At 66.4% G+C, this 67,961-nt stretch overlaps 3 protein-coding genes across 16 annotated transcripts; all 3 read left to right on the forward strand.

Moving 5' to 3' along the window:
* The first annotated feature begins 771 nt into the window (after window positions 1–771).
* AP5S1 (adaptor related protein complex 5 subunit sigma 1) lies at window positions 772–1,985 on the forward strand. Its single transcript, XM_075709635.1, has 2 exons — window positions 772–959; window positions 1,130–1,985. Exons 1-2 carry the CDS (start codon window positions 772–774, stop codon window positions 1,554–1,556), a joined length of 615 nt encoding a protein of 204 aa, XP_075565750.1. The 3' UTR covers window positions 1,557–1,985.
* Window positions 1,986–12,209: 10,224 nt separating this feature from the next.
* Window positions 12,210–19,081, forward strand: LOC142593493 (RING finger protein 145-like). Its single transcript, XM_075709887.1, has 10 exons — window positions 12,210–12,378; window positions 13,747–13,855; window positions 13,938–14,029; window positions 15,496–15,731; window positions 16,708–16,883; window positions 17,004–17,144; window positions 17,377–17,559; window positions 17,780–17,927; window positions 18,097–18,453; window positions 18,560–19,081. Exons 1-10 carry the CDS (start codon window positions 12,210–12,212, stop codon window positions 19,079–19,081), a joined length of 2,133 nt encoding a protein of 710 aa, XP_075566002.1.
* Window positions 19,082–25,040: 5,959 nt separating this feature from the next.
* On the forward strand, window positions 25,041–49,178 carry EBF4 (EBF family member 4). Of its 14 annotated transcripts, XM_075708852.1 has the most exons (17): window positions 25,041–25,283; window positions 26,225–26,340; window positions 32,244–32,400; window positions 32,616–32,679; window positions 32,745–32,800; window positions 33,841–33,914; window positions 34,754–34,822; window positions 39,445–39,526; window positions 42,771–42,888; window positions 43,751–43,884; window positions 43,977–44,103; window positions 45,719–45,807; window positions 46,383–46,448; window positions 46,979–47,156; window positions 47,235–47,417; window positions 48,415–48,618; window positions 48,955–49,025. In XM_075708852.1, the coding sequence occupies exons 1-17, from the start codon at window positions 25,041–25,043 to the stop codon at window positions 49,023–49,025; spliced, it is 2,031 nt and encodes a 676-aa protein (XP_075564967.1). The 14 variants fall into 14 exon arrangements, with proteins under 14 accessions (XP_075564967.1, XP_075564977.1, XP_075564972.1 ...); XM_075708862.1 differs by lacking the exons at window positions 25,041–25,283; window positions 48,955–49,025 and adding an exon at window positions 49,147–49,178 and having other exon boundaries at window positions 26,210–26,340; window positions 42,771–42,912; window positions 47,235–47,425; window positions 48,537–48,618; XM_075708857.1 differs by lacking the exons at window positions 25,041–25,283; window positions 48,955–49,025 and adding an exon at window positions 49,147–49,178 and having other exon boundaries at window positions 26,210–26,340; window positions 42,771–42,912.
* Window positions 49,179–67,961: the final 18,783 nt, after the last annotated feature.

Raw genomic sequence — 67,961 nt, forward strand, 5'->3', positions numbered from 1 at the left:
GGAAGAAATTTTTGACACTGAGGGTGGTGAGGCAGTGGCACAGGTTGCCCAGAGAGGCGGTGGAGGCCCCATCCCTGGGAACATCCCAGGCCAGGTTGGACGGGGCTCTGAGCACCCTGCTCTGGTTAAAGCTACCCCTGCTCACTGCACGGGGTTGGGCAGGGTGATCCCTAAATGTCCTTTCCAACCCAAAGCGTTCTATGAGTCTATGATCCTGTTTTCCCCCTGCCCCCCCCACCCCAGGCCATGCTGTCACCTGCTGGGGTGATCCTGTCCCCCAGGCTCTGTCACTCACTGAAGTGATCCTGTCCTCCCCCCAGGCCATGTTGTCACCCTTTAGGTGATCCTGTTCCCCTCCCCAGGCCCTGTCATCCACTGAGGTGATCCTCTGTTTCCCCCCTGGGCTGATCCTGTCATTCCCCCCCCCCCCCCGGCTCTGTCACCCCACCTGGGTGATCCTGGCCCCCCTCCAGGCCATCCTGTCACTCCCCAAGGTGATCCTGTCCCCCCCACCCCGCCATGTTGTCCCCCAGGCCCTGTCACCCCTCCCAGGCCCTACTTCCTCCTCCTACCCCGCCCACCAGCCCCTCCCCGCCAATCAGCGCACCGCCCCGCCTAGCCTCCGCCAATCACTCGCAGCGGCTTAGGCGCCAAACTTCCCGCCCCTTGTCCTCCTCCACCAATGGCCGCTGCCACTCCCTTCCCTGTCGGCCAACCGCTGCTGGCTCCGCCCCTCCTCCTCTTCACGTGACGAGGGCCGCGGGTGTTGCCATGGTGCGGGCGTTCATTTTGCTGGCGCTGGGGGGGCCGGGCCCTGCACCTTGCCGCGTCCTTTACGCTCGCACCTTCGGGAATTCCGCCGGGAATTCCTCTGGGAATTCTCCCGGGACCCTCCCTCACCCTGGGGGTCCCCCCCGGCAGCGCCTCCGTCGCAAGGAGCAACTGTTGGTCGTGGCCAGGTACCCGGGATACACGCATGTACAGGCCGCGGGGGGGGGGGGGGGGTCGCCCCATGGACCCCATTTTGGGGGGGTCCAGGGCTCGGCGGGACCCCCTAATTGAGGGGGTCCCGCTGTCCCCGGATTAGGGGAAGGGGTCTTAACGCAAGGGTCCCCCCCTTCTCTCCTAGGCAAGTGGCCTCCCAGTGCCGTCTGCTTCAGTCATCCTCGGGGCGCCCGTCGGCCCCCCAACTCCCCCAGCTCCCCGACGAACCGATATCGCTGCAAGATGCCCCGGCAGGACTTTTCCAGCTGCCCCCCGGAGACCCTTTCCCCGAACGGGTGACGGTAGCCTGGTTATCGGTGTTGGCCCTCGCTTTCGCCTTGGTTTGCGACCCTCAAGAGAATCTATCCTTAGCCGAAATCACCCTGCGCCGCTTGGCCCCTCGCCTGCTCGCCTCCCTGCGCCTCCTCGGCCCCGGTGCCGACGTCCTGCTCCGACCCGAGACCGCCGACATCCTCCTTGATCGTCTCCTGCCCCACGGCCAGATGCTTTTCCTCAACGAACGTTTCCTCCAGGCCGTGGACCGGGAGATGGGCATCAAAGCATCCCGCTGAGCTACAGCCGGCATCCCTGCCTGGCACCCCCTGATATTTCAAGGGGGAGAGAGAAGGGAGGGATCCGAGACGGTCACCAAGCCCCAGCAGGATGGACAGGAAAATCAGCTCAGGAATAAAGAGCAACGAGTCAGCAAAGAGCAGGTTTTTAATCCGTTTATCCCCCAGGATGCCATCACGGGAGGGCTGGGGAGCGCTAATAGCTGTCCCGATAAAAATCCACACGGAGGTGGGACGGCACCGCGTTCCTGCACCGCTTTGTGCGCACAGGAGAGCGGGCGATGGTTCTGCAGGGCTGTAAATGGATGTTAAAAAAGAGGTGCTTCTCCTGTGGGTGTTTCTGCAAACATTTCGCCCATCAGCCTGGAGGATGGATGGGCTCCGGGTGCCTCCATCCCTTCTGCGTGAGGGACCCCGGGTTGGGGTTTCCCCAGCCAGGTGCTTTGGAGCAGGAGGAGGGTCCCCAGCGGGGGAGAAGCAGCCGTGGGACAGGACGGCTGGCGATGGGGTCCATCCACTCTGGGACAGGAGGGACCCCAGGGGGCACGGAGCAGCCACGGGGGTGCAACCGGCCATGGCGCATTGGGGGCAGCGGGGTGGAGGATTAAATAAATGACCAGGCAGCGGGGCAGGCCGCGGCTGTGCGGCTGTGCGCCTGGCATGGGGCATTGGTTGTCCCCAAATGATGCCGCTCGGGACGGGGGGGACACGTGTGACAACCTGGGAGGTGGCAGAAGCTGGCACCCACCCACCTGGCTCTGCAGGGTGCCAGGAGAGCCAGGAGCCACCATGCCTGGCTCTCCCACCACTGCCGTGGTGCTGGGGACGGGCTGGGTGCTGCATCGCCCGGGTTGGCCCTGCGGAGGGGTTGTTGGGGAGGGGCTGGCCCCCAAAGCGCTTCCCCCCGTAAGTGCACCAGTAAAGCTGAAACGCCCGGGGAGCGGCGCTAGGCATCGGCGGTGCCGGGCTGCAGCCGTGGTGGTCTCTGACTGCAATGCCAGGTGGGATCCGGCCGGGCACGCCAGTGGGTGCTGCAGGCGCAGAGGGGTCCCAGCACCCCTTCCCACCGCTCTCGCAACGCGAGGGGATGGATCCATTCCTCCTACGGCACTCGCGGGACCCCCATGACACAAGAGCTGTGGGCACCGTGGTTGATGCCAGCAAAGGTCCCCAAGGCAGGGCAGAGGGGCTGGGGGGGACCTCCCTGCGTCCCGGGGGCTGTGGGGATGATGGAGCCAACCCTGCCTCGGTGGGGAGGGTGAGAGGCAGCCGGGGAGGTGCAGCGGGAGCAGTTTAATCAGAGCTCTCGGTGCGGAGGGGCAGCACCGGGATTGTGCTGGGGTCCGGAGCAGCGGCGGTGGCAGTGGTAACAGCATCATGGTAGGAGCTTCAGGGAGGAGCGGAGGTTCCTGCAGGGCTCATTCGGCACGTGTGCATGGGGCGAGCGTGCCAGCAGTGGTGCCGGCAGCGTGGCGTCAGGGCCCGCTCAGGTTCCTCTTGCAGATCCAGAGGAAGGTGAAGTTGCAGTTATGGTCGTTCCAGAGGCCATTGCCCACGGGGTGAATCTGGGCACAGCTCTCCCGGCCCCACTGCCCGTGGTCCGTGCTGTCTGGCTGCCCCACTGCCCAAAAACTGCCAGGGCAGAGCGGGGTCAGCGGGGGGGATGCCAGGGGTGCCAGTCACCCCCCCCAGCCCTGCTCACCTCTTGGCCTGGGAGTAGGCAGTCCCGTCCACCCAGCGCCAGGAGCCCATGGGGTCCGTGGCCACCAGCCCGATCCAGTAGGATCCTCCCCTCGCCTCCCGCGCCAGGTAGTCCTGCGGGACAGGGCACGGGTGCGGGCAGGAGGGTGCACAGTCAGGAGGGGACACGGGCAGGAGGCTGCACAGGCAGAAGGGTGTGCGGGCAGGAGGATGCACAGGCGGGAAGGGAGACAGGCAGGAGGGGACGCAAGCAGGAGGGGACACGGGCAGGAGGGGATGTGGGCAGGACGGCATGCGGACCAGGAGGGTGCGCGGGCAGGAGGGTGCGCGGGCAGGAGGATCCACAGGCAGGAGGATGCACAGGCAGGAAGGGGACATGGGCAGGAGGGCATGCGGACCAGGATGGTACACAGGCAGGAGGGGACACGGGCAGGAGGGCATGCAGACCAGGAGGGTGCAGAGGCAGGAGGGGACGTGGGCAGGAGGGCATGCAGACCAGGAGGGTGCACAGGCAGGAGGGGACGTGGGCAGGAGGGCGTACGGACCAGGAGGGTGCATGGGCAGGAGGCTGCGCAGGCAGGAGGCCGGGAGGAGCAGGCAGCGGCAGGGCAGGCAGGAGAAGGCAGCGCTGGGCGCTGCAGCCCCGCGCACCCACCTGCTCCTCGGGGCTGGTGATGGAGGTGAGGTGGGAGTGCGTGGAGCGGCAGGCAGCCTCCGCCTCGCTCCAGGGCTTCGGCTCCCCCGAGAAGAAGTAGATCTTGCCCTGGTGGTACCGCCAGCCCAGGGACAGCCCCTGCAGCCACCGTCCTGGGGAGCGGGCAGCCGTGGGGCCGGGGTGTCAGCTGGGGGGGCCGGGGCAGCCCGGGGATGGGTGTCACCCCCCCATAAACCGCCCCCCCAGGGACGTTACCGAGCTGCTCCTTCCGCCTCTGCGTCGCTGCTGGGCTCTCACCGGGGCTCCGGGAACCTGCGTGGGGTCAGGGAGGGGAACCGGCAGCGGCCTGCCTGCTGCTCCAGGCAGGGGCTGGGGACAGGGGCTGTGGGCAGGGGCTGGGGATGGCGCTGGAGGGCAGGGGCTGCGGGCAGGGGCTGCAGGCAGCAGCCTCGGGCAGGGGCTGGAGGGCAGGGGCCACAGGCAGGGGCTGCAGGCAGGGACTGGGGATGGGGCTGCAGGCAGGGGCTGGGGACAGGGGCTGGAGGGCAGGGGCTGCGGGCAGGGGCTGGAGGTCAGGGGCTGCAGGCAGGGGCTGGAGGGCAGGGGATGGGGATGGGGACAGGGGCCACAGGCAGGGGCTGCAGGCAGGGGCTGTGGGCAGTGGCTGTGGGCAGCAGCCTCAGGCAGGGGTGGCGGGCAGGGGCTGGGGGCAGGGGTCACAGGCAGGGGCCGCAGGCAGAGGCTGGGGACAGGGGCCATGGCCAGTGTCTGCGGGCAGGGACCACAGGCAGGGGCTGGGGACAGGGGCTGTGGCCAGGGGCTGCGGACAGGGGCTGCAGGCAGGGGCTGGGGTACCGGGGGCAGCCCCAGGGTCCCACTCACCGTCGGGGTCAGGCAGCAGAGAGGCCCCAACTTCTGCCAGCTCTGCCCGTGCTGCCCGCAGCTCTGCCTGGCTCTGCAGGTCTGGGAAGGGCAGGGCAGCGGCTCAGCACCGTGCCAGGGCTGCCCGCCGGCTCCCCGCCCCTGCCAGGCATCACCGGGACCCCCCAGCAGCACTTACGCAGGGTGATGAAGGCTGCCAGGGTGGCCCCCAGCACCAGGACCACCCCGGTGCCCACAGCCAGGACGGTGCCCAGCACCCAGCGGGATGTGGCTGGAGCAGACCCGGGCGCCAACGCTGCGGGAGAAAAAACAGAGGTGCCCTGAGCTGGGGGACCTGGGCCAGGGAAGGAAGGGGCGCAGGCAGCTGCCTGCTCCTGCCTGCAGCATCCCAGCAGCCTTACCTCGAGCAGGGCTGGGCGGGTAGCGGATCTGCAGGCTCTCGTACAGGTCTGGCCCCGCCGTGGCCATCCTGGGCAGCCGGCCCGGCATGGGGAGTCGCGTCCTGCTGGAGCCTTGGCGCACGCCGGCGAGGGCAGCCCAAAGCGCCAGGAAAGGGAACCGGGCAAGCGGGCACCCGCAGCAACTTGTGGGTGCCAGTTCCTGCCGCTGGCCAGGGCGTCACACGCGTCCCCCCTGCCCCGAGTGGCATCATTTAGGGACAACCCCCCTCATGCAGGGGACATGGCCACGTCCCAGGCCTGCACCAGGGGCTCCCTGACCCCCACCCCAGCCTTTGACCCTGTGGTTTTGTCCCAAAATGCAGCTCGGTGGCCATTTGCGTTTCCCACCCTCAGACACAGAAATGTGTGGGAACCTCTGGATGGGAACCGGCTCCCTGGTCCCGGCGAGGGGGATGCACCCAGCCCAGCATGCCTGGCACCGCGGTGCTCCCAGCCCTCGTCCTCCTCATCTGGCCAGGAGGGCAGGCAGCCTTCAAACGGGGCCGGCAGCACGCCGTTGCCAACAAGAAGAGCTGTCGTCGTCATTATTTTATTATTATTACCATCATCATCATCACTGTTACATTGGCAATGTGCAGGGGCAGCGCGCTGCCCGGCTTGGAAGCCATGCGGAGGGCACGGATGCCCGGCAGGATCCGTGCCGGATCGTGAATGGGGACCGGGAGAAGCTGCGTGTGCTGGGAGCTGCGATGGGCACCTCCCGGCAGCACCGTGCGGGCTGGAGCTCCCCGCCGGCGGTGAACCCCAAAGGGGGGCTGTGCCCAGGAGGGGGTCACCCCTGCCGCGGGGGCTGCTCGGGGCTCCCCAGCTTCTCCCAGCACCGAGCCTGGGTGCTGCGGCGGGGCAGCCGGCACCACCACCCATGGCACAGACCTCGCCGGTGCCAGCACCGCACCCTCCCCAGGGCCCCGTGTGCCTGCGCTCTGTTCCGGAAACACCAGGACATCGTATTGGGTTTGGGTTTCCCCACCCCCCCGCCCTGTTTTGGCCCAAACCACAATCATGTGTGATGCAGCTGCTGGAAATAGCTTCAGCTGTGCAGAAACAGAGTTTTTTCCGGCAAATGGAGAAATTGCCAAAAAGCCCAGGGGTGTGTTTCCACCCAGCCTCCCCTGCACCCCTCGGGCACGCGTCTGGCCCCGGGGCTGCGCCGGTGGCCCTGCCGTGGGCCAACCTTCATCCTCCTCCTCCCCTGCTCTTCCCCGCTCCCCCTCCCCAGGGCACAGACCCCCCTGGCTCTGCCACCACCAGCTGCAGTGACGGTGTCATCCCTGGCACCCCCTGAGCTCCAGCCGAGTCCCCGGCTGGCTCAGAGCCGGCTGCCAGCACCGAATCAGAGGCAGCCGTGGGTGCACCGGGATGGCGAGGGGCCACCGCCGAGGGTCCCTGCAGCCGTGCACGGCATTTCTCCAAGTTCTCCACCTCGCCTGCAAGCCCTCACCCTTTCAGCTGCTTCATTTAATTTTCTTTTAACACGTCTTTCCCGTCAAAGTGCCCTTCTACGTATCAGCTTTTGCGTTCAGAAGACTTTTGGGTTGGGCTCTGCAGCAGAGCTGGGTTTTGCTGGTTCTCTCTTGAGCCATCCTCTCTGCAGCCAGCCCCAGAGGGGACAGGAGCAGCAGGGCTGAGCGCAGTTGAGGGGCTCCACGGAGCCCGGACCCCCATCCCCGGCAGTGCCTGGTCTCCTCCTGCTTGTGCCGAGGCCCATTTTTCCAGGAACGGCAGAGCAGGACGCACAGACAGTTTCCCGACGTGCCATGGCTGAGGTCCTACGTGGGACTGCGAGCATCATTTCTGCATCAAACCTGGTTTCGCATTTCATAGAATCATCAAATCGTTTAGGTTGGAAAAGACCTTGAAGATCACCCAGTCCAACCATTAACCTAACACTGCCAAGTCCACCACTAAACCCATTAAGGGCAGAGTCATAATTAATTTCATGTTTCCTGGCTTGGTGGCTGGATTATTTTTTAATTAAAGTAAAAACTAGGAATCACTAAGGTTGGAAAGGATCTCTAAGATCATCAGTCCAACCATCAACCCAACACCCCCGTGCCCACTAAACCATGTCCCAAACTGCCACATCTGCCCGTTCTTTGAACCCCTCCAGGGATGGGGACTCCCCCACTTCTCTGGGCAGCCTGGTCCAATGCTTGGCCACTCTTTCTGTGAAGAAATTTTTCCTAATACCCAATCTAAACCTCCCCTGACGCAACTTGAGGACATTTCCTCTTGTTCTATTGCTTGTTCCTTGGGAGAAGAGACCAACACCCACCTTGCTACAACCTCCTTTCAGGTAGTTGTAGAGAGCGATAAGATTTGTGAGTCTCTGGGGGATTAACTTAATTGTCCTGTCACTGCGCTGGTATTTTCTGCCCCAGCAGAGACCCGCAGCCTCTCTGGTTTTCCTTGACATTCTGCAGTCAGCAGCCATCTCCGCTCATCACTGCTGTGGCTCTACTCTGCCTTTCTCAGTTGGGCTTCCAGTCCATAAAGGTTCTCTGCTTAGACTGGACATAAGGAGAAGGTTCTTCACGGAGAGGGCGGTCAGTCACTGGAACAGGCTCCCCAGGGAAGTGGTCCCAGCACCGAGCCTGTCAGAGTTCAAGGAGCATCTGGACGACGCTCTCGGTCATATGGTTTAGTTTTAGGGAGTCCTGCGAGGAGCAGGGAGTTGGACTCGATGGTCCTGATGGGTCCATTCCAACTTGAGATATTCTACGATTCTGTGATTCTACATATTGACATCATAGTATTTAATTTATTGGGCTGCGCTGTGCTTTTCTGCCAACACAACTCCATCATTCCTACATAACATGGATATGGACTGTAATGCCTTGAGTCTTCTGTTTCCTACCTGAGTTTTTATGAATTTTTTCAGGGATACAGCACCACCAAAACCGGGAGTGGCATCGGATGGAGGCTCTCACCCATTCGGAGCTGCCGGGGCTTCCCAGGGTGAGAGGATACGGCCACGGTTTGCGGTGTTGTGAAATGGGGTGAGTCAAGGCTGATGTTCCCCAACACCCACCACCAAGAGGCTGGATGATGCTGAAGAAGTGGCTGGAGGAAGATGAAACAGCCGGGGAGGAGGAAGGAAGCCAGCTCGTCTGCGGGTTGCACAAACAGTGAATCATAGAGTCATAGAGTATCTCGAGTTGGAAGGGACCGATCAGGATCGAGTCCATCGCATGGCGAGGAGCAGGGTGAGGAGCGGGGAGTTGGACTCGATGATCCTGGTGGGTCCCTTCCAACTCAAGATATTCTATGGTTCCTTGACTACCTAAAACTAAACCATGTGACTGAGAGCATCACCCAGATGCTCCTCAAATTCTGCCAGGCTCGGTGTCATGACCACTTCCCTGGAGAACCCGTTCAACTCTAACAGTTTGATGTTCTTCTTCTATTGAGGCGCCCAAAACTGCAGCTGGGACTCAAGGTGGGGCTGCACCCGTGCAGTGCAGAGTGGGACAATCGCCTCCCTCGTCTGGCTAGTGATGCTGGGCTGGATGCAGCCCAGGGCACAGGCGGCCCTTTGGCTGCCAGGGCACACTGTTGACCCCTATTCAACTTGCCATCAACCCAAATCCCCAGAGCTCTTTCCGTGGGGCTGCTCTCCAGCCTCTCGTCCCCCGGTTTGTACATATACCCAGGATTACCCCGGCCCAGGCGGAGAATCCGGCTCTTGCTCTTGATAAACTTAATACAGTTGGTGATTGCCCAGCTCTCTCATCTACCCATATCTCTCTGTAAGGCCCCTCTACCCTCAAGGGACTCCACAGCTCCTCCTAGTTTAGTATCATTGGCAAACTTAATCATAGAATCATTGAATTGTTTCGGTTGGAAAAGACCTTTAAGATCACCCAGTCCAACCATTAACCTAACACTGCCAAGTCCACACTAAACCCATTAAGGGGAGAGTCATAATTCCATGTGTCCTGGCTTGGTGGCTGGATTATTTTTTAATTAAAGTAAAAACTAGGAATCATTGAGGTTAGAAAGGATCTCTAAGATCATCAGCCCAACCATCAACCCAACACCCCCATGCCCACTAAACCATGTCCCCAGGTGCCACCTCTGCCCGTGTTTTGAACCATTCCAGGGATGGGGACTCCCCCACCTCTCTGGGCAGCCTGTTCCAATGCTTGACCACTCTTTCCGTGAAGAAATTTCTCCCAATATGCAATCTAAACCTCCCCTGACGCAGCTTGAGGCCATCCTGCACTGAAACGGGAGGAGAAGAGCCCTGTGGGGCGGCACACACCCCTCTGGCAGTGCGGGCTGTGCCCGCCGCTCTGCTTCCCGGTGCAGCGCGGGGAAAATCCGCTTCAGCCGTGGGAGATGCGCAGATAACAGCGCTCGGGGGGGACGGGCGCAGGCTGGGGCTGTGGGGTTTGGAGGATGTCCCCCGCCTCCACGGCAAAGGGAGCTGCATCCCTGGGCACGAACGCTCTTGCAGGACACAAATCTCTGCTTGGGCTTTGACCGTCCCTGTCCCGACCCAACCTGAGGGGGCTGAGCGATTCCCCAGGGACGCTGGACCCCCTGCAGCAGCATCGGAGCAGGGGAGCTGGAGAAGACAATGGCAGAATGGGCTGGCACATGCCTGGGATGTCCCCATGCCACGGCAGCAGCTCCGCACTGGCACCTCTGTGCGCTTCCAGCTCCCGCCTCGCTTAGAATCATAGAATAGAATTATCGAATCGTTGAGGTTGGAAAAGCCCTTTAAGATCACCCAGTCCAACCATTAACCTGACACTGCCAAGCCCACCACTAAACCAATTAAGGGGAGAGCAGCAATTTCATGTGTCCTGGCTTGGTGGCTGGATTATTTTTAATGAAAGTAAAAACTAGGAATTGTTAAGATTGGACAGGACCTCTAAATTTACGATTAAAGATCAGCTCCCGGCTTTCCAAGCACCCACAGCATCCCCCCCGCCCTCCACCACCGCCACCAAGCCATGGGCACCCAGGTGCAAAAGCAGCCTGGGGTCTCTGGGGTCTCCCTCCGGTGGTCTGGAGTCTCTGGGGTCCCCCAGGCATGGGGACAGCCAGGGACGCCTGTGCACCCCTTCCCGGCCACATCCTGCTGCGCAGCCCATGGGACAGCTGGGGGGTCCCCGGCAGCGGGACTCTGCCATCCGCGACCCCCCCTGTGCGCCCCAAGGCCAGAGGAGGGTCCGTCCCCCCCAGTTTGGCAGCTTTGGCCTGATGCTGCCCTGGGGGGGGACCCCAGATCGTCCCATGGGATCCCCCCCCCATGCCTAGCTCACCCCCAGGTCTCCAGCCATTCCCATGGGATCCCCCCAGAACCTCAGCTGACCCCTAGCACCCCAGCCATTCCCATGGGATCCTCCCAGAACCCCAGCTGACCCCCAGGACCCCAGATATTCCCATGGGATCCTCCCAGAACCCCAGCTGACCCCCGGGACCCCAGATATTCCCATGGGATCCTCCCAGAACCCCAGCTGACCCCCAGCACCCCAGCTGACCCCCAGGACCCCTGCCATTCCCATGGGATCCTCCCAGAACCCCAGCTGACCCCCAGGACCCCAGCTGACCCCCAGGTCCCCAGCCATTTCCATGGGATCACCCCAGCTGACCCCCAGGACCCCAGCCATTCCCATGGGATCCCCCCAGCCCCAGCTGACCCCCAGGACCCCAGCTATTCCCATGGGATCACCCCAGCTGACCCCCAGGACCCCAGCCATTCCCGTGGGATCCCCCCAGCCCCAGCTGACCCCCAGCACCCCAGCCATTCCCATGGGATCCCCCCCATCCCCAGCTCAGCCCCAGGACCCCAGATATTCCCACGGGATCCCCTCAGAACCCCAGCTGACCCCTAGCACCCCAGCTGACCCCCAGGACCCCTGCCATTCCCATGGGATCCCCCCCAGAACCCCAGCCGACCCCCAGCACCCCTGCTGACCCCCAGGTCCCCAGCCTTTCCCATGGGATCCCCCCCAGCCCCCAGTGACCCCCAGGACCCCAGCCATTCCCATGGGATCCCCCCTATCCCCAGCTGACCCCCAGGACCCCAGAAATTCCCATGGGATCCCCCCAGCCCCAGCTGACCCCCAGGTCCCCAGCTGACCCCAAGGACCCCAGCCGATCCCGAAGGACACCCGACGCCCCCCAGGTGACCTCCCCGGATCCCAGAAGACCCCGCTGGAGCCCAGATTACCTCAACCAACCCCAAAGGACCCCACCTCACCCCAGAGGGACCCAGCTGATCCCAGGTGACCCCACCTGATCCCAAGGGATCTTCAGGCGACCCCTGAGGGCCTCACACGATCCTTGAGGCCCCCAGCTGACCCCCTGGGGCCAGGGGACCCCAGCCTCCCCCAGGGACCCCCGCCTGCCTTGATGCCCTGCAGCACTCACACCCCCCAATTCCCCTATCAAAATGGCGGCCAGAGCTTGCCCTCACCGTCTGCCCTCACCCAAGATGGCTGACGCGGGGCTGGGCGGGGCGGAGGGCGTGACGTCACCGCAGGGGGCCGCGCCCCTCTCCAAGATGGCCGCGCGCGCCCGCGCACTGCCCTTACCCAAGATGGCGGAACACGTCGGGGAGGAAAGCGCGCTGCGCCCTCTTCTAAGATGGCGGCGGCGGCGTCAGCGCGGCGCCCTGGCGCAAGGCCTCTCCGCTGGGCGCTGGGCGTAGAGGCGGGGCGGGAGAAAGCGAAAGTGGCGGAGGGAGCGAACGGCGACGGAGGCGGTGGCGGCGGCGGCGGGAGCGGGAGCGGGAGCGGGGCCCTCCCCGCCCCGGCGGGAGGCGGCCGGGCCCCGGCGAGTAGGCGCGCCGGGCAGACGGGCCCCCTGCTGGGAGCGGGGCGGGCGCCCTCTGCCGGGCCGGGGGAGGCGGCGGCGGCGGGGGCAGCGCCGGGGGGGCCCCCCCTGTGTCCCCCCCCGGGGCCGGGCTCCGGGACGCGGGGACCCCCGGCCCCGCGGGCCATGGCGCGGCTGGAGGCGGTGGCCAACGTGGCGCTGCGGGTGCCGGGGCTGGCGCTGCTGGACCTGCTGTACCGCTGGGACGCGGCGGCCATGGCCGAGCTGCTGCGGCCCCGCCGCGGGGAGCCCCCCCTGCTCCGGCCCCCCGCCCTCCGCGGCGCCTACTGCCTGGGTGAGGGGGCGGCGGGCGCGGGGGGGCCCGGGGCTGGGGACACCGCGGGGCAGGCTGGGGACACGAGGGGACACCCCGGGGGGGGACAGGTTGGGGACACGAGGGGACACCCCGGGGGGGACAGGTTGGGGACACCCCAGGGGATGGACAGGATGGGGACACCCCAGGGGGGACAGGTTGGGGACACGAGGGTCACCCCAGGGGGGGACAGGTTGGGGACACGAGGGGATCCCCCAAGGGATGGACAGGTTGGGGGGACACCAAGGGATGGACAGGCTGGGGACACGAGGGGACACCCCGGGGGGGACAGGTTGGGGACACCCGAGGGGATAGACAGGTTGGGGACATGAGGGGACACCCCAGGGGATGGACAGGTTGGGGACATGAGGGGACACCCCAAGGGACAGCCAGGTTTGGGACACCCCAGCTGACATCCCAAGGGGTGGACAGGTTGGGGACATGAGGGGACACCCAAGGGATGGCCAGGCTGGGGACACAAGGGGACACCCCGGGGGACAGGATGGGGACACCCCAAGGAATGGACAGGTTGAGGACACCCCAGGGGTGGCCAGGCTGGGGACACAAGGGGACACCCCAGGGGTGGACAGGTTGGGGACACACCAAGGGATGGCCAGGTTGGGGACACGAGGGGACACCCCAGGGGATGGCCAGGCTGGGGACACCGCACGGGATGGCCATGTTGGGGACACCCCAGGGGACATCCCAGGGGGTGGACACATTGGGGACACCTCAAGGGATGACCAGGTTGGGGACACGAGGGGACATCTCAGGAATGGACAGGTTTGGGACATGAGGGGACACTGAGGGATGGACAGGTTGGGGACACCCCAGGGGACATCCCAGGGGGTGGACAGGTTTGGGACACCCCAGGGATGGCCAGGCTGGGGACACGAGGGGACATGCAGGGGCTGGACCTGTTGGGGACACAAGGGGACACCCCAGGGGATGGCCAACGTGGGGCCACCCAAAGGGATGGCCATGTTGGGGACACGAGGGGACATCCCAGGGCCTGACCAGGTTGGGGACACGAGGGGACACTTTCAGGCATGGCCATGTTTGGGGACACAGTGGGGACACCCTAAATGCCAGCCGCGTTTGGGCTCTCGCTGTCCCCTGCTGTCACCCACTTGGCGTGGGGCTGTCCCCAGGGCTGGCGGGCACCGCATCCCCAACCTTGTACCCCTCGGCACCACGCGTCCCATGACATGGGGGGGTGGGAGGTGACCCATGCGCGGTGACGGCCGCGTCACCGGCGGGGGCTGCCTGGCTGGACACAGTGGGGGGGATCTCGGGTGGGGGGCAGTTTCGGTGGGGCCACCTCACCCCCCTGTCCCCTCCATGCCACAGGCCACGTGCTGTGCGTGGTGGTGCTGGTGCTGCCAGTGCGCTCCCTGGTGAAGCTCTACCTCCACCTCCTCACCGCGCTGCTCCTCGCCGTGGGGCACGCGGCGGCCAGGTGAGCCCGGGGGGCCGGCGGGGGCTGTGCCGGGGCGCGGCGGCGGGGGGGGGTCCCGGGTGCTGAGCTGCTCTCCCTGCAGGGACTACGTCCACCGCGAGCTGGAGGACGGCTTCCAGGGCGCCGTGTACGGCGACGCCGCTGCGCTCGGCCGCTTCGCCACCGCCCTCGCAGGTGAGCCGGGGCGGGGGGTCCAGCCCCCCCGAAATGTCCCTTGCCAGGGGATGGGGGGGTGGCAGTGGGCAGGGTGGGGGTCTCCTGTGCTGACCCGGCTGCGGGAGCTGTCACCCGTGGGATGGCATGCTGGGGACGCCCCAAGGGATGGCCAGGCTGGGGACATGAGGGGACACCCCAAGGGATGGCCAGGTTCGGAACACTCCAGGGAACACCCCAAGGGACAGCCAGGTTGGGGACACCCCAAGGGACATCCCAGGGGTTGGACAGGTTGGGGACATGAGGGGACACCCCAAGGGATGGCCAGGCTGGGGACATGAGGGGACACCCCAGGGGTGGACAGGATGGGGACATGAGGGGACATCCCAGGGAGTGGACAGGTTGGGGAGACCCTGAGGGATGGCCAGGTTGGGGACATGAGGGGACACCCCAAGGGATGGCCAGGTTGGGGACACCCCAAGGGATGGCTAGGCTGGGGACACGAGGGGACGCCCCAAGGGATGGCCAGGCTGGGGACACAAGGGGACGCCCCAGGGGATGGACAGGTTGGGGACATCCCAGGGGACATCCCAGGGGGTGGAAAGGCTGGGGACATGAGGGGACACCCCAAGGCATGGACAGGTTGGGGAGACCCCAGGGATGGACAGATTGGGGACATGAGGGGACACCGCAGGGGTGGACAAGTTGGGGAGGCCCCAAGGGATGGCCAGGTTGGGGACACCCCAAAGGATGGACATGTTGGGGTCATGAGGGGACATCCCAGGCAACGGCCAGGTTGGGGACACCCCAGGGGACACCCCAGGGGGTGGAAAGGTTGGGGACACCCCAAGGGATGGCCAGGCTGGGGACATGAGGAGACACCCCAAGGGATGGCCAGGTTGGGGACACCCCAGGGGACACCTCAGGGATGGACAGATTGGGGACACCCCAAGGGATGGCCAGGCTGGGGACATGAGGGGACATGCCAAGGGATGGACAGGTTGGGGACACCCCAGGGGACACCCCAGGGCATGGACAGGCTGCGGACACCCCAAGGGATGTCCAGTTTGGGGACACGAGGGGACGCCCCAGGGGATGGACAGGTTGGGGACATCCCAGGGGACATCCCAGGGGGTGGAAAGGCTGGGGACATGAGGGGACACCCCAAGGCATGGACAGGTTGGGGAGACCCCAGGGATGGACAGGTTGGGGACACGAGGGGACACCCCAGGGACATCCTGGAGTGACATCACCCTGGGGTGACGATGGCACGGCTGAGCCGGATCGCCCGCACCGCCCGGCATCGAGCCATGGGGATGGACGCAACGCCTGGGGGGTTCCCTCCCCCCATCCCCCCCCATCCCGGTGCCTGCCCCAAGCCCCCTCTCCGGCAGCCGGCGCGCGGTGGCTGTGCCGGGGGAGCCGGGGAGGGAGCACGGGGGTCCCGCGTCCTCCCGCGTGCCCAGGCGTCCCTGTCCCCTCCGCAGGCCAGCTCTGCCTGTGCACCCTCTGCGCCCTCCTGATGAGGAGCCGGCGGCCGTGGCTCTTCGCTCCCTCGCTGCTGCCGGTGCTGGCTCGCCTCTGCGGCCTCCCCCTCCACGCCCTGCCCATCCTCGGCACCTTCGCCGCCGTCCTCACCGCTCTGGAGGTGCTTTACGTCCTCGGCTCCCACGTCCTCGTCCCCTTCCAGCTGGCCGCCGCTGCCTGCTGGGAGGTTGTGCAGGTGAGCGGGGTGGGGGGCTTTGGGAAAACGGGCAGAGGTGGCACCTGGGGACATGGTTTAGTGGGCATGGGGATGTTGGGTTGATGGTTGGGCTGATGATCTTAGAGATCCTTTCCAACCTTAATGATTCCTAGTTTTTACTTTCATTAAAAAATGATCTAGCCACCAAGCCAGGAAATATGAAATTATGACTCTGCCCTTAACTGGTTTAGTGGTGGAGTTGGCAGGGTCAGGTTAATGGTTGGACTGGGTGATCTTAAAGGGCTTTTCCAACCTCGACAATTCCATGATTTTATAACGTGTAGATGCAGCACTTTGGGACATGGTTTAGTGGGCATGGGGGTGTTGGGTTGATGGTTGGACTGATGATCTTAGAGATCCTTTCCAATCTTAATGATTCCTCGTTTTGTTTTCATTAAAAAATAATCCAGGCATCAAGCCAGGAAACATGAAATTAATTATTCCTCTACCCCTGATTGGTTTAGTGGTGGACGTGGTTGTGTTAGGTGAATGGTTGGACTGGATGATCTTAAAGGTCTTTTCCAACCTAAACGATTTGATGATTTTATAATATGTAGCCGTGGCACTTTGGGACATGGGGGTGTTGGGTTGATGGTTGGACTGATGATCTTAGAGATCCTTTCCAACCTTAGTGATTCTATTCTAGTTTTACTTTCATTAAAAAAAAAATCCAGCCACCAAGCCAAGACACATGAAGTTAATAATTACTGTACCCTTAACTGGTTTAGTGGTGGACTTGGCAGTGTTAGGTTAATGGTTGGACTGGGTGATCTTAAAGGGCTTTTCCAACCTCAACGATTCAATGTTTTTATGATCCTATGCTGAGCCCAGCTTGATGCGGGGTCAGCTGCAGGGCTGTCCCCTTGCACAGCCAGGCCCCCCCGCACCCTCCCTGCCCCCCACGTGTGGGGCAGTGGGCTGTGGGGCAGCCCCACTGAGCGTCCCATCCCCGCAGGCGCTGGAGGTGTACCGGCTGGTCGCGCTGGGGGTGTCACTCTGGAGCCAGCTGGCCATCCCGCTCCTCTTCCTCGTCTTCTGGCTGGTGCTCTTCTCCCTCCGGCTATCCTCCTTCCTCGCCTCCTCCAGCAGCCCCCTGGCCCAGCAGGGCCTCCTCTTCCTCCTCCTCAGCAGGTAGGAACCGGGGCAGGCAGGAGGTTGGGGAGCTCAGCCTTCCTCGGGAGGAGGATGAGGAAGGGCTGGGGCTCCGGTTTATGCCGCCGGCCCCTGCGCTCACCCCGGGCTCCGTCGCAGCGCGGCCGAGTGCTGCAGCACGCCCTACTCCCTCATCGGCCTCACCTTCACCGTCTCCTACCTCGCCCTGGGCGTCCTCAACCTCTGCAAGTTTTACCTGCTGGGCTTTGGCGCCTTCCAGAACGGCAACGTCATGCACAGGTGAGCCCACGGTGGGGGGCGCGGGCAGGCGGGGGGCGCGGGCAGGCATCCCCCCTCCCAGCCCCATTTGCACGCAGGAGCCCGGCACGGGGTAGGGGGAGGACGGGGGTGTCAGGAGGGATCTGGGGACCGGGATGGGAGCAATCCGGTCCCCAAGGGGTGACCAGGGCATGGCACGCGCGGTGCCACGTGCCCGCGGCTGCCGGCCTCATGCCCCCCCCGCTCCTGGCAGGGGGGTGACGGAGGGCGTGACGCTGCTGCTGCTGGCGCTGCAGACGGGGCTGCTCGACCTGCAGATCCTCCAGCGGACCTTCCTCCTCAGCATCATCCTCTTCATCGTGGTGACCTCCACGCTCCAATCCATGATCGAGATAGCTGATCCCATCGTGCTGGCGCTGGGGGCTTCCCGCAACAGGTACCCGGGGGAAGGGAGAGCAGCAGGATCTGGACCCCCGGGGGGGTGCGTGGCGGGGAGGGGCCAGGCTGGGTCCCCTGTGCTCCCCGCGCCCTCGCTGCCCGTTTTTGGGCAGGATCGGTGCCAGCGGAGAGGGCTGGAGCGCCCCGGGGGCCGTCCCGGGATGGGTGGGCGCTGCTCCCGGGGTGGGCACGGCCCCGCTGAGCTGTGCCTCCCCTAGGAGCCCCTGGAAGCATTTCCGCGGCGTCAGCATGTGCCTCTTCTTGCTGGTTTTCCCTTGCTTCATGGCCTACAAGATCGCCCACTTCTTCCACCTGGATTTCTGGCTGCTGATCCTGGTCTCCAGCTGCATGCTCACCTCTTTGCAGGTATGGCAGCTCCTCTTCCCCACGACCGGGGTCTCGCTGGGCCCCCCGGGGTGAGCACCCCATGCCCACGACCCTGCCCCGGTCACCTTCGGGGACACTGGGTTGGGGGGGGGCGTGGGATCTGCCACCCGGCCGCCGTCAACGAGGCGCCCATCCCGCCGCTCACCAGGTGATGGGCACCCTCTTCATCTACGCCCTCTTCATGGTGGAGCTGCTCCAGGACACACCGCTGGAGCGGATGGACGAGATCATCTACTGCGTGAACGCCGTGAGCCGGGTGCTGGAGTTCCTGGTGGCCGTTTGCGTGGTGGGCTACGGCACCTGGGAGTCCCTTTTCGGGGAGTGGAGCTGGATGGGCGCCTCCGTCATCATCATCCACTCCTACTTCAACGTCTGGCTGCGCGCTCAGTCGGGCTGGAGGAGCTTTCTGCTGCGTCGCGAGGCTGCCAAGAAAATCAACTCCCTGCCCCGGGCCACGGGCGGCCAGTTGCGGGACCACAACGACGTCTGTGCCATCTGCTTCCAGGTCAGCCCCCTCCCCTCGCCGGCACCCCCGCGGCACCGGGGGACCCCGCTCTGGGCAGCCCCGGGGGTCCCGTGCCCACCGGGTGACGTCCTCTCCTTGCCCGCAGGACATGCAGGTGGCCGTCGTCACCCCCTGCAGCCACTTCTTCCATGCCACCTGCCTCCGCAAGTGGCTCTACGTGCAGGACACGTGCCCCATGTGCCACCAGCAAGTCACGCCGGCGGCCGCCGAGGAGAATCCGGCTATCGGGAGGGTAGCTCGGCCGGCGCCGGTCAGCGGGGATGTGGTGCCGGAGGACGGAGGAGCCGCCGCGAGCCCAACCCCGGCTCGGCCTCGCGAGGATGGGCTGCCCGGCGGGGACGGCGTGGGCCCGGGCCAGGGGGACAGCGGGGCTTCCCCGGACCATGGGGCCGGGGTCCTCGGCCCCCACCGCCTCGCTCCTCCCCACGCCTCCGCCCCCCAGGAACAAGAAGCGGGTGCCGTCCCGCACCCCCACGGGGACCCTCGCCCCGGCGTCCAGGGCACGCAGGATTTGTCCCCCTCGCCCACCAAGCCGGACCCTTTTGCCAGCCCCGAGCTTGCCGCAGGGGACAGCGGGGACTCCCACAGCGGCCCCCGCCCCTCCTAGCACCGCGGATTGCCGCCATGGTGCCGGGGTCCCTCGGTGGGGGCTGTGCCAGCCAGGAGCGGGGCCGGGACCCCGCATGGCACCAGCGTCCCCAAGCACCCGCATCCCCACGGACTCTGTTTTTTTTTTTTTTTTTTTGCAATAAAGCCGGAGCTGAAGCGGCTGTGCCCAAGGGCCGGGGCTGCGCCTCTCGCCCACCCCGTGCCAGGACGGTGCCCCGTGCACAACGTGTCCCCGGAGGGGGACAGGGCTCTGCCGTGGGCATGGGGAGGGTGGGCACCTGATGGGTGCGCGGTGGGTGCCCGGCTGCCTTCTGGCCTTGCCCCACTAGATGGCACGGGTGGCACATGCCGGCTGGCTTGGCGTGGGTGGCAGGGGGCTTGGGGAGGGGTTTGGGGTGGTCCTGGTGTGAATCTGGTGTGGGATGGCGTGGGTCTGGCACGGGATGACATGGGCTTGGCATGGGTCTGGCACAGGATGGTGTGGATGTGGCATGGGTCTGGCATGGGATTGCGTGGACATGGTGTGGGTCTGGCATGGGATGGTGTAGGTCTGGAACGGGATGGTGTGGGCTTGGTGTGGGTCTGGCACGGGATGGTGTAGGTCTGGCATGGGATGGCGTGGGCTTGGTGTGGGTCTGGCATGGGATGGCATGGGCTTGGCATGGGTCTGGCACAGGATGGCATAGGTCTGGCATGGGTCTGGCACAGGATGGCATGGGTCTGGCATGGGATGGTGTGGACGTGGTGTGGGTCTGGCATGAGATGGTGGGGGTCTGGCACGGGATGGTGTGGTCTTGGCATGGGTCTGGCACGAGATGTCACAGGCTTAGTGTGGGTCTGGCACGGGATGGCACGGATGTGGCATGGGTCTGGCACAGGATGGCGTGGGTCTGGCACAGGATGGCGTGGACATGGCACGGGATGGCGTGGACATGGCGCAGGTCTGGCACAGGATGGCGTGGGTCTGGCACAGGATGGCGTGGACATGGCACGGGATGGCGTGGACATAGCGTGGGTCTGGCACAGCATGGCGTGGGTCTGGCACGGGATGGCGTGGACGTGGCGTGGTCGCCTTTCCCAGCTCTGCTGCCAAACCCCTTTCCCCGTGCCCATCCTCGTGCCGGGATGGGGCCGGGGGTCCCCTCTCCAGCCCGGGCACCGCTGGGGACAGGTCAGGGCCCCAGCCCTGCCCGGGGTCCCCGTCCTCCCCCCGCCCCACCCCAGCCCCCCGGGAGGGGATGCTCGGGGGCCGCATCCCGGCTGTGCGGGGGTCCCCAGCTCCCTGCTTCGGGGCGGACCCAGCCCTCCCGGCAGCAGCGGTGCTGCCCGCAGGGGAAGGGGGGTCCCAGGGCAAGGGGGGGGGGTCCCTGGGGAGGCACTAATGGGCTCCCCCCTTCCAGCTCAGCCCCACCCTGCACTTAGGCTCCCGCTGGCAGCTCCCATGGGCCCCGCAGTCCATTAGCGGAGGGAGAAGCCCGGCCGTAAAACCCATCTGGGGTGGGGGGAGCGATGGGGAGCCCCCCCTGCACCCCCATTCCATCCCCCTGGAGCCCCGGGGTCCCCGCCTGCTCCCTAGTGCCCCTCTGCCCGCAGCAAGAGGGTGTGGGGGGCCCTGTGGGTGCCCCTGGGTGGTGGTTTCGGCGCTGCCGGCCCCCCCCGCCCCAGTGCTCAGCCTCGCTGGCTCCATTAGGGTCCATTACCGGAGCCGCGCCGGGGAACAGGGTTCCCCACAGACCCCGGCCCAGCGGAGGGACCCGCATCCCCTGGCACAGCTCAGCCCAGCGCTGCCTGGAAATGGGAGCGGGGGGGGCAGGGAGAAGGTCTCCCCCCGCCCCCTGCTCCACCCGCAGTGCGAGCTGGGGGGCCCTGCGGTGGTGGCCATCGCTGGGATGTCTGGGCAGGGTGGGGGCGTGGATGGATGGGTGCTGGGATGGAGGGGGCATGGACGGGTGGACACTGGGATGGATGGGGGCATGGACAGATGGACACCGGGATGGATGGATGGACACCGGGATGGATGAGGGCATGGACGGGTGGACACTGGGATGGATGGGGGTATGGATGGATGGACATCGGGATGGATGGGGGCATGGACAGATGGGCACTGGGATGGACGGGTGGACACTGGGATGGACGGGGGCATGGACAGATGGACGCTGGGATGGATGGGGGTATGGATGGATGGACTCTGGGATGGATGGGGGCGTGGACAGATGGACACCAGGATGGGTGGGGGCATGGACGGATGGACACTGGAATGGATGGATGGACACCAGGATGGATGGGGAGTATGGACAGATGGACACTGGGATGGATGTAAACATGGACGGATGGATGCATGGATGCTGGGATGGATGGGGGCATGGACAGATGGACACCAGGATGGATGGATGCACACTGGGATGGACGGGGGCATGGATGGATGGATGCTGGGATGGAAGGACGCTGGGATGGGTGGATGGACACCAGGATGGATGGAGGGCATAGACGGATGGACGCTGGGATGGATGGGGAACATGGACAGATGGACACCAGGATGGATACTGGAATGGACAAGGGCATGGACAGATGGACACTGGGATGGATGGATGGACGCTGGGCTGGGTGGCTGCGTCAATAATCGGATGTCCGGTTTCTGCAGGAGCCATCGCGGCCGCACCGGCCCTCAGGAGGCTCCGGGTGATGCTGGGGGGTGCTGGGTGGGCTCTGGGGGGAGGGGGTGTCTGTCCGCAGAGCCCCCCCCCACGCAGGCGCTGCATGGCCGGAGGGAAAAGGGCGCAGTGTGGGGAGATGGCACTCGGCCGTGCTGCAAGAGCGGCTGCCCGCGGCGAGGGGCTGCCCGGGGGTCCCCGCGTGCCACCCTCGCTGCTGCTGCCCACAACCCGGCTGCTCCCACCGTGGGGCCGGCATCCCCCTCCTGCAGCTGGAGCTGTCGTGGTTCGGGATTCCTGGCTCCATCGGCTGCTGGAGGCCTCTGCTCCCCCCCGGGACCCCCTGGCCTTCCCCGGAACCCCCCTGGCCTCCCCTGGGACCCCCTGGCCATCCCTGAGCCCCCCCTGGCCTTCTCCAGGACCCCCTGGCCTTCCCTGGAACCCCCCTGGCCTCCTCTAGGACTCCCCTGGCCTCCCCTGGGACCCCCTGGCCTCCCCTGGAACCCCCCTGGCCTCCCCTGGGACCCCCTGGCCATCCCTGAGCCCCCCCTGGCCTTCTCTAGGACCCCCTGGCCTTCCCTGGAACCCCCCTGGCCTCCTCTAGGACTCCCCTGGCCTCCCCTGGGACCCCCTGGCCTCCCCTGGAACCCCCCTGGCCTCCCCTGGGACCCCCTGGCCATCCCTGAGCCCCCCCAGCCTTCTCCAGGACCCCCTGGCCTTCCCTGGAACCCCCCTGGCCTCCTCTAGGACTCCCCTGGCCTCCCCTGGGACCCCCTGGCCTCCCCTGGAACCCCCCTGGCCTCCCCTGGGACCCCCTGGCCATCCCTGAGCCCCCCCAGCCTTCTCCAGGACCCCCTGGCCTTCCCTGGAACCCCCCTGGCCTCCTCTAGGACTCCCCTGGCCTCCCCTGGGACCCCCCGGCCTCCCCTGGGCTGGCAGCGCTGGCTCGGCAGCGGGGGATCCAGCAAATGCCTGACTCCTCAGCCTCCTCCGGGGCCTTCCCCAGTGGGCAAGGGTCCCCGGGGCACCGTGCATCCCCCCAGGGCCGCAGCCCACCCCGCTGGGTGCTGGGGTCACCCCAGGAGGGGCTGGGGTGGGGGTGTCTCCATGCTGCCCCTGGGGTCACTGCCCCCTTGGGTGCAGCAGCGATGCAGGGGCTGCAGGCAGCTGTGCAGGGCTGGCACCCCTCTCCCTGCCTGTACCCTGCTCGTACCCTGCCCGCACCCTGCCCATACCCTGCCCACACCCTGCCCGTACCCTGCCCGCACCCTGCTCGCACCCTGCCCGTACCCTGCCCATACCCTGCCCGTACCTTGCTCGCACCCTGCCCGCACCCTGCCCGCACCCTGCCCATACCCTGCTCGCACCCTGCTTGCACCCTGCCCGTACCCTGCCCGTACCCTGCCCGTACCCTGCCTGGCAGGGCTGCACAGCGGGGAGGGGATGGGGACGAGCCCCCTTCGCCGTGGGGCTGCTGCGGGGAACGGTGACGTGGGGGGCTGAGACCCCACTGGCTGTGCCCCAGCAAGGGTCGTGTGCTGGGTTTATGGGGGGCACTGGGGGTGATTTGGGGGGGGGGGTCACCTCTCTGGGGTACGCTGAGGGACACCCTGGGGGGGCTCTGGAGTGCGTGGGTCCCGTGTGGGGCATCTCAAGGGGCCTGGGTAGTCACGCTGGGGATTTTGGGGTGCTTGGTGGCTCCTTGGGGTCACTCCGAGGGGCTCGTTGGGCATCACCGGGGGGGATCCTGGGGGTGCCGGGGACCCAAAGGGGGTCTCTGCGGGGGGTCCCCCCAGGCCTCTCTGGGGCGTCGGGAGGGTGCAGAGGGGTCGCGCTGGCTCTGTCCAGCGCTCGGCTGGGGTCTCCCCGAGGCACCTCGCCATGCGGGGGGGTCTGCCAGGGTGTCCCAGGGGATGCAGAGGGGGGTCCCCAGGGCACGCCGGGGCCTGCCTGGGGTCTCTCTGAGCTGTCTTGGGGATTCAGCGGGGTCTCCGTTGGGACACCCTTGGGACCTGCCTGGGGTCTCTCCGAGCCATCCCAGGGGATGCGGCAGGGTCTCTGCAGGCTGTCTCAGGGATGCAGCGGGGTCTCCTTTGGGACACCCCCTGGGCCTGCCTGGGGTCTCTCCAGGCCATCCCGGGGGATGCAGCGGGGTCTCCTTTGGGACACCCCCTGGGCCTGCCTGGGGTCTCTCCAGGCCATCCCGGGGGGTGCAGCGGGGTCTCCTTTGGGACACCCCCAGGACCTGCCTGGGGTCTCTCCAAGCCATCCCAGGGGATGCAGTGGGGTCTCCTTTGGGACACCCCCTGGGCCTGCCTGGGGTCTCTCTGGGCCATCCCGGTGGATGCAGCGGGGTATCTCCAAGCTATCTCAGGGATGCAGTGGGGTCTCTGCAGGCTGACTTGGGGGATGCAGCGGGGTCTCCTTTGGGACACCCTTGGGACCTGCCTGGGGTCTCTCCAGGCCATCCTGGGGGATGCAGCAGGGTCTCTGCAGGCTGTCTCAGGGATGCAGTGGGGTCTCCCTGGGGTGTCTCAGGGATGCAGCGGGGTCTCCTTTGGGACACCCCTGGGACCTGCCTGCGGTGTCTCCAGGCCATCCCGGGGGATGCAGCGGGGTCTCCTTTGGGACACCCCCAGGACCTGCCTGGGGTCTCTCCGGGCCATCCCGGGGGATGCAGCGGGGTCTCTCAAAGCTATCTCAGGGATGCAGTGGGGTCTCCCTGGGGTGTCTCAGGGATGCAGTGGGGTCTCCCTGGGGTGTCTCAGGGATGCAGCAGGGTCTCTGCAGGCTGACCTGGGGGATGCAGCGGGGTCTCCTTTGGGACACCCTTGGGACCTGCCTGGGGTCTCTCCGAGCCATCCCAGGGGATGCAGCAGGGTCTCTGCAAGCTGTCTCAGGGATGCAGTGGGGTCTCCCTGGGGTGTCTCAGGGATGCAGCGGGGTCTCCTTTGGGACACCCTTGGGACCTGCCTGGGGTCTCTCCGAGCCATCCCGGGGGACGCAGCGGGGTTCCCCCCGGGGCCTGCCCGCGCTCCCCCGCAGCGAGAGGCTCCGCGCTCTCCCCCGCCACCCCGGGGAGCAGCGGGGGCTCCCCGCTCCCCGCCAGCCGGGTCCCCCCGGGGATGGGGAGGGGGGGGTGCCCGGTGCCCCCTCCCCCGGTGCGGCGCTGGCCGCGGAGCCCCTCCGCCGGCGCGGGGAGGGACCGCTCCTCCCCGGAATGATGTCAGCCTCGCCCGGCCGCGGCCCCCGCCTCCCCCGGCGGCTCCGGCCCTGCCTCCCCGGGGAGGCGGCGGCGGCGGCGGCATGGCCCGGGCCGGCGGGGCGGCGGGGCGGCGGCGGGTGCTGGTGCTGATGGTGCTGGTGGCCGCGGCGGGGCGGCGGGGCCGGGGCGCCGGCGGGGGGCGGAGGAGGGGAGGAGGCCCCCCGGGACCCCCCGGGCCCCCGACGCCCCCCGGCCCCCCCGCCCGCCCGCTCCTGCTGCTGCTGCCGCTGCCGCCGCCGCCGCCGCCGCCGCCCCGCGCCGCGCCCGCAGCCGCCGCCCGCCCGGTAACGACCCCCGCCGCCGCCCCTCTCCGGCCTCCTCCCCCCGGCCTCCCTCCACTCCTCCTCTGCCTCCCTCCATCCCTCCCTCCACTCCTCCTCTGCTTTCCCCATCCCTCCCTCCACTCCTCCTCTCAGCCTCCCTCCATCCCTCCCTCCAGTCCTATAAGCTTCCCTCCATCCCTCCCTCCACTCCTCCTCTGCCTCCCTCCATCCCTCCCTCCAGCCCTGTAAACCTTCCTCCATCCCTCCCTCCACTCCTCCTCTGCCTCCCTCCTTCCCTCCCTCCATCCCTCCCTCCGCTCCTCCTCTGCTTCCCTCTCTCCCTCCCTCCAGCCCTATAAGCCTTCCTCCATCCCTCCTTCCACTCCTCCTCTGCTTTCCCCATCCCTCCCTCCACTCCTCCTCTCAGCCTCCCTCCATCCCTCCCTCCAGTCCTCTGCCTCCCTCCATCCCTCCCTCCACTCCTCCTCTGTTTTCCCCATCCCTCCCTCCAGCCCTATAAGCCTTCGTCCATCCCTCCCTCCACTCCTCCTCTGCTTTCCCCATCCCTCCCTCCACTCCCCCATCCCTCCCTCCATCCCACCCTCCACTCCCCCATCCTTCCCTCCACTCCCCCATCCCTCCCTCCATCCCTCCCTCCACCCCTCCCCTGCCTTCCCCATCCCTCCCCGCCCGCCCCTTCCCCTCCCGGTCCCCGCACTTGGCTGCCGGTCGCCTCCGTCTCCAACTTCTCCGGCCCTGCCTCCGCCTGCCTCCGCCTCCCGCCTCCCCCGAGCCTCCCCCGGCTCCCTCCCGGCCCCCCGCCGCAGATGCCGCTTCCCCGGCGGCCGGGACGGCGGCCCCCGGCACCTGCCCGGCTCTGAGCCCCGCTGCCGGGCCCGGGGGGGGGCGGGCAGGAAAGTTGGGGGGGCGGCCGCTGAGCCCCTGCCATGTTCTCCGTGCAGGAGGCACTGCCCCGGGGGGGGCTGCCCATGAAGGAAGAGCCGCTGACCGCCGGGCTGCCCTCCGTCCGCTGGCTGCAGGGCACCGGCATCCTGGACGCCAGCACGGCGGCACAGAGGTAAGGGGCTCCGCGGGCATCCCGGGCACTGCGGGCATCCCAGGCACTGCGGGCATCCCAGCTGCACTGGGCATCCCGGCTGCTGTGGGTGTGCTGGGCTCCATGGGCATCTCGGGCTCTGTGAGCATCTTGGGTGTTGCGGGCAGCCTGGGCACTGCAGGCATCCCGGGCTCCATGGGCATCCTGGGCTCCACGAGCATTCTGGGCACTGCAGGCAGCCTGGGCTCCACGGGCATCCCGGGCTCCACAGGCAGCCCAGGCACGGCAGGCATCCTGGGCTCCGCGGGCATCCCAGCCTCCATGGGCATCCTGGGCTCCACGGGCATCCCGGGCTCCACAGGCAGCCCAGGCACGGCAGGCATCCTGGGCTCCGTGGGCATCCCAGCCTCCATGGGCATCCTGGGCTCCACAGGCATCCTGGGCTCCACAAGCATTCTGGGCACTGCAGACAGCCCAGGCTCCATGGGCATCCTGGGCTCTGCAGGCATCCCAGGTGCTGTGGGCATGCCAGTCACCGTGAGCATCCCAGGCTCCACAGGCATCCTGAGCACTGCGGGCATCCCAGGTGCCGTTGGGCATCCCCTGCACCACGGACATCCTGGGCACTGCGGGCATCCTGGGCGCTGCAGGCATCCCGGGTGCTGTGGGAATCCCAGGCATCCCGGGCACCACGGGGTCCACGGGCATCGTGGGTGCTGTGGGCATCCCAGGTACCATGGGGTCCGTGGGCATCCCAGGTACCACAGGGTCCACGGGCATCCCGGGTGCCGTGGGCATCCCAGGCACCCTGCACGCCGCAGGCACCCCACACCCTCAGCACCCCGGCATCCCTGGGCAGGCTGGATGCCTTGGGGATCCCGGGTGCCCCGTACCCACTCGGTCAGGCACCCTGGGTGCCCCACATGCCCTGGGCTCCTTGGGCCTCCGGGTAACCCCTACCCCTGCGTACCCCGGGCATCCCGGGGCCCCCACGGACTTCAGCACCCCCGGGTACCTGGGGTGTCCTGAGCCCCCTGGCACCCCGTGGGTGCCAGGCCTGCGGCCCCGCGTTGGGAGGGCCAGCGGGTGCTGGCCAGCGGGGCAGGAGCTGCTGCGGGAGCTGTGAGGGGCTTGTGCCGTGCCATGCACCCACCGGAGCCAGGACCTGCACCCTGAGCCCCGGCTCTGCTGGGAGAAGCTGCGGAGGGCGAGGGCAGGGCTGGCAGCGGTGTCATCCCCGTCTCCCGGGCAGGGCTGGCGGCATCGGCTGGGGCGAGCCCGGTGCTGCCGTCGCTCAGGGAGCCTCCACCACTGGGCTTGCCGTGCCGCAGCCCGGTGCCCTTCCGTGCCCCGGCTGGCCCCATGCCCTGGGGGGCTCAGGGGTCTGTGCACCCCATCCCCTGCCCTCCCTGGGGGCTCAGGGCTCCGTGCACCCCATCCCCTGATCTCCCTGGGGGGCTCAGGGGTCTGTGCACCCCCCATGCCCTCCCCATGGGCTCAGGGCTCCATGCACCCCCCCACCCTCCTTGGGGTGCTCAGGTCTCCATGCACCCCATCCCCTGCCCTCCCTGGGGGGCTTTGTGCCCCCTGCTCTCTCTCCACCCTGTGCCCAGAGGGGTCCCGGCCGCAGCTGGGGGACACCTTCACCCCTGCGCCCAGCACCCCAGCTCCTGCTGTCCCCCACCCTGTGTGCACCATGGGGTTTGGGGGGGTCGATAAGGGGGTCTGTGCGTGGAGCGCGCTGCAGCTTTGTCCAGGGGTGACAGGAGATGCCCCACAGTGCGGAGGAGCGAGGGGATGCGAGCCAGCCTGGGCGCTGCCTCCCTGGGGTGCCCCACGCCCTTCGCCTGGCCAGGGACAGCGGGTTTAGGGGTCCGGGGAGGGGGGTCTCCCCTCTGCGTGGGGCTCCGGTGGCGTGGCACAGCCCCGGCACTTCTAGCACCGACCCGCTCTATGGGTGAGATCGCTCGTCCCCGAGCTCGGGGTCCCCAGCCGCAGCGTCAGCCCCGCCGCCGGCTCTCCGCCGGGGACCGTGACTGTGCCGGAGGTTGCGCCCCACAGCTGAAGCCCTGGGGGCTCCCTGGGGTCCCCCCCCCAAAGCCGCCACGTTTGCAGATACTCTGGGATGTTTGAAAACCGCAGCGATCCCCCCCTGCCAACCCCGGCAAAGCCACCCCAGCCCCGTCCCAGCGCAGCCACGGCCGCGGCCCAGCCTGGAGCCCCCCAACAGCGGCCGGACCGAGGGTCCCAAGGGAGCCGGGGTGGGGGGCTGCGGTGTCCGAGCTGGGGCGCAGGGAGGTGCCAGCCTTCCCCCTGCGCACCCAGAAACTTCCCCGTGCCCCGGAGCGGGGCAGCGAGAAAGTGGGGGGTGAAATCTGTCCCCCTCCCACCCGTCCCTGGCTCCGGCAGTGCGGGGGGGGATGCACACAGGGCTGCGACCGCCGCAGCGGCTCCGGCAGCGATGCTGCCCCGCGGCAGGGCCGTGGCTGCCCGCGTGTCTCCGTGTGCCCACGTGTCTCCGTGTGCCCGTGGGGTCCTGTGTGCCCGTGGGGTTGTGTACCATGGCGCCCGGTGCGCGAGGACGGGGCTCGCAGACCCCTTGCCCACCCTGGGGTGCACTCCAGGCCCCCCTCTCCTCCCCGTCCCGCCGCGGTGCCCGGCAGTGTGCCACGCGTGTGGGCAGTGCCACACGTGTGGCCGTGCTCGCGGGGTGCTCGTCACCTCCAGACCCAGCCTGCCTCCGCCCTGTGTCCCACACCGCTCTCGGACCCCTGCTTGCACCACCCTGCAAACACCAGCACCCGCAACCCCCCCCCAATTCCAGTGGGACCCCCCCCAGCTACCGCAGGGTCCCCAGGTGATGCCAGCTGGCACCCACAGCTGCAACCGCTGCGGGCAGAGGGGCAGGGGAGGGCAAGGGGGGTCCCAGGGCCAGGCAGAGGGGCTGGGGACTTTGGGGTGAGCCCACGCTTCCCGGGTGGGGTCCAGCGCTCCCCCCCATTTGGCAGAGCCGCCCCTGGGAGCCGTGGCTGTGTAATTGCGCGGTGCCCCGGGTGCCTGGCGGCTCCGCCAAGGGAAGATGCTGCTTTACTGTAAGAGACGTTCGCTGGGCTCCTCTGCTAGGAAATGCTCTGATTGCCTTTAATAATTAATGGCAGCCGGGCTCGCTTTCTCGGAGTGCCGGGGTCTCGGCAGCGCTGGGAGCAGAGATGCAGCCATTACCCGGCCGGGCTGGCGGCCCCATCGCCTCCCCCCAGCACTTTAGGGCCGAAGCTTTGCGGGGGGCGGAGGGGAATGGGGGGGCTGGTGGGTGCTGGCTCGCTGCAGCCGCCCGTGCCGGGACCACAACACCGCGGCCACTGTGGCCACCGTGGCTGGGCTCCAGCGTGGCGGGGCCGGGGATGCTGCCGGGGGACAGCGGGGTCCCCGCGGCGCATGGGGGTCCCCGTCCCTCGGGGAGCTCCGTGGCGTGCCAGCGGGGCACACCGGGATGGGGACCCGGTGAGACTGCGGTGCCCCGGTGTTGCCCGCGCTCCAGGCCAGATGCCACGGGCATGGGCCCCGAGAATGAACCTGTGGGCACTGGTCCGACCCATGGGTAGGGGACAAGGGACACGCACGGGGTGCGCCAGGACATGGCCATCAGCAGCGCCCGGGGACACGAGTGCGCACGTGTGTGCCCGGACACGCGTGTTTGGCCACACGCACACAGGTACCCGTGTGCCAGCCGAGCGTCGTGCCCCGGCGTTTGCTGACTGGGGACGTTTCGGCTCCCCAGCAATCAGCTTAACGAGCTTTTGCCTCCGTCATGGAGAAGTGTCCCCGGAGAAGCGTCCCTGAGGGTTTTCAGGATCCGGGCTTCGCACTTGGCCTTGGCTGGTGCCCGCAGCCAGGGCTGGGGCTGAGGGTGACGCCGGGGGTTAATTAAAGCCCGAGGAGCCTCATTAAAGGCGGCGGGGGGTGCCTGGGGTCCGCTCCCCACCCTGCGCTGGCTCTGCCCTGGGCTCCTGGGTGTTGCTGGGACCGGCCGCAGGAGCAGGCTGCTGGTAAAAGGGCTGAACCCCATTTTCTGCTCTTGTTTTGAGGAGATGCTGGTGGCTGTGGCTTGTGTGGGACCCCGGGAGGGGTCCCTATGTCCTCGTGTCCCCCTGTCCCTGTGGCTGCGTGCAGCCAGGAGCAGCCTTGGGAGGAGCAGGGTGGGGGGGTTCGGCCATGTAGGAGCAAAAGACCCCCACAGCTGGGGTGGGGTGCAAGCAGGGGGTCCTGGGGGCTCTGCGGGGACCCACTCCATCCTCCGGCTGCGGGTGGAGGGGTGCCCCCACCCTGGCCCCCACCCATGTGCCATGTCCCCGGCCACCCCGGGGCCTGGCGGGGGTCAGGGTGCCGGGGGTCCTGCTCCTTGCCCATGCACTGTGTCCCTGCACCCTGGGGGCTGGCTGTGACCCCCCCATTCCTGTGCTGACCATGTCCCAGCATGGCTGGGGGTTTTGGGGGAGGGACCCCTGCAGCGGGCACCCCCTTGGACTGGCAGTTGGGGGGTCACACCCGACCCATCGCCCCCCAAACTGTGTCCCCGGGTGGGCTCCCGGGAGCAGGGCTGGGGGTGCTGGGGCAGGCAGGGACCCCCCTGTGCGTTTGTGCACGGCCCCCCCTTATCTGCACCCCAGTGCTGACCCCTGCGTGGGTCTGGGCCAGTGGGGTCTGCAGGGTGCTGCCAGGCACGGTGGGATCTGGGGGGCTGCAGGGTCCTGCTCCATGCTGGGGGGGACTGGAAGGCCCGTGGGGTCCTGCCCCACACCGGGGGGGGTCTGCAAGATCCGTGGGGTCCCCATGGGGTGCAGGGGCTTTCCCCAGCGCAGCGTGGGAACTGGCTCCGGCAGCTTAAGCCCCCCGAGGTCGGCGCAGGAGGAGCCAAACCCGCCCCCCGCTCCGCCGCCTCGCTCGTCGCCCGATGTGTTTTTAATCACAAAAGGGGGGAAACTTTTTACATCCGCGTGTTTATCTTGGCCCCCTCGCCTCGCCGGCTGCCGCGCCGGGGGCTGCTCCGGCTCCCGCAGCCGCCCACGCCGACGCCGCGCTGGCTCCCGCAGCACCGGCGGTGACACCGGTCAGGGACAGAGGCCAGGCTGCGGCCGAGGTGACCAGGCTGAGGTCTGGTCAGTGCCGGAGCCATCGACCCTTGGGGACAGCTCTGCCGCCATCCCTGTGGTCACTGTCCTGTCACCGTGGGCGTCCACACAGGGCCCTCGGAGCAGCCGCTGCGGAGGGCTCGGGGACGTCCCCTCCTGTCCCCAGCGCCTGCCCCCGCAGAGCTGGGGGCAGACGATGCTGCCGGGCGTCCCCCGGGATGCTGCCGCCATGTCCCACCCTGTGTCCCCCCACCCCAGCCCGAGGAGCTGTGACCCCCACCCTGAACACCCACCCTCCCGGCTCTGCTGGGGCCACCCTGTGCGCGCACACGTGTGTGCAAGTCTACATGAGCGTGCACACCGATGCACGTGCAGGGTGTACACCCCGATGTCCCCACCCGTAGCAGGGTGCAGGGTCGGCGGCCGAGCCCCTCCAGCGCCGCGATTCCCCTCCCCGGGGACCGGGGCTGCCTTGGGGACCGTCCCCTCCCTGGGGACCGGGGCTGATTTCGGCCTCACTTCCCCCCCAGGACAAGCTCTGGGCACGGGCACATCCTGGCCATGGAGCAGGGTGGGGGTCCTGGGTGCTCCCCCCCCGCAGTCCACAGCACCCCGGGGTGCCAGGGAGCATCGCTGCGGGCCGCGGGGGGAGTTTGGCAGCTCCCACCGAGTCCTTCCCCTGGGGATGGGGTGGTCCTGGGGAGGGGGTGCTGGGGGTCCCGGGGAATGGGTGCTGGGGGTCCCGGCAGCCGCCCTGTGCTCACCACCCCCCCCCCGGCTCCTTCCTGCCGGCAGCGGGGTGGGCCTGGCCCGAGCCCATTTTGAGAAGCAGCCCCCCTCCAACCTGCGGAAATCCAACTTCTTCCACTTCGTCCTGGCCATGTACGACCGGCAGGGCCAGCCCGTGGAGATCGAGCGCACCTCCTTCATCGACTTCGTGGAGAAGGAGCGGGTGAGCACCGGGCTTGTGGCGGGGCTGGGGTGGTGGCGGGGCCGGGGTCCCTCTGCCCGGCCATCCCTCTGCTCTCGGAGGCTGCGCTGCAGAGGCTGAGACCTCTCCCAAACTCATTGCACGTGTGGGGAGTTGCCCGGGGTGGCTCCACCGCCCTGGGCTGGCGGAGGGCTGCACGGAGAGGGGACCGTGATGTCCCCCTGTCCTCCCCCCAGGAGCAGAACGGCGAGAAAACCAACAACGGGATCCACTACCGGCTCCAGCTGCTGTACAGCAACGGTGGGTGCCGGGGCCGGGGGGCTGGGGGGGCGCGGGCAGGGCTGACCCCTCCTCTCTCCACGCAGGGCTCCGGACCGAGCAGGACCTCTACGTCCGCCTCATCGACTCCATGTCCAAGCAGGTAACGCCGGAGAGGGGACGGCCGGGGTGGGAGCCAGCACCCCCGGCACCGCAGCCCCCGACCCCGCCGGCCAGCGAGCCCCCGGGGCCGTCTGCACGCGTGTGTGTGCACGCACGGGAGTGCCAGGCGGGCACGTCTGTGTGCGTGCACGCAGCTGCGCAGAGCAGGCGCATCTGGACGCGTGCGTGCACGTGCGGGTGTGCGAGGCAGGCGCGTCCGTAAGTGCACACGCGTGCGGGTGTGCGAGGCAGGCGCATCTGTAAGTGCACACGCATGCGGGCATGCGAGGCAGGCGCATCTGTAAGTGCACGCACGTGCGGGTGTGCGAGGCAGGCACGTCCGTAAGTGCACGCATGTGCGGGTGTGCGAGGCAGGCACGTCCGTAAGTGCACATGCGTGCGGGTGTGCGAGGCAGGCGCGTCTGTAAGTGCATGCACGTGCAGGTGTGCGAGGCAGGCGTGTCTGGAAATGCACGCACATGCAGGTGTGCAAGGCAGGCGCATCTGTAAGTGCACTCATGTGCAGGTGTGCAAGGCAGGCACATCTGTAAGTGCACGCACATGCGGGCGTGCGAGGCAGGCGTGTCTGTAAATGCACGCACGTGCGGGTGTGCAAGGCCGCGCAGCTGACCTTGCAAGCCCAGGCATGCGGAGCGGGCGCATCTGCGTGCTTGCACGCACCCCCACGTGCACGAGCGCACACGTCTGCGCGCTGGCGTGAAGGCAGGCGTGCACGAGCGCCCGCAGCAATGTGTGCACACAAACCCGTGCATAGGCACGCACGCGTGTACACGCGTGCGCCTGCACCCACGCGACTCCTCGGAGGCGTGCAGGGCTGCGCACCCATCCACGAGCGCTCGCTTCCCGGCCCCTCTCCCGCTGGTGCTCCCACCCCGGCTGCCGTCAGGGGGTCCTACCCGGGCTGGGGTCACCCAGGGAGGGTCTGTGGGTCGGGGACAGGTGGGAGCAGTGGCAGGGGACGGGCAGGGTGCCGGGAGGTGGTGGCACCCCCGCTGCGTGCTCTCTCCCCCCCACCCCCAGGCCATCATCTACGAGGGGCAGGACAAGAACCCAGAGATGTGCCGGGTCCTCCTCACCCACGAGATCATGTGCAGGTAGGTGGGGGTCCCGGCGGGGGTCCCGTGGGGGTCCGGCGGCACCGGGGGTGCCAGGTTGGGCAGGCGGGCAGCGAGCGCTGCCCGCCCCAGCTGCCTGCTGCCAGCGCGGGGTCCCCCGTGCCCCATTAGCGCCGTTCTTGTTTACCACCCTCGTGCTCGGTGTTTGTGCAAATTAGCGCTCCGTGCCAGCGCGGCTAATTGATCTCCAGGAGCCGAGCTAACGATGCCAGGGCCGGGGTGTCGTCCCCCCCCCGCTCTCCGCCGTGCTCCCCCGGGCCGGCACTGCCGTGTTTGTCGGCTGGCGGGGGCACGAGCCCGGCCCCTGCCGTGTCCCCCATGGGTGATGTGGAGCCCCTGGGGGCACCCCCAGTTTGGGGCACCCCCAGTTCAGAGCCCCCCCCCGCCCACCTTGGCTCACCGAGTGTTTCCCAGGGTTGGGGTGCCCCCTGAGCCCCAGAGAGCCCCAAATCGGAGCCCAGCCCCATGGCGTGGGGTGGTGGGGTGGATAAGGGGGGTACCCCAGGGGTGCCCTCTCTGCCACAGCCCCCCCTGTGCCCTAACATCACACAGGCGATGTCCCTGTCCTGGGGTGTCCCCGTCCCCCCCCCACCCCAGCACCCCGGGACCTTGTGGGGCACCCGCCTGTCCCCCCTGCCCCTCTGCCCCCCGCCCCATCCCGCCGTGGGGCGTGACCCCACCCTGCTCCATAGCACAGCGCTGGTGGGGGGTGCAAGGGTGGGAAATGGGGTCTGGCGGGTTCTCCCCTGGGGGTTGGGGGGTGTGGGGCTGGCTCCAGCCCCCCCCTCACACCCGCTCCTCTCCCCGGCCATGCCCAGCCGCTGCTGCGACAAGAAAAGCTGCGGGAACCGCAACGAGACCCCCTCCGACCCCGTCATCATCGACAGGTACCGGGGGGCCCGGGCGCGGGGGTCCCCTGCGCCTCGCTGGGGCCAAGGGAGGGGGGCGGCGGCCGGGGGTCCCCCAGGGAGCCGGGGCAGGGAGTCCCCAGGGTTGGGGACCGGGTGCGAGCGCTGCTTCGTTAGCGCTAACGAGCTGGGGGAGCAGCGTGTGGGGGCCGGGAGGACACGCGGTGCCCCCCGGTCCGGCTCGCTGCGGTGGCTGGTGGCCCCGTGCCGGGCTGCGGTGACAGCCAGCCGTGCCAGATGGGGAAAGCGGCGTTTGCTGTCAGCGCGGCGCTTCCGACACGCATCAAAGAAATAAAGAATACAGGCGGCACCCAGCCGCTTCGCTGAGCGCCGGGGGAACGCGTGGCAGCCCCCCGCACCTTGCGCCGTGGCTGTGTGCCATCAGGGACACGCCGGTGCGGCGCGGTGTCCCCAGGCCTGTGCCCCACGGCGAGGGCATGCACCCGTCCTCGCCGTGGGGCTGGGACCCACGGCACGGCGCCTGCCCCTCGCCCGGCACCGGCAGCGCTCGCTGGCGTGGGCATGGACGCCGTGTGCTCCTGGCGCTGGGGCGGGTGGCTGTCTGGCTGTCTGTCTGCAGCCCTGTCCCTCTGTCCTCCCCGGGCAGCGCACACCCCACCTCTCTCCGTCTGCCCATCCGTCCATCTCTCCTTCCATCCATCCCCCATCCTTCTCCATCCCTTCATCCGTCCCTGGGGACGCGGGGCAGCGCAGACCCTGCTCGCACCCCGCCATGGCCCCGGCCCCCCCGGCGTGACGCCAGCCCCGCTGCGGCAGGTCCCTGACCCCCGGGCTCCCCCCGCCCTGCCAGCGCCAGCCAGATGTGCTACCCCCCCCCCCCCCCCCCCCCCCGCCCCCGGCCAGCTGTGCCCCGGCCAGCTGCAGGGATTGCGGCCCCCAGAACTCCCGGCACGGCCGCAGGATGCAGCTGCCGCGGCCTGGCCAAGACAAACCTGGTAATGGCGTCCCAGTGTCCCCCGTCCCCTCAGCCCCCTCGTTCGTGGGTGTCCTGGGTGCTGCACCCAGCGCGGGGGCTTTTGGGGTGCGCAGAGGGTGCCCTGTGCCCCCCGCCCCGTGCTGGAGGCTGAGCCCAGCCCTGGGAGCCTGTGGGGTGGGAGGTGCCCCCCCCCCCACCCAGGGCAAGTGTCCCCCAAGCCCACCCCACCCCAGGGACCCCACGGGGCCGTGTCCCCAAGGAGGTGACATCCCCGGGCTGGCGGCATCCCCATCCCCGCTCATCTCCTGCGCTGAGGGCAGCCGGGGGCTTCCCCCGTGTCCCCGCGTCCTCCTCCGTCCCCAGGGCCCTCGGGGGTCACCCGGGGCCAGGCGGGTCCCCAGCCCGCCGCCCGCTCCCCCCCCGGCCCCCCCCCCCAGCCCCGCTCCCCAGCCCGACGCCCAGCCCCACTGGTTTAGAGAGCCAGATAAGTGCCCTATCAACATGTTAATCAAATTACTTAGGAGCTAAAATTGACGCTTTTCATTAATTATACAAGATTATTCTAATTGCAAATTCAAATTTATGCGCTCGGAACAGAAGGTGTTCGGCAGCAGCGCCAGGAATTTGCATATTAAATGGGGAGCGCTGTGCATTAGGGATGCTAATGCATGCACAGCGCCTGTATTTTTAACTCCCGGGCCCATATGCGCCGCTGCCGCTCGGGGGGGACGAGGCCGACCTGGGGTTCAGGATTATCCCCCCCTCAGCCGCGCAGAGCCAGGGCCGGGGGGCTGGGGGGGCTGGGGGGAGTCGGGGGGTCCCCCCCAGCCCCATGCCGCCCCTGTCAATCTCCTGGTGGGAGTGGGGGGGGGGGTGTTTTCCTGCTGTTTTCCAGCTCCTTCCTTCTCCTGATTACCACCTGCCAGGCAGCGGGTGACGGGGGGACACGGGGGGGTCCCCCTCTTCCTGCCCCCGTCCCCCGTGGGCAGTGTCCCGGCAGCACCAGTGTGGGACCCCCGTCTCCCAGCACTGCCCAAAAGCAGGAGCCCGCGGCGGGGCACGGGCCGGGGGTGCCCTCTCTGCTCAGGGGTCCCGTGGGGTGCCGTGTGCCCCCCGGCCCGTGCCCACCATGCCCCCCAGGGAGGGGCTGGAGGGATTTTGGGGCCAGGGAGGCTGCGCCCACTGCTCCCGTCCCTGTGCCTGCATCCGAGGGGGTCCCGGGGTGCCCCGTCATCCCCAGGGGTCGATCCCCCCTCCAGCCTCCACCAGCAGCTGCTGGGGCTGTGGGACCCTTCCCTCTGGGCACCTCCTCCCCCTCTGGCCCCCGCGGCCCTGCCCAGCCCCGCTGCAGCCCTCGGGGGGGGCAGGGGGGACAGGGGGGCTGGGGTGGGGTGCTGGGGTGCAACATGAAGGCAGGGCGCCGGACCAGGGTGTCAGGGTAAGGTGCCAGGGTTGGATGCTCCGCCAGGCCAGGCTGCTGAGACGGGATGGGACAGGGTGGCACAGTGGGATGGGGACACGGTGGCACGCTGGGACAGGACAGGGTGGCACAGTGGGATGGGGACACGGTGGCACAGTGGGACAGGGACAGGGTGGCACAGTGGGATGGGGATAGGATGGCACAGTGGGATGGGGATGGGTGGGACAGTGGATGGGGACAGGGTGGCACAGTGGGACGGGGATAGGATGGCACAGTGGGATGGGGATAGGATGGCACAGTGGGACGGGGACACGGTGGCACAGTGGGACGGGGATAGGATGGCACAGTGGGACGGGGATGGGTGGCACAGTGGGACGGGGACAGGGTGGCACAGTGGGATGGGGACACGGTGGCACAGTGGGACAGGGACAGGGTGGCACAGTGGGATGGGGATAGGATGGCACAGTGGGATGGGGATGGGTGGGACAGTGGATGGGGACAGGGTGGCACAGTGGGACAGGGACAGGGTGGCACAGTGGGACGGGGATAGGATGGCACAGTGGGATGGGGATAGGATGGCACAGTGGGACGGGGATGGGTGGCACAGTGGGACGGGGATAGGATGGCACAGTGGGATGGGGATAGGATGGCACAGTGGGACGGGGACACGGCATGCTGGGATGGGGCAGGATGGCACAGTGAACGGGGACAAGATGGCACAGTGGGAGGGGGATGGGTGGCACAGTGGGACAGGGAGGCACCGTGGGATGGGACAGGGTGGCACACTGGAATGGGGACAAGATGGCAGAGTGGACAGGGACAGGATGGCACAGTGGGACGGGGACAGGTTGGCACAGTGGGATAGGACAGGATGGCACAGTGGGATGGGACAGGTTGGCACAGTGGGATAGGACAGGATGGCACACTGGATGGGGACACGATGGCACGTTGGGAGGCAGCAGCCCGGTGCAGTGCCCCGGCCGTGCCGAAGGGCTGCCTGTGTGGGCTGGGAGATGGGCTGCCCCGTGCCAGGCCAATGGAGGGAGATGGCACGGAGGGACACGGTGCCCTGGCATGGCATGGCACGGTGACCTGGCACAGCATTCGGGCCTGGCACGGCACGGCGGCCACATGTGGCCCTCCGCCCTGGCGTGGTGCCGTAGCCTGGCGCGGTGGGGTGACCTGGCACAGCCCAGGGACTTGCCACGCTGCGGTGACTTGGCATGGCGGTGACCGTGGGTGCAGTCACCGGGGCCAGTGCGGCGGGCTGGCACAGTGTGGTGATCTGCCACAGCAAAGCGAGCTGGCACAGCGCGATGGCCAAAATATGTGTGTGTGTGCCACGTGTGTGTGCGTGCAGGGTGAGCGTGCCCGTGTGTTCCCACGCAGGCTGCCCGTGGCCGTGCGTGTCTTTGGCCGTGCACCGTGGGGTGGCCCGCGGCTGGGGACGGGGACAGCGGGTCTCACCTCGCTGCCCAAAAGTGCACAGGGTGGGAGTCCCGGTGTGCACCCAGGTGAGATCCTGGGAGGGGGGAGGTCTTGGGGACCACGTCTGGCCGTGCCCCCAGGCGCGGGGCCGTGGGCCCACACGTGCGGCCACGCTCCCACGCGTGCGCACCGCAATCCCCGCGCGCTCTCCTCCCCTCCCAGCCCTTAGCGTGAGCGCTGCTGCCGCTGCCCATTAATTATTGAGGGGCCGAGGCTGATTACAGGGCCGTGGACAAGCAGCCTGAATATTTCATCAGGCCGGGACGTGGCGGGAGCAGCTCGCCCTCCTGCCCATCCATCTTCCACCGGGAACACTGCCTGGCACCTGCCAGACCCCCGTGGGCAGGGAGGGGCAGCCCCCCACGCAGCCGGGGGGTCCCATGGGACGTCCTGGGGTCCCTGCAGCCGTGCAGCGCGTGTGCGCATGTGTGTGCATGGCAGCGTGCGAGCCTGGGCGTGCACGTACACGTGGGGTGTGTTTTCGGCTGTGCACACCTCTGCACGGTGCGTGCACATGCGTGTGTCATGGGAGGGGGTGCATGGAACGCCGTGCGTGGTGGGGAGCACCCACGCATGTGGCCGATGCGTGGTGCCACCTCCATTTGGGGACAGCAGGACAGGGGGGACACTCACCCCTGCTTTGCTCCAGCACCAGGAACCAAGGGATGGAGTTGGGGGGGAGACATCGTGGGGTCTCTGGGACCCCCCCCCCGAGTTTGCCAGCACTGACGGCTGCGTTCTTTCCTTCCATCCCAGGTTTTTCCTCAAGTTTTTCCTCAAATGCAACCAAAACTGCCTGAAGAACGCGGGGAACCCCCGGGATATGCGGCGCTTCCAGGTGAGCACCGGGCCCCCCCACCTCCAAACCCTGCCCTGCCCACCTGGGCTGCAGGAGGCGACGGGGTTGGACTCCTCATCTATTTTCCCAAAGGGGTCAAGAGGAATTAGGGACTCGATTCTTCATTTGGGAATTCCCCTCGCCCGCTTTGCAAACTCCATTCCCCTTGAACCCCTTTGCAAACCCCAATCTCCAAACCCCAATTCCCCTCACCCCCTTTGCAAACCCAAATTCCCTTCACTCCCTTTTGCAAACCCCAATTTCCAAACCCCAGTTCCCCTTGAACCCCTTTGCAAACCCCAATTCCCTTCACCCCCTTTGCAAACCCCAATTTACAAACCCCCAATTCCATTTAAACCCCTTTGCAAACCCCAATTTCCAAACCCCAGTTCCCCTCACCCCCTTTGCAAACCCCAATTTCCAAATCCCAATTCCCCTTGAACCCCTTTGCAAACCCCAATTCCCCTCACCCCCTTTGCAAACCCCAATTTACAAACCCCAATTCCCCTCACCCCTTTTGCAAACCCCAATTTCCAAACTCCAATTCCCCTTGAACCCCTTTGCAAACCCCAATATCCAAACCCCAATTCTTCTCACCTCCTTTGCAAACCCCAATTTTCAAACCCTAATTCCCCTTGGACCCCTTTGCAAACCCCAATTTGCAAACCCCAATTCCCCTTGAACCCCTTTGCAAACCCCAATTTACAAACCCCAATTCCCCTCACCCCCTTTGCAAACCCCGATTTGCAAACCCCCAATTTACAAACCCCAATTCCCCTTGAACCCCTTTGCAACCCCCGATTTGCAAACCCCCAATTCCACTTGAACCTCTTTGCAAACCCCAATTTCCAAACCCCAATTCCCTTCACCCCCTTTGCAAACCCCAATTTCCAAACCCCAATTCCCTTCACCCCCTTTGCAAACCCCAATTTCCAAACCCCAATTCCCCTCACCCCCTTTGCAAACCCCAATTTACAAACCCCAATTCCCTTCACCCCTTTTGCAAACCCCAATTTCCAAACCCCAATTCCCCTTGAACCCCTTTGCAAACCCCAATATCCAAACCCCAATTCTTCTCACCTCCTTTGCAAACCCCAATTTTCAAACCCTAATTCCCCTTGGACCCCTTTTGCAAACCCCAATTTCCAAACCCCAGTTCCCCTTGAACCCCTTTGCAAACCCCAATTCCCTTCACCCCCTTTGCAAACCCCAATTTACAAACCCCCAATTCCATTTAAACCCCTTTGCAAACCCCAATTTCCAAACCCCAGTTCCCCTCACCCCCTTTGCAAACCCCAATTTCCAAATCCCAATTCCCCTTGAACCCCTTTGCAAACCCCAATTCCCCTCACCCCCTTTGCAAACCCCAATTTACAAACCCCAATTCCCCTCACCCCTTTTGCAAACCCCAATTTCCAAACTCCAATTCCCCTTGAACCCCTTTGCAAACCCCAATATCCAAACCCCAATTCTTCTCACCTCCTTTGCAAACCCCAATTTTCAAACCCTAATTCCCCTTGGACCCCTTTGCAAACCCCAATTTGCAAACCCCAATTTGCAAACCCCAATTCCCCTTGAACCCCTTTGCAAACCCCAATTTACAAACCCCAATTCCCCTCACCCCCTTTGCAAACCCCGATTTGCAAACCCCAATTTACAAACCCCAATTCCCCTCACCCCCTTTGCAAACCCCAATTTGCAAACCCCCAATTTACAAACCCCAATTCCCCTTGAACCCCTTTGCAACCCCCGATTTGCAAACCCCCAATTCCACTTGAACCCCTTTGCAAACCCCAATTTCCAAACCCCAATTCCCCTCACCCCCTTTGCAAACCCCAATTTCCAAACCCCAATTCCCCTCACCCCCTTTGCAAACCCCAATTTCCAAACCCCAATTCCCTTCACCCCCTTTGCAAACCCCAATTTCCAAACCCCAATTCCCTTCACCCCCTTTGCAAACCCCAATTTCCAAACCCCAATTCCCCTCACCCCCTTTGCAAACCCCAATTTCCAAACCCCAATTCCCCTCACCCCTTTTGCAAACCCCAATTTCCAAACCCCAATTCCCTTCTCCCCCTTTGCAAACCCCAATTTCCAAACCCCAATTGCCCTTGAACCCCTTTGCAAACCCCGATTTCCAAACCCCAGTTCCCCGTGAACCCCTGTGCAAACCCCAACTTCCAAACTCCCATTTCCCTTGACCCCTCTGCAAGCCCCAATCGCTCCTGAACCCCTCTGCAGCCCCCGCTGCCCCTCGCCCCCCCCAGCCCCCCTGTGTCCCCTGCCCGCAGCCCAGCTCTCCCCGCAGCAGCTGGAGGTTCGGGAGCTGGAGCAGAAGGGGGGGGGTCCGGCCCGTCCCCCACCCAGCACGGGCGCCTTCATTAGGGCCTCTCGTAAAGATATGATAATTGTGACATTTTTACATGATTAACGACCTATCCAATTTGCATAGCGCCAAGCAGCTCCGGGAGAGCAGCCAAGTCCACGCCGGAGGGGGGGAGCGGGGCGGGGGGGGCGGGGGGCACGCAGGGGATGGGCTGGGGTCTCCCCTGGGGTCCGGGGTCCCCCCCGGCCGGTGCCACGGTGCCGGGCCGGTGCTGGGGTCCTGCGGCGCTGCGTGCTGATGGGGGGCACACGCGTGCATATGCACGCACATGTGTGCACACGCAGGTATGCAAGCATGTGGACGTGCGCACACGCGCCCCTTGGCACGCGTGTGCAGGTGTGCACAGCCACACAGGTGCAGATTTGCACGCATCTTGGCACGCGTGTGCAGGCGTGCACGGCCACACAGGTGCAGATTTGCACGCGAGTGCAGGCGTGCACGGCCACACAGGTGCAGATTTGCACGCGTGTTGGCACGCGTGTGCAGGTGTGCATGGCCACACAGGTGCAGATTTGCACGCGTCTTGGCACGTGTGTGCAGGCGTGCACGGCCACACAGGTGCAGATTGGCACGTGTGTTGGCACGCGTGTGCAGGCGGGCACGGCCACACAGGTGCAGATTTGCACGCGTCTTGGCACGTGTGTGCAGGTGTGCACGGCCACACAGGTGCAGATTTGCACGCGTGCATCACCACCAAGGCACGGAAGGTCCGGAGGGCACCCGTGACAGTCCCGGGATGCTCAGGGGTGCCGGGGGGGGACACGCTAGAGACGAGCACAGGGGTGAGGACCCCAGCACGGGGTGACGCACCCCGGGGGGCCGTGGGGGGACGGTGGCCCTGAGCCGGCTGTCCCGCAGGTGGTGGTGTCGACGACGGTGAACGTGGACGGCCACGTCCTGGCCGTGTCCGACAACATGTTCGTCCACAACAACTCCAAGCACGGGCGGCGGGCGCGGCGCCTCGACCCCTCCGAAGGTGAGTCCCTGCTGGCTGCTCGGCGTGCCCACACGCACACACAGCACGCGCCCAGGCACACGCATGTGCCCTGCCCTGACGCGTGTGCGCGGCCGTGCAGAGGGGCAGACGCACGGCCGTGCCAGCGGCTGCTGCTCCTGCTGCGGCATCCCCTGTGCCAGGGCAGAGACCGTGCCCCCGTGCCAGGACCCCCGAGGGGGACGCAGCGGGCACCCCGGGTAGACCTGGAGGGGGGCACCCAGCCCTGTATTTATGCCTTGTACGTCTGTCCGTCCGCCCAGCGCACACACACGGCCTCTCCATCCACCCGCCGTGCACCTGCGCTTTCTGTCTGTCCCTCCGTCCCTCCGTCCGTCCCGCGTCTGCAGGCTGTCCTGCCCTCCTGCTTGCTCGCTGGCTGTCCACCGCTCCGTCCGTGCATCCGCCATGTCTGCCTGTGTCCCTCTGTCCAATGCACACGTGCCCTGTCTGCCCATCTGACCCGTTTGCTCTCTGTCTGTCCGTCCTGTGCGTGCTCTTTCCACCTCTCCGCACCGACGCGCTCTCCATCCCCCCGTCCGTCCCCTGCACGCGCTCCCCCCACCATCCCCTCCCCACGGCCCCCCACGGCCCACAGTTGCCACCCCCGCCATGTCCCCCGCTCCCACCTGGCGTCTGTCCGTGTCCGTGCGTCCGTGGCTGCCCGTGTCTGTCCCCCGCCCCTCACCGCTGCCTGGTTCTCACTCTCTGCCTCTCCTCTCCTCTCCCTCTCTGCCTTCTCTCCCCCAGCCTCGCGCCCCCGGCCCCGACCCCGGCGCCCCCCGCTCCCGCCCCGCGTGCCCCCACACTCACTGCTGCCCTGTCTCTCCCCTCCCGCCCGAAGCAGCCACCCCCTGCATCAAAGCCATCAGCCCCAGCGAGGGCTGGACCACCGGAGGTGCCACCGTCATCGTCATCGGGGACAACTTCTTCGACGGGCTGCAGGTCGTCTTCGGCACCATGCTGGTGTGGAGTGAGGTAGGGGAATGCGGGGGGGGGGGGGTGGCAGGGGGAGCTGGCGTGACCACCGGCCCCCCCAGCCGTGGGCTGAGCCCCGTCTCGCCCCACAGCTCATCACACCTCACGCCATCCGGGTGCAGACCCCGCCGCGGCACATCCCCGGCGTGGTGGAGGTGACGCTCTCCTACAAGTCCAAGCAGTTCTGCAAGGGGGCCCCGGGACGCTTCGTCTACACCGGTGAGGGGCGCAGACCCCCGGGAAGGGGACACAGACCCCCGGGAATGGGGGACAGCCCCCTGGGGAATGGGGCGCAGACCCCCGGGAAAGGGGACACAGCCCCCTGGGGAAGGGGGCACAGACCTCGAAGGAAGGGGGCACAGACCCCCGGGGAGGGGGCACAGACCCCTGGGAAGGGGATGCGGACCCCCAGGAAGGGGGCACAGATGCCCAAGGAAGGGGACACAGACCCCCGGGAAGGGGACACAGCCCCCCGGGGCAGCACCCAGGGGACCCCTGTGCCCACTGCCAGCCCCTGGGCACAGCCCTGCCCTGCCTGGGACCCCCCCGCCAGCGGCTCTGCGGCAGGGACAGGGCGAGGGGATGGACAGGGTGCAAGGGGACGGGTGTCGGGCAAGGGTTTGGGGTCGGGCAGGGCTGGGGGCAGGACAGGGCTGGGTTAGGGGGCAGGAGAGGGTTAGGGGGCAGGGGGTAGGGTTAGGGGGCAGGGGGTAGGGTTGTGACCAGGGGATGCCGGCAGGGACTGGGTTAGGGGTAGGATCGGGGTGAGGGTTGTTGCAAAATGCTATTGGAACCCCCAAACAGACACCCCAGGGGCCCTGCACACGTGTGTGGTGTGAGCGTGAGCAGGGCCATGCACACGTCTGGTGTGAGCAGGGCAGCGTGCACACGTGTGTGGTGTGAGCAGGGCCATGCACACATGTCCAGTGTGAGCAGGGCAGTGCACATGTGTTCAACGTGAGCAGGGCAGCATGCACATGTGTGAGCAGGGCCATACACGTGTGCGGTGTGAGCAGGGCAGTGTGCACATGTGTGTGTTGTGAGCAGGGCCATGCACAAGTGTCCAGTGTGAGCAGGGCCATGCACACATGTGCGGTGCGAGTAGGGCAGCGTGCACACGTGTGTGGTGTGAGCAGGGCCATGCACATATGTCCAGTGTGAGCAGGGCCATGCACACATCTGGTGTGAGCAGGGCCATGCACACGTGCGGTGTGAGCAGGGCAGCGTGCACATGTGTGTGTTGTGAGCAGGGCCATGCACAACGTGTGCAGTGTGAGCAGGGCCATGCACACATGTGTGGTGCAAGCAGGGCAGCGTGCACACGTGTGTGGTGTGAGCGGGGCCATGCACATGTGTGTGGCGTGAGCAGGGCAGCGTGCACAAGTGTCCAGTGTGAGCAGGGCCATGGACATGTCTGGTGTGAGCAGGGCAGCGTGCACACGTGTGCAGTGTGAGCGGGGCCATGCACACGTGGGGCGTGGGTAGGGCAGCATGCATGGTGCGGCAGAGGATGGGTCCCACCGTGGTGGCCACGCGCCGTGTGCCGTAGCATGTTGCCGCTGGCTCGGGCACCCTCTCTAGACGGGCTCCGTGCCGCGCTGCACATCACCGAGCTCCGTCCCGTCCCCTCGGGACCCCCGCAGCAGGGCTGGGGGCTGTGGCTGCCGGATGGGGGGTGGGAGAGGAAGGGGCGCAGGGGCTGTTGGCACGGGAGGGGGGACAGCTGGGGTGTCCCTGCCCGAGGTGGGGTTCCCCCGCGCTACGGCTCAGCTCTGCACCGCACGCCCCGTGCCCCTTTCCCCGTGCGGCAGCCGCTGAGCCCCTCTCTCGGCAGCACTGAACGAGCCCACCATCGACTACGGGTTCCAGCGGCTGCAGAAGGTCATCCCCCGGCACCCCGGGGACCCCGAGCGCCTCCCCAAGGTAGGGACCCCCCTCCCCGGGCTTTGGCGCGGATGCTGTGCCATGCTCTCTGCCCTGCCCGGTGACACCCACGGGTGCGGGCAGGGACCCGCCGTCTCCCATGGGTGCTGCGCACCGCCTCGCCCAGACCCAGGGGTCTTCCCTGGCACTGCCAGAGGACCAAGGGACAGGGAGGGGGACGCAAAGTCCCTGTGCCCCCCACCCCGGCGCTGGGTGCAGCCCAGGGGCTTGCCTGGTTCCCCGACCCTGCGTGCGGGGGTCCGTGCTGTTTGCCCCCTGCCCCAGCAGAACCCAGGGCAAGAGGGGCCATGGGGGGATGCAAGGAGGGTCACAGAGGGGTGCAGGGAGGGTCTTGGGGGGGTGCAATGGGTCCCTGCTGGGTCCCAGCCCCGTGGGTTCGCTGTGGGGTGCTGGGCTGGGGCTCTGGGCATCGCAGTTCGGGGAGGTGCCGGTGTGGGGACCCGTCACCGGCACGGGGACGTGGCGGGGCAGGGTGCCCGCATGTCCGCCGTGTGTAGATGGGGCTGGGGTGGGGGTGCAGGCCCCCCCTGAGCCCCGTCCCGCTCCCTGCCCAGGAGGTCCTGCTGAAGCGGGCGGCCGATCTGGTGGAGGCTCTCTACGGGATGCCGCACAGCAACCAGGTACCACCGCCCCCCGCCCCCGTCCCGCTGGGGTCCCCCTGGCTCGTCCCACCCTCCTGCCCCCGGCCCCCCACCCTGCCCGCTCGGCGGGATGTGCACCCCGAGCCCGTGGCGCCGGAGCGGGGATGCAGGAGCCAGCCCCGGGCTCCCAGCCCCACATCTGCTTCACATCAGGATTCCTCGGGCGCTGAGTCAGTGCCGTGGGGCCCCCCGAGCCCCCCACCTGCAGGGGAAGGGGAGCCGCCGGGTCAGGCCATGGGGTTGGCGTCTCCAAAGCCGCCTTTGTTCCCACGTCCTTCCCGGCCAGCGGCACGAGCTGGGGGGTCTCGGTCCCCCCTGCCCCATCGCTGCCCGGCACAGCCCATCCTGCGCCCCAGGGATGCTCGGGGCTGCGGGTGCCCTGGGAGGTGACACGAGTTGGGGCATTCTCAGCCCCCCCTGCCCCATCGCTGCCCAGCACAGCCGTGGGGGTCACTCCAGGCTCCTTGTGACATGGGATGATGCCGTCCCCTTGTGTCCCCCCCCGCCAGGACATCATCCTGAAGCGAGCGGCAGACATTGCCGAGGCGCTGTACAGCGTCCCCCGCAACCCTGGCCAGCTCTCCTCGCTGGCCGGCACCCACGGCCCCGCCGGCATGATGGGGGTGAACTCCTTCGGCAGCCAGCTGGCCGTCAACATCGGCGACTCGCCGCAGGGCACCGAGCAAGGTGGGCCGGGAGCCATGCCAGGCAGTGGGAGGGGGTCCCTGCCCACCCCGTGCCACCCCCGGCCCCTCTCGCCCGCAGGCTACTCCCGAAACACGGGCAGCGTCTCGCCACGGGGCTACGTGCCCAGCTCCACGCCGCAGCAGAGCAGCTACAGCGGCGCCGCCGGCATCAACGGCTACGGCGGCAGCACCATGGCCGGCCTGGGGGTGCCCGGTTCCCCCAGCTTCCTCAACGGCTCCACTGCAAACTCCCCCTATGCCAGTGAGTCCGTGCCCCAGGGCGTCCCCAAAGCCATGCATTAGCCCCGGGGCGCCCCCAAAGCCATGCACCAGCCCCAGGGCATCCCCAAAGCCATGCATCAGCCCTGGGGTGTCCCCAAAGCCATGCCCTAGCCCCAGGATGTCCCCAAAGCCATGCACCAGCCCCAGGGCATCCCCAAAGCCATGCATCAGCCCTGGGGCATCCCCAAAGCTATGTACCAGCCCTGGGGTGTCCCCAAAGCCATGCCCTAGCCCCAGGATGTCCCCAAAGCCGTGTGCCAGCCCCAGGATGTCCCAAAAGCCATGCCTCAGCCCTGGGGTGTCCCCAAAGCCATGTCCCAGCCTTGGGGTGTCCCCAAAGCTGTGCACCAGCCCTGGGACATCCCCAAAGCCATGCATCAGCCCTGGGGTGTCCTCAAAGCTGTGCACCAGCCCTGGGGTGTCCCCAAAGCCATGCCTCAGCCTTGGGGTGTCCCCAAAGCCATGTCCCAGCCCTGGGGTGTCCCCAAAGCTGTGCACCAGCCCTGGGGTGTCCCCAAAGCCATGCTCCAGCCCTGGGGTGTCCCCAAAGCTGTGCACCAGCCTCAGGATGTCCCCAAAGCCATGCCTCAGCCTTGGGGTGTCCCCAAAGCCATGTCCCAGCCTTGGGGTGTCCCCAAAGCTGTGCACCAGCCCTGGGGTGTCCCCAAAGCCATGCATCAGCCCCAGGGCATCCCCAAAGCCATGCACCAGCCTCAGGGTGTCCCCAGAGCTGTGCACCAGCCCTGGGACATCCCCAAAGCCATGCACCAGCCCTGGGGTGTCCCCAAAGCTGGCTGCGGGGGCAGAGGGGAGCAGGAACACAGTCACCTGAGCTGAGACAGCCCCGGCCCCAGCCCCAGCCCTGGCCCTTGCAAGCTGGGTCCCCTGCGGTGTCACCGGGGTGTGCTGGCATCCCGCACGGCGAGCAGTGCCCCGTTTTTGAGCTCTGCCCGGCCTGAGAAGGTCTCTCCCTGCAGTCATGCCCGCCAGCCCCCCCCTCGGCGCCTCCTCCATCACCCTCCCATCGGGCACCAACGCCTCCACCCCCACCGGGGTCTTCTCCTTCTCCCCCGTCAACATGATCTCGGCGGTGAAGCAGAAAAGCGCCTTCGCCCCCGTGGTGCGGCCGCAGACCTCCCCGCCGCCCGCCTGTGCCAGCACCAGCAGCAGCAGCCTGCAAGGTGAGCCCAAGCGCGGGCAGGGCTGCCTTCACCTGCCCGCGCCGCCCGCAGCTCCCTGCCCGCCCCAGACCACCCCGGGAACCCCCTTGCCCCACGGAGGGGGGGGGGTCCCGGTGGCACCATGCCCACGCTGCTGCCTGCGCCCTGCCCAAGCCTTGCAGATCCCTTCCCGTGGGCTGCCTGTGCTCTCCTGCCTGCACCCCTGCCTGACTCCGCACCTCCTCCCTGCACCTGGGGCACGGCTGGGGCTGCCACCCTCGTCCCTGTCCCCCCCGGTGCCCACCGTTCCCCCCCAGCCTTGGCTCACCCTCTCTTTCCCTCCCTGCTGCCGCCCAGACCCGGCTTTCGAGGACTCGGACAAGTTCCACACGCCTGCGCGGCCGCTCCAAGGACTGGCCTATTCCTAAACACAGTAGGTCCTGGGATGCGCCGGCCCCTCATCCCGCTGGGATGGGCAGGGAGAGCGTGGCCAAGGAGGGCAGGGACCCCCCCTGCCCCGGCGTGCCCACCCCTCGCCTTTCCTTGCAGCCGTGCCCGGCCACCTCATGCCACCCATGTGAGCCGGGACGGCGCTGGAGCCGCGACACGGACCGGGACTGAGCGTGGCCTCGCAGCCCAATGGTGCCGGCCCCTCTGACCTGCTCCCAGGGGCTCCCGCCGGTGTCGGGGCGCTTGGGACCACCTGCCACCCCGCTGCCCTGCGGCCACCCCAGCCCGGCCCCGCGGAGCTCGGCCCCCTCGTAGGACAGGGGCTGCACCCCGCAGCGGGGTGTCCCCGGGGTGGGGGGGTGACCCCCAGCCAGGGCCAGCACCGGCGTGGCTTGGCATGGCTCAGCTCGGTGGGCAGCCCCTCCTGGGGCCAGAGGGGGGCCTTAGGGGGAGCCCCTGGGAATGACCCAAACGCTCTGGGTTTTGCCTCAGAAAGACACCGAGAGACCCGCGGGGGTGCGAGATGGCAGCAGCGGAAGATGGGGGCAGGATGCTCGGGGGACAGGAGGGACGGATGATCCGGGACAGGAGGGATGGATGATCTGGGACAGGAGGGATGGATGCTCTGGGGCAGGAGGGATGGATGATCCGGGACAGGAGGGATTCTCTGGGGCAGGAGGGATGGATGATCCGGGGCAGGAGGGATTCTCTGGGGCAGGAGGGATGGATGATCCGGGGCAGGAGGGGTTCTCTGGGGCAGAAGGGATGAATGCTCCGGGGTAGGAGGGATGCTCCGGGGTAGGAGGGATGCTCCGGGGCAGGATGGATGCTCTGGGGTAGGAGGGATGCTCTGGGGTGGGATGGATGCTCTGGGGCAGGATGGATGCTCCAGGGCAGGAGGGATGGATGCTCCTGGGTGGGACGGATGCTTCTGGGTGGGATGGATACTCCGGGACGGGAGGGATGCTCCAGGACGGGATGGATGCTCGGGGGCGGGATGGCTGCTCCAGTGGGACCCAGCTGCCCGCACCCACTTCCCGGCTCTCTCACCTCCATGGCCAGCGCTCTCTCCCCAGATGTGCAGCTCCACATCTGGAGCCGCCCACCCACAGCTCCCAGGCGGCCGAGGCCGGATCTCTGCCTGCGCCCCGCGCCCCCGCGCAGGATTGGGGCCTCGGTGCCGCCCGGGCGGGGGGTCTGGGCTGCCCCGGCCCCCCAACCTGAGCCCCCCCGGCATGGGGATGGCACCGTTCCCGGCCCCATCAGCTGCCGGAGCTGGCTGCCCCAGGACACAACCACAGCTCTTTTCTCATTATTATCACTATTATTATTAATATTATTATTATTATTATTTTTAGCAGCCCGCACACCAGCGGGCAGGGGGTCTGGCAGGAGACCCCTGACCCTGGCACCGCCTCCCCCCGCCGGGGTTTTCCCCGTCCTCCCAGCCAGGAGGGAGCGGCCAGGAATTTTGTAAATAAAGAAAAAGGGAAAAAAAAAAAAACCAACCCCAAACCCCTATTCCCCCCTGTCCACACCCCACCCGTGGGGCTGCCCCTCGCTTGGGGCTGCATCTTGGCCCAATTTCCCCAGCTCCTGCCTGGGGTGACTGCAGGGGTCCCGGGGCTAGGGGAAGCCCCCCCCCCCCCGCCCTTTGGGGACAGGGTGCCTCCCCCCGGGGTCCTGATCCCCCCCGCGGCGGTGACACAGGGCAGCGATGCCGGGGTCCCTAGGAGTCGGGGGGGGCTTTCTGACATGGAAATAAAAGGCCTTGCAGAAGGGCACCGGCTCTGGGGGTCTGTAAGCAGGGGGGGGGGGGGGGCAGCGCCTGGGGACACCCCCAGGGACGGTGACACCAGCCCTGCAGCGGCCGGAGAGCATGGGGGTCCCAGGTACAGCCCCAGGGAGAGGGGATGGGGGGGCTTCACCCATGCCCCCCCCTCCAGCACCAGGCTGTTGTATTCTGGCAGCACCCACCCTGTGCCCCCCGGCCGGCGCGGGGTCCCAGTGGTGGTCCCACCCCACCCCAGCTGGAAACGCTCAGCCCCGGCTCGGCCCCCCCAGCTTGTTCCCATTGCCGGAGTCCCGGAAAAGCGGACGCGGTGCTCCCTCCCACGCCGGACCCGCTGCCCTCCGCCCCACAGGGTCACACCCACGGGGAACGTGGGGTCATGTCCCCTCCCAGCCCCTCAGGCACCCCCCAAGCTGTGACCCCAGCACCCCGAAAGACTCTGTGCTCCCCTCCCGCCATCGCCCAGCCCTGCCTGGGTGGGCAGCACCCACGCAGGGACCCCCTCGAAGGCAGTTGAGGCCGTGCAGCTCATTGCATGCCAGGGGAGCGAGCAGACACCCACCGGGGCTGCCGCAGGGCTGAACGGGGGGGCCCGGACCCCCCCCAGCCGGGGCCAGCGTAGCCCAGCTGAGGCTGTGGGTCCTGATGGATCCCAAACCCCCCCTCACCCCCTTTGGGGACCCCCCACCCCAAGGTGCTGCCCAAGGGGAGGGGGCATTGGTTGGTGCCCGCAGCAGCGCTGCCCAGGGCCCCAAAACCAGGGTGGGACAGGGGGCACAGCCCCCCCCCCCCCCCCTGCATTGCTGTGCGCATTGGTAGGGATGGTTTGGGGGGGCTCTGGGGGGTAGGGGCACCCAAAACGGGGGCCTGCCCCTACCCGGGCACCCTGGGCAGAGCAGAGTGGGCAGGGGGCTGTGCCCCTGCTCGGACCCAGCACGGGGAGGTGGGGAGGGAACCCCAAAATTCCAGCCCCTGCCGCCTGCAGAGCCTTGGAGAAGGGAGCATCCCCCCCGCCCCCAAGCTTTCCCCGGCCGGTGCAGCTGCTCCGGCCCTGCCAGGAGGGTTTTGCCAACATGGTGGCATCCGGCGACAGGGGACGGCAGGGCTCTGCCGCGATGGCTGAGCCTGGCACCGCGCCCCGGGCACCAACAAGGGGGGGCACGGAGCTGCCTTGGGGGTCCCACACTCGAAGGTGGCCATGGACATAGTGGGGACACGCACAGGGCACGCGGTGGGGACACGCACGTGGCACGCAGTGGGGACACGCACGTGGCAGGTGGTGGGAACACGCACGTGGCAGGCGGTGGGGACACGCACGTGGCACACGGTGGGGACACACACGTGGCAGGCGGTGGGGACACACACGTGGCAGGCGGTGGGAACACGCACGTGGCAGGCGGTGGGGACACGCATGTGGCACACACGCAGTGGGGACACGCAAGTGGCATGTGGTGGGGACACGCACGTGGCAGGCAGTGGGGACACACACGTGGCAGGCGGTGGGGACACGCAGGTGGCACGCGGTGGGGACACGCAGGTGGCATGCGGTGGGAACACACACGTGGCAGGCGGTGGGGACACACACGTGGCACGCACACAGTGGGGACACGCACGTGGCAGGCGGTGGGGACACGCACATGGCAGGCGGTGGGGACGCACAGGGCACGTGGTGGGAACACGCATGTGGCAGGCAGTGGGGACACGCATGTGGCACACAGTGGGGACACGCACGTGGCACGCGGTGGGAACACGCACGTGGCACGCGGTGGGGACACGCACGCCCATCCGGTCCTGCCCACCGGCACCCGTTTTCCGTAGGGAACCACTGCCTGGCTCCTGGGAAGGTCCCTGCTCTGTCACCGCTGGTGTCCCTGTGGCTCCGCACCCCGCTCCCCAGCCCAGCCCAATGCCTGCTCCCCGGCTGCTGCTTGACACCCCAAACCCCTGAGGCAGCCCCACCATGCCCAGCCCCCTCCCCAGCCCCCTCTCACCCCACGGCTCCCCTCCCTCCTGGCCGGAGTTGCCCCGTAAGGAGCAGAACATGCGTGAGCACCCATCACGGCCAGCGGGTGCAGCCGGGGGTCTCCCACCGACCGTGACCCCAGGGAGAGGTGACCCCTCGGGGCAGCCCCAGGGCCAGGCAGGGAGCCGGGGGTCACCCAGTGTCCCCAAGCTCTGGGCTTTGGCTCCTCGCACCGGCTTTGGCGTTTCCCGGCTGCCATTTCCCCCGGTGCCAGCCGGAGGAGCTGGGGTGCTCGGGGACGGCGTGCGTGGCCACCCTAACCGCGTCCTGGCAGCCCCCTCCCGTCCCACCGATGCTGAGAGCATCTGCCTTAACACCCGTAAATATTTATCGCCCCTGACGCAGGCAGTGACCCCTGGGGTGCACCTGCAGCCCACCCAACTCCCCCCAATTCCCTCGGACGGGGGTTCACCATCCCTGGAGGGGTTCAACAAACGGGCAGAGGTGGCACTGGGGGACATGGTTTAGTGGGCATGGGGGTGTTGGGTTGATGGTTGGGCTGATGATCTTAGAGATCCTTTCCAACCTTAATGATTCCTAGTTTTACTTTCATTAAAAATAATCCAGGCACCAAGCCAGGACACATGAAATTATGACTCTGCCCTTAACTGGTTTAGTGTGGACTTGGCAGTGTAGGTTAATGGTTGGACTGGGTGATTTTAAAGGGCTTTTCCAACCCAAACAATTCCATGATTCTGTGATCCCGCACAAGGGTGCGGGACCTGGCCACACAACCAGGAGTGCGAGCTCCACAGCCCCCGTGGAGCCCCCAGCCCCACCTGGGGGTCTCCTCCAGCCCCAGGGGACACGGGGGGGGGGGGGGGCTGTTCCCATGGGAAAGCAGCTGGGGTGGGGGCTCCCACGAGCCATGGTCACCCCAAGGACCCTCCCTGGCCCCCCCTTTCATCCCACCCCTTTGCACGGAGGTGGGACAAAGGTCTGGGACAAGGCAGGGCAGGGAGGGGGACCCACCTGGGGACCCCGGGGACACCCCCCGACCCTGCCCTGCCCACGTCCCCCTGTGGCATGTGGCCCCCGGGGCTGCGGGTGCCGGCTCCCACCCCCAGCCTCTCCGGAGCAGCCACGATGTTTAGATTAGAGGATAATGTGCTGGAAATAATTGCCTTAATCAAGAAAGGTTAATGAGGCTGCCTGCGCGTACAATGGCGGCAGGCGCCAGTGCAGCCCGGGGCGAGCGGGAGCATTCGGGGAGCGGAAGCCGCGGCGCAGCCGGCACCAGGCCCCATGCCCACGGTGAACCGGCAGCCCCTGCCCCGCGGCTGCCCGCCGGGACCCTCCTGCAGCCGATGGGCGCAGTCGGCACGTGTTTGGGGTCACCTCGTCCCCGTGCCCCCCTTGGAGATGTGCCACATTCCCATGGGACGCAGGCTGCCACCGAGGCCAGCTGGGGTCTGGCAGCCGCGGGACGCTGCCGTGTGCCGGGGGGGCTCTGCCGTGGAGCCCCCTGCCTACGTGGGGGTCCCCATCCCGCAGCCAAGGCGTCCCCCCGGGGTGGCCGTGACCTGCCGGGGGTCGCGGCTGTCCCCAAAGGGAGCAGGGGCTGTGGGCGCAGCCACCGCCTGGCCCCGCGCCGCGGTGCAGCAGCTGGTGCCGGAATTGGCACTTCAGGGAGAGCGAGCGCTCAATGGCTCTTCAGGCTGCGCTCGAGGGAGCTGCGGCGCAGGGCGAGAGCTGGGGCGGGGAGGGGACGTGCCCCCACGGCCCCTCGCTGCGGGGAACCGGGGATCCCTCCCGCCGCCCCCCGGGGACCCGCTGCCAGCGAGGGGCTCAGCTCAGCAAGGCGGGAGCACCCCGCTGCTGTGGGGGTCTGCACCCCTCAGGACCACCCAGGCCAGCCCCCAAATCCTCGGGGACCTTGTGCCACCTCCCAGGCTGCGGGACCGGGGATGTTGGGGCCAAGCCCTGGGAGGGGGCTGCAGCCGGGGGTCTGGGCAGGGACCCCACTGTGCCCCGGCTGCTGCTGCCGCCTGCTCCGCTCCGCGTCTCGCCGGGAACAGGGACACCTGCAGGCTGCGGGCCCGGGCGCTGCACGCTGCAGCAAGGCCCTGCATGCTTGCGATGGTGCTCTGCACGCTCGCACGCTGCAATGGGGCCCCGCACGCTTGCAATGGTGCAACGGGGCCCCGCATGCTCGCATGCTGCCCTGCATGCTCCCGTGCTGCAACAGTGCCCTGCACGCTCCCATGCTGCAACAGTGCCTTGCATGCTCCCATGCTGCAATAGTGCCCTGCATGCTCGCATGCTGCCTTGCACGCTCCCACACAGCAACAGTGCCCTGCACGCTTGCAGTGGTGCCCTGCATGTTTGCATGCTTGCAACAGGGCCCTGCACACTCACCCTGCTGTCCTGCACACTCACACGCTGCAGCAGCACCCTGCGCTGGCAATGGTGCCCTGCATGCTCGCACGCTGCAGCGGTGCATCAGATGCTCACAACAGCGCCTTGCACACTCATATGCTGCAATGGTGCCCTTCACACACACGCTGCAGCAGTGTACTAGTGCTCGCAACGGTGCTGTGCACACTCGCACGCTGCAACAGTGCCCTGCGTACTTGCGGTGGTGCCCTGCACACTTCACGCACTGCAGTGGTGCCCTGCACACTCACACTCATGCCCTGCATGCACAACCCAGTCACATTCACAATCATGCTCTGCACACATTTGTGCCCAGCACGCATACCCCGCTCACATCCTCGCACCAGCACCTTGCACGTGCCTACTGCTTGTTTGCAGCGGTGCCCTGCACACGCACCCTGCTTGCACGAGCACTCAAGCTCGCATCAGTGCCCTGCATTTGCACGCTACCTGCTTGAGCAACGTGCTCGCATCAGTGCCCCGCATGCACAATCCCACTCACACAAGCGCTGCGCTTGCACCCGTGCGCTGCACACACGTCCCATTGCACAAGCAACGTGCTTGCAACAGGACCCTGCGCGTGCATCCTGCTTGCACGAGCACCGCACCCACACTGGTGCCCCACACAGCACCCTGCTCACGAGTCACACGCTCACATCGGTGCCTTGCATGCACGTCCTCCTTGCACAAGCACCACGCTCACGCTGGCGCCCTGCATGCATCCTGCTTGCACGAGCGCTGGCAGCACGCCCGGCGCAGAGACAGGGTGCTCAGCCGCACATGGCGGGGGGAGAGCCCCCCTACTGCCGTGTGTAGTAGGTGTGGGTGCGTGCATGCATGTGTGCGCATGTGTGTGCATGCCTCCGTGCCCGGCACACGCACCCGGCTCGTTGCTGCACGCTAAGGAGGGACGCGGCTGGGCTTGGGGGAGCCCGGTGGTGCCCAGTGCTCGCCGAGCCCCCCGGCTGCAGCGGGACCTGCAGCTGTGGGGGGGAGCTGGAGCTGAAAACCCCACGGGGATACATCCGTGTCCCTGTCCCCGTCCCTGTCCCCTCCCCAGCCGGGCCCCGGCAGAGCGGGACCGGGCGGCCCCGGCTGTACCGGACCACAAGAGGGCTGTCGCGGCCCGCGGATGGTGCCTGCACCCCAAAATGCATCCCTGCCTGCACCCCTGGCCCTGCACCCCAACATGCATCCCTGCCTATGCACCCCAGCCTGCACCCCTGCCCTTGCACCCCTGGCCCTGAACCCCAACATTAATCACTACCTGCACCCCAACCTGCATCCCTGCCCTTCACCCCAACCTGCATCTCTGCCCTGCACCCCAATTTGCATCCCTGCCTGCATCCTTGGCATTACACCCCTGGCCCTGCACCCCAACATGCATCCCTGCCTGCACCCCTGGCCCTGCACCACAACATGAATCTCTGCCCTGCACCCCAACATGGAACCCTGCCTGCATCCTTGGCCTTGTACCCCTGGCCCTGCACCCCAACATGCATCCCTGTCTGCACCCCTGGCCTTGCACCCCAACCTGCATCCCTGCCTGCATCCTTGGCATTACACCCCTGGCCTTGTACCCCAACATGGATACCTGCATGCATCCCTGAGCCTGCACCCCAACCTGCACCCCTGCCCTTGCACCCCTGGCCCTGCACCCCAGCATAGATCCCTGGCTGCATCTTTGGCCTTGCACCCCCAGCCCTGCACCCCAGCATGGATCCCTGCCTGCACCCCTGGCCTTGCACCCCAACATGGATCCCTGCCCATGCACCCCAACCTGCACCCCTGCCCTTGCACCCCTGGCCCTGCACCCCAACATGCATCCCTGCCTGCACCCGTGGCCCTGCACCACAACATGAATCTCTGCCCTGCACCCCAACATGGATCCCTGCCTGCATCCTTGGCCTTGCACCCCTGGCCCTGCACCCCAACATGCATCACTGCCTGCATCCCTGGCCTTGCACCCCTGGCCCTGCACCCCAACATGGATCCCTGCCTGCATCCCTGGCCTTGCACCCCAACATGCATCACTGCCCATGCACCCCAACCTGCACCCCTGCCCTTGCACCCCTGGCCCTGCACCCCAACATGGATCCCTGGCTGCATCTTTGGCCTTGCACCCCCAGCCCTGCACCCCAACCTGCACGCCTGGCCACGCACCCCAGCCCCTGCACAGCCACCTTGCACCCCAGCCCTGCACCCCAGCACGCACAGCTTCGGGTCCCTGAAGCCACGGGGTTCCGTGGGGTTCAGCTGGCTCCCGTGGAGGGCCCGAAAGGTCCGGGGGCTCTCCGGGCTGGGGGCAACACTCCCAGCACGGCCTGGGAGCACCCACCCCACGCAGCCATCTCTCCATGGCTCTCCCACCCCGGAACACCCCGCTCCCCTTCCAGCCGCCCACCCGCAGCCCTGGAGGGCTCCGGCACCTGGCAGCCTTTGCAGCGCCGTATTTAAGAGCGATGCTGACATTTCCAGCTTTCGGGACGCGTCAGGAGCTCTCAGCCGCTCCTTGCGGCTCATTAACAGCCAGACGAGCTGCAGCAGTAATTGCTTTAATTTATTTGCTTACGGCTGGGGCAGAGGGGAGACGCATGTGGCACTCGCTGCCGTTATGGGGACCATATGGAAACCATTTATCACCATTTGCTGCAGCGGGGCAGGCGGGGCGGGGAACCACTTTTATTAACTCACTTGTCACGTTAAACTTTTCTAATCAAGCTCACGCTGCGAGCAACATGGCTGGTAGCATGGCCCGTGGGCCAGAGAGCGGCCATTGCCCGGGGCTGGGCGGTGCCGAGGAGGGGCTGGGGCAAGTGTGGGTGCTGCAGGTGGCAGCCCATGCACCAGCCCCACCTCAGCCCTTGCATGGCCCCACGCACCACCCCGAGCTCTTGCATGGCCCCGTGCACCATCCCATGCACCATCCCTACCTCAACCCTTGCATGGCCCCATGCACCATCCCGTGCCCAGCCCTTGCACGGCCCCGTGCACCATCCCGTGCACCAGCCCCACCTCAACCCTTGCATGGCCCCGTGCACCATCCCCAGCCCTTGCATGGCCCCGTGCACCGTGCCCAGCCCTTGCATGGCCCCGTGCACCACCCCGAGCCTTTGCATGGACCCCTGCACCATCCCCAACCCTTGCATGGCCCCGTGCACTGTGCCCAGCCCTTGCATGGCCCCGTGCACCACCCCGAGCCCTTGCATGGACCCCTGCACCATCCCCAACCCTTGCATGGCCCTGTGCACCATCCCGTGCCCAGCCCTTGCACCATCCCCACCTCAGCCCTTGCACGGCCCCGTGCACCATCCCGTGTTCAGCACTTGCATGGGCCCCGTGCCCCATCCCATGCACCATCCCCACCTCAACCTTTGCACAGCCCCGTGCACTGTCCCCAGCCCTTGCACGGCCCTGTGCACCATCCTGTGCCCAGCCCTTGCACAGCCCTGTGCACCATCCCGTGCCCAGCCCTTGCCAAACAGGGCAGAGCATGGGGAGGGGGCAGCACGGATGCGGACCCCCAGCTCCCGGCTGTCCCAGGGCAGAGGGGCCCACGCAGGGCAGAGGTGCCCAGGGGTTGCTCCTTCTCCCCTGCGGAGCAGAGCCCCATGCGAGCAAGGTGGGGAAGGCAGCGCTGGGTGCCTGGGACAGGCATGGCTGGGGCATGTGGGCCCCTTCCCGGCTCTGGGGTCATGCAAGCCCCTCCCAGCCCTCGCTGGCCCCAACCACCCCAGCAGCGTGCGAGCCCTGCGTTGCCAGCAGCCTCCAGGCTCCCACCAGTCCAGCATGCCCAGGTCCCCCCCACCCCGGCACCCCCATCCTCAGGGTGCCCCATCCCTGTGGCTGACCCCCCCCGTGCAGCCCATCCCTGGGTGCCCAGGAGCCCCCCGGCCACCAGCCTCCCACTGGGCGCACACACCCCCCTCCACCCCACAGCATCTCTTCGGAAGATGAACAAACCAAGCACGAGACAGCTGATACCCCACAGCTCGCAGCCCCCCAGCACCCCTGCCAGCCCCCCAGCACCCCTGCCCAGCGCTGGCCACAGCAGCCCCCCCTCAGCCCACCAGCTCTGTCACAGCCTGGGTTCTAAATGATTCAAGAGCAGTTGAGGAGCTGGGCGCTCATCTCTTGTGCAAGGAAATGAGCCACATGCTAAAAAGCTGCACCCGGGATAAATTAATTTACTCCAATTAGCGAGGGCTGTCAGGCTGCAGCATTGTTTTGCTGGGAACTTAACAGCAACAAAGCGGGGAGGGGGCTGCGCTGCAAGGTGATGCCGCCGGAGCCCCTGGGCACTGGAGAGTGGGTTGCACGGGCTGTAGGGGGTGCATGGGCTGCATGGGTTGCACAGGGTGCATGGGGTGCATGGGAAGCACAGGCTGTACAAGGTGCAGAGGCTGCATGGGCTGCATGGGCTGCATGGGTTGCACAGGGTGCACAAGGTGCATGGGGTGCACGGGGAGCACAGGATGCACAGGGTGCATGGGCTGCTGGGGTGCATGGGTGGCACAGGGTGCACAAGGTGCATGGGCTGCACAGGGAGCACAGGCTGTACAAGTTGCACAGGGTGCATGGGCTGCACATGGTGCACGGGGAGCACAGGCTGTACAAGCTGCACAGGGTGCATGGGCTGCACAGAGTGCACAGGGTGCATGGGCTGCATGGGTTGCACAGGGTGCACATGGTGCATGGGGTGCACGGGGAGCACAGGATGCACAGGGTGCATGGGCTGCATGGGGTGCATGGGTGGCACAGGGTGCACAAGGTGCATGGGCTGCACAGGGAGCACAGGCTGTACAAGTTGCACAGGGTGCATGGGCTGCACAGAGTGCATAGGATACACAGGGTGCATGGGCTGCATGGGGTGCATGGGTAGCACAGGGTGCACTAGGTGCATGGGCTGCACGGGGAGCACAGGCTGTACAAGCTGCACAGGGTGCATGGGGAGCACAGGCTGTACAAGCTGCATGGGGTGCATGGGCTGCACAGGGTGCATGGGCTGCACAGGGTGCATGGGGAGCACAGGCTGTACAAGCTGCATGGGGTGCATGGGCTGTACAAGCTGAACAGGGTGCATGGGCTGCACAGAGTGCACAGGGTGCACAGGCTGTACAAGCTGAACAGGGTGCATGGGCTGCACAGAGTGCACAGGGTGCACAGGCTGTACAAGCTGAACAGGGTGCATGGGCTGCACAGGGTGCACAGGGTGCATGGGGAGCACCGGCTGTACAAGCTGCATGGGGTGCATGGGCTGCACAGGGTGCACAGGCATGGAAGCGCAGTGTAGCAAGGCGGGGGAACACCCATCCTGCACCCTCCCGGGCATGGCCTCATCTCACACCCTCGGAGCGGTGCAGAAAGGAGCAGGGAGCACCCGCGGGTGGGATTTAATCACGTCTCACCCCTGTGACCCCCAGCAACGGACCCAGCCTGGGTGCCGAAGAGGCCCAGAGAGGGAACGGAGAGGGGACGGCAGAGGGAAGCGGGGCAGGATGGGACATGGCTCTGCCCAGGAGCTGCTCCACGTTAGGGAACAAGGAGCCCACCTGGACCCCTCCCTGGGGGGACATGGCCCCTGCCGTGGCCTTCCCAGAGGCATCCGTCTGTGCCAGAGCTGAGCGCCCGATGGATTCCAGTGCTGGCCCTGGAGCTGCAGTCGCCGGCGCTGCCCAGCGGCACTGCCCTTGCCAGGGGAGCTGGGCTCACTGGGGGGCATAGGATGGGCCGACAGCGCGCACGCAGAGGGGCTGACCCCCCACGGCACGGTGGCATGCTGTCATGGAGGGCTCTGGCAGCCTTTCCAGACACCTCCAGGGCTGCAGGGCAGAAAAGGCACGTGACCCGAGACCCCTCCCCAGCCCGGTCCCCCTGGGTGGAGGTGCAAGGAGGTGGCGGATGAGGGGCGGATGCGGGGGATGTATTCAGGTGGGGGTCTCGGGCACAGCTCAGCAGCTGAGCGGGAGGGCCTGGACAGGCAGCAGCACCAGCAGCTGTGTGATGCTGAGGAAGGATGGGCAGGAAGAGCACGGTGAAGAAGGCAGCCGGGGTCAGCAGAAGGCTGGTGAGGAATCATAGAATCATAGAATCCTAGAATTGTTTAGGTTGGAAAAGCCCTTTAAGATCATCCAGTCCAACCAGTAACCTACACTACCTTTGCAGCACGCCATGAGGGGCTGAGGACATGGAGAAGGGCTGGGGCCGTGGAGATGGGCTAGGACTTGGAGATAGGCAGGGGACATGGAGATGGGCTGGGGGCGTGGAGATGGGTTGGGGACATGGAGATGGGTTGGGGACATGGAGAAGGGCTGGGGATGTAGAGATGGGTTGGAGCCATGGAGATGGGCTGGGACATGGAGATGCATTGGGGATGTAGAGATAGGTTGGGTCCGTAGAGATGGGTTGGGATATGGTGATGGTCTGGGATGTGGAGAAAGAGGTGAGAGCCAGCCCAGGAGCAGGCAGGCTTGGGCATCTCCATCCCCGGAGATGTGTGCTGGTCCTGGAACTGCGCAGGCATGGGACACACAGCCCTAGCACACATGGATGCCCACCCATGGACACAGTGCTCCAGCACACGCCAACACCCTCCCATGGGACACAACCCCCGGGGACACAGAGCCGGCGCAGGCGGACACGAGGGAGACACACACCCATCATATAGTCATTCCAGCTTTATTGGAGCCATGGCCGCGGTGGTGCGGTGGTGCGGTGGCGGTGGTGACTGGGGCTGTCGGGGACGCTGGCTCCGCAGGCGCCCAGTGCTGGGGTCAGCTCAGCGGCGGCGGCTGCGTGTCCCACGGCGCCGGCGGCTCCTGTACCGGCGGCTGCGTGCCCCGGGCCGGCGTCGGCTCCCTCCATACCGGCGACGACGGCGGCTGTGGTACCGGTGCACGGTGCGGCGGCGGCGCCGGCTCCTGCTGCGGCTCCTGCTGCGCCGGGACCGGGCCATGGTGGTGTGGCCTGGTGTGTTTGGGGCCGCCCTGTCGTGCCGGGGGCCGAGGCTCTGTGCCCCCGTCTCCCTTTTATAGGGGTGCCTGGGCGAGGCCCTTTGTGATGCGGGCACGTGTCAGCGCCGATGTCATCAGTGACATCACAATGTCACCACGGTGCCGCCCGGCAGCGCGCGGCGTCCATGGCTCCCCATGGTGGTGGTCACGGGAGCAGGGGAAGGAGCAGGCTGCTTGTCGCGAGTGGTGAGGGCTTGTCTGGCAGGTGGCACCTGCCTGGCTGCTCAGGGCCACCCTTGGGTGCCTCCATGGCCCCAAATCCCTGGGGATAGCACAGGAGCAGCCACTGCTCCCTCAGGGAGGGCACCAGTGCCCAGGAGGCATGGAGATGGGCTGGGACGTGGAGATGGGCTGGGACGTGGAGGTGGGCTGGGACGTGGAGGTGGGCTGGGACATGGAGCCGGGGGTGAGAGGCAGCAGAGGAGCCGTCAGGCTGGGGCATCTCCATCCCTGGAGAGGTGTGCTGGTGATGCAGAGAGCAGGCCAAAAAGGAGGAGATAGAATCCTAGAATCCTAGAATCATTTAGGTTGGAAAAGACCTTTAAGATAGAATCATAGAATCATAGAATCATCCAGGTTGGAAAAGACCCCTAAGATCATCTAGTCCAACCATTAACCTACACTACCAAGTCCACACTAAACCAATGAAGGGTAGACCAGACTGAACCATGTCCCAGAGTGCCACCTCTGCCCGTTTTTTGAACGCTTCCAGGGATGGTGACTCCACCACCTCTCTGGGCAGCCTGTTCCAATGCTTGACTACCCTTTCCGTGAAGAAATTTTTCCTAATTTCCAACCTAAACCTCCCCTGGCGCAGCTTGAGCCCATTTCCTCTCGTCCTATTGCTAACTACATGGGAGACCATGCAAGCAATGGATGTCAGTTACTTGGATTTCTGTAAAGCATTCAACACAGTCCCCCACAACATCCTTCTCTCTCAATTGGAGAGATATGGGTTTGATGGGTAGACTGTTCGATGGATAAGGAATTGGTTGGATGGTCGCATCCAGAGGGTCGTGTTCAATGGCTCGATGTCCACATGGAGACCAGTGACAAGTGGGGTCCCTCAGGGGTCCGTTCTAGGACCGGTGCTATTTAACATCTTCATCAATGACATAGACAGTGGGATCGAGAGCACCCTCAGCAAGTTTGCAGATGACACCAAGCTGAGTGGTGCCGTTGACACACCAGGAGGACAAGATGTCATCCAGAGGGACCTGGACAAGCTGGACAGGTGGGCCTGTGTGAGCCTCATGAGGTTCAACAAGGCCAAGTGCAAGGTCCTGCACCTGGGATGGGGCAACCCCCGGTATCAGCACAGGCTGGGGGATGAAGAGATTGAGAGCAGCCCTGTGGAGAAGGACTTGGGGGTACTGGTGGATGAAAAGCTGGACATGACCAGCTGGGCAATGTGCGCTGGCAGCCCAGAAAGCCAACCGTGTCCTGGGCTGCATCCCCAGCAGCGTGGCCAGCGGGGCAAGGGAGGGGATTCTGCCCCTCTGCTCCGCTCTGGTGAGACCTCATCTGGAGTACAGCATCCAGCTCTGGGGCCCTCAGCGCAAGAAGGACATGGACCTGCTGGAGCGGGTCCAGAAGAGGGCCACCAAAATGATCCAAGAGCTGGAACACCTCTCCTATGAGGCCAGGCTGAGAGAGTTGGGATTGTACAGCTAGAGAAGAGAAGGCTGCGAGGAGACCTTATTGCAACCTTCCAGTACTTAAAGGGGGCCTACAGGAAAGATGGGGAGAATCTTTTTAGCAAGGCCTGTTGTGACAGGACAAGGAATAATGGATTTAAACTAAAGAAGAATAGATTTAGACTAGACATTAGAAAGAAATTTTCTACAATGAGGGTGGTAAAGCACTGGAACAGGTTGCCCAGAGAGGCAGTGGAGGCCCCATCCCTGGCCACATTCAAGGTCAGGTTGGACGGGGCTCTGAGCACCCTGATCTGGTTAAAGCTGTCCCTGCTCACTGCAGCGGGGTTGGGCTAGATGACCTCTAAAGGTCCCTTCCAACCCAAAGCATTCCATGATTCTATGATTCTATAAACACCCACCTCACTACACCCTCCTTTCAAGTAGTTGTAGAGAGAGATAAGGTCTCCCCTCAGCCTCCTCTTCTCTAGGCTAAGCAATCCCAGCTCCCTCAGCCGCTCCCCATCAGCCCTGTGCTCCAGACCCTGCCCCAGCTCCGCTGCCCTTCTCTGGACACGCTCCAGCACCCCAATGTCCTTCTTGTGCTGAGGGGCCCAAAACTGGACACAGCATTCCAGGTGCAGCCTCAAGGGTGCCAAGTACAGGGGGATGATCCCTGCCCTGCTCCTGCTGGCCACGCTATTCCTGATACAAGCCAGGATGCTGTTGGCCTTCTTGGCCACCTGGGCACACTGCTGGCTCATGTTCAGCCGCTGTCGACCAACACCCCCAGCTCCTTTTCAGCCAGGCAGCTTTCCAGCCACTCTTCCCCCAGCCTGTAGCGTTGCATGGGGTTGTTGTGAGCCAAGTGCAGGCCCCGGCACTTGGCCTTGTTAAAGCTCACACAGTTGGCCTCGGCCCATCGGTCCAGCCTGTCCAGGTCCCTCTGCAGGGCCATCCTACCCTCCAGCAGATCGACACTCCCACCCAGCTAGGTGTCATCTGCAAACTTCCTGAGGGTGCACTCAATCCCCTCATCCAGATCACTGATAAAGATATTAACCCAGGTTGGCCCCAAACAGAGCCCAGGGGAACACCGCTCGTGACCGGCTGCCAACTGGACTTAACTCCATTCACCGCTACTCTCTGGGCTCGGCCACCCAAACAGTTTTTTACCCAGTGAAGACTACGCCCGTCCAAATGCCGCGCCCAGGGGCAGATGCCCAGCCTGAGCTGTGTGTGGGGCAGCTGAGGGGGGAAATGCCCCCTCCCTGGCCTGGGGGGTGGGCAAACGCTGCCCGCGGGGCCGGAGCCGGGGGCAGAGCCGCGAGAGGCCACGGGGCCAATGGTCACGGCAGGGCTCAGGACCCAGCTGGGGACACATTGCGAAGACGTGGCGACTCTTGCCCAAAGCAACACAAAGCAACGGCAGACTACTTAGAAAGCAGCCAAGGTGACCAACTACTTGAAGAGCCGCTGAAAAAACACCGCTGCGTGCGCTACGTTTTCCTGGCGCGCTACCAGTGCCTCTTGGTTTGTGAAAGATGGGGACAAAAGCAACATGCCGGTTTTAGCATCTGTCTTTCTTTCTTTCTGGAATAAAAAAGGGCCTTTCCTATCTTCCTGTTGCATGTCCTTTCCCTCCTTTGTAAAAGGGCAGGGGTGCTGGTGCCCCATCTCGTCTCCAGAGCCTTGCTGGCAGGCTGCCTTGCTCCCATGGGTCAGGGCGCTGCCATTCCCCCCAGCTCGGGAGCGGCAGAGCCTCGGGGAGCGTTGTGGCGGTCCTCGTCCTGTCTGCGGGAAGTGCAATACGTTTAAGCAAGGGCTCCTGCCTAGGGAAAGGGCAGCTTTACGGTTCCACGGGAGGGAGATGACATTGGTGTGGAGCACAGCCTCGTGTCATGTCATGTCCCTGCGGGGCTGCCAGGACCAAGGGCAGCTGCAAGGGCCTTTGCAGCGCGCCATGAGGGGCTGAGGACATGGAGATGGGCCGGGGCCGTGGAGATGGGCTAGGACTTGGAGATAGGCAGGGGACGTGGAGATGGGCTGGGACCGTGGAGATGGGTTGGGGACATGGAGAAGGGCTGGGGCCGTGGAGATGGGTTGGGGACATGGAGATGGGCTGGGGCCGTGGAGATGGGTTGGGGATGTAGGGATGGGTTGGGGCCATGGAGATGGGCTGGGACATGGAGATGCATTGGGGATGTAGAGATAGGTTGGGTCCGTAGAGATGGGTTGGGATATGGTGATGGTCTGGGATGTGGAGAAAGGGGTGAGAGCCAGCCCAGGAGCAGGCAGGCTTGGGCATCTCCATCCCCGGAGATGTGTGCTGGTCCTGGAACTGCGCAGGCATGGGACACACAGCCCTAGCACACATGGATGCCCACCCATGGACACAGTGCTCCAGCACACGCCAACACCCTCCCATGGGACACAACCCCCGGGGACACAGAGCCGGCGCAGGCGGACACGAGGGAGACGCACACCCATCATATAGTCATTCCAGCTTTATTGGAGCCATGGCCGCGGTGGTGCGGTGGTGTGGAGGCGGTGGTGACCGGGGCTGTCGGGGACGCTGGCTCCGCAGGCGCCCAGTGCTGGGGTCAGCTCAGCGGCGGCGGCTGCGTGTCCCACGGCGCCGGTGGCTCCTGTACCGGCGTCTGCGTGCCCCGGGCCGGCGTCGGCTCCCTCCATACCGGCGACGACGGCGGCTGTGGTACCGGTGCACGGTGCGGCGGCGGCGGCGCCGGCTCCTGCCGCGGCTCCTGCTGCGCCGGGACCGGGCCATGGTGGTGTGGCCTGGTGTGTTTGGGGCCGCCCTGTCGTGCCGGGGGCCGAGGCTCTGTGCCCCCGTCTCCCTTTTATAGGGGTGCCTGGGCGAGGCCCTTTGTGATGCGGGCACGTGTCAGCGCCGATGTCATCGGTGACATCACAATGTCACCACGGTGCCGCCCGGCAGCGCGCGGCGTCCATGGCTCCCCATGGTGGTGGTCACGGGAGCAGGGGAAGGAGCAGGCTGCTTGTCGCGAGTGGTGAGGGCTTGTCTGGCAGGTGGCACCTGCCTGGCTGCTCAGGACCACCCTTGGGTGCCTCCATGGCCCCAAATCCCTGGGGATAGCACAGGAGCCGCCACTGCTCCCTCAGGGAGGGCACCAGTGCCCAGGAGGCATGGAGATGGGCTGGGACGTGGAGATGGGCTGGGACGTGGAGATGGCTGGGACGTGGAGATGGGCTGGGATGTGAAGATGGGCTGGGACGTGAAGATGGGCTGGGACGTGGACAGAGGCGTGGGACGTGGAGGTGGGCTGGGACATGGAGCCGGGGGTGAGAGGCAGCAGAGGAGCCGTCAGGCTGGGGCATCTCCATCCCTGGAGAGGTGTGCTGGTGATGCAGAGAGCAGGCCAAAAAGGAGGAGATGTCCCTAGTCAAGGGCAAGTGGGCTAAAGCTGGCGCACTATTCCCTGTTGTGGCTCTGAGCGCTGGCTCAGGTGGCCAAGGCTCGCAGGCCCTGGGAAAGAAAGAAGGGGAGCAGGTTCCCTGTCCTCCCCGGGAGGCGTGTGGAGGCTCGGCGTCAGGCGCAAGGAGCAGGGCCTCTGGGGGTGAGGGCTGTGCAATTGCCCAGGGCTGTGGGGTTCTGTGTGCGGGAGGGTGCTGAGAGGAGAAAGAAACTGTGGAGAGAGACATGCGAGGGGCCCTGAGGCAGGGCGGTGTGCCTGCGAGGCAGGAATGGCTGCCGCAGTAAGGGCAGCAGCGAGCTTTGGGCGTTGAGAGCACGGTGCAGGTTTGCCGGGGCTTCGGTGGTCCGTTTTGGGCTAGTCCAAAGTGGTATGCGAGAGGGAAGGAGAGGTGCGTCTGCCAGCAGCAAGCTGGCTTTGCTGAAGTGTCATGTGCGATCTCTTCCATAGCCCCTGGGAAGAGCGTTGTCATCTCTTGATCCTGAGCGAGGACGAACCAGCATGGAAATGAAATGCAGTTCCTCCTCCTCCTGCAGCAGAAAGATCCTAGAATCCTAGAATCCTAGAATCCTAGAATCCTAGAATCATTTAGGCTGGAAAAGACCTTTAAGATCATCC

This window comes from Pelecanus crispus, chromosome 4 (genome assembly GCF_030463565.1).
Source record: "Pelecanus crispus isolate bPelCri1 chromosome 4, bPelCri1.pri, whole genome shotgun sequence".
Classification (NCBI taxonomy): Eukaryota; Metazoa; Chordata; class Aves; order Pelecaniformes; family Pelecanidae; genus Pelecanus; species Pelecanus crispus.

What these genes read in the sequence shown, in the direction of transcription:
- AP5S1 (XM_075709635.1), top strand. Translation starts at nt 772, where the DNA reads ATGGTGCGGGCGTTCATTTTGCTGGCGCTGGGGGGGCCGGGCCCTGCA. An exon ending in CAACTGTTGGTCGTGGCCAG is followed by an intron (nt 960 to 1,129) that starts GTACCCGGGATA and finishes CTTCTCTCCTAG; the next exon opens with GCAAGTGGCCTCCCAGTGCC.
- LOC142593493 (XM_075709887.1), top strand. Translation starts at nt 12,210, where the DNA reads ATGGCGCGGCTGGAGGCGGTGGCCAACGTGGCGCTGCGGGTGCCGGGG. An exon ending in AACGGCAACGTCATGCACAG is followed by an intron (nt 17,145 to 17,376) that starts GTGAGCCCACGG and finishes CGCTCCTGGCAG; the next exon opens with GGGGGTGACGGAGGGCGTGA. An exon ending in CTGGGGGCTTCCCGCAACAG is followed by an intron (nt 17,560 to 17,779) that starts GTACCCGGGGGA and finishes TGCCTCCCCTAG; the next exon opens with GAGCCCCTGGAAGCATTTCC.
- EBF4 (XM_075708852.1), top strand. Translation starts at nt 25,041, where the DNA reads ATGGCCCGGGCCGGCGGGGCGGCGGGGCGGCGGCGGGTGCTGGTGCTG. An exon ending in ACTTCGTGGAGAAGGAGCGG is followed by an intron (nt 32,401 to 32,615) that starts GTGAGCACCGGG and finishes TCCTCCCCCCAG; the next exon opens with GAGCAGAACGGCGAGAAAAC. An exon ending in GGGACGCTTCGTCTACACCG is followed by an intron (nt 44,104 to 45,718) that starts GTGAGGGGCGCA and finishes CTCTCTCGGCAG; the next exon opens with CACTGAACGAGCCCACCATC.